At 46.0% G+C, this 72089-nt stretch overlaps 2 long non-coding RNA genes across 2 annotated transcripts; both read left to right on the forward strand.

Moving 5' to 3' along the window:
- Positions 1-13861: 13861 nt before the first annotated feature.
- Positions 13862-19223, forward strand: LOC136612226 (uncharacterized). Its single transcript, XR_010790375.1, has 3 exons — positions 13862-13913; positions 16778-16831; positions 19175-19223. It is a non-coding gene; the product is annotated as an uncharacterized lncRNA (long non-coding RNA).
- A 23457-nt stretch (positions 19224-42680) lies between these two features.
- Positions 42681-48042, forward strand: LOC136612233 (uncharacterized). The gene is made up of 3 exons (XR_010790376.1): positions 42681-42732; positions 45597-45650; positions 47994-48042. It is a non-coding gene; the product is annotated as an uncharacterized lncRNA (long non-coding RNA).
- Positions 48043-72089: the final 24047 nt, after the last annotated feature.

Here is a 72089-nt window from a genome sequence, read left to right on the forward strand (position 1 = left end):
TATCCATACCATGAGGGGCAGACAGTGCTGCTTATGCATTAGATGACCAGGTAAGGGAAGTTTTTAATCCCAAAAGAGTGACCTAGAAAAGAATATCAACGGAAGCAACAGGAAGACTATCTATAGTTTTGTGAAATGGGAGGAAGGGATCACTTCAAAAACCTCAGTACTCCTACAAAACAGTTAAACTTTTCACTCCTCAGAACTTTTACCAAAGCGAAGCAGAAATGGTATTGTGCTAGTGTTGGATATTTAATGCATATTTTACTCTTACTCTTCTGTTTTGCAGATTCAGCTTTAGTTCTTCAGACTCTGAACTGATTTCTAGAGCTAGGATGTCTTTGGAAGCTCAGAGGACCTGTCAGCTCTGAGAAAAGCTCAGATTGATAGTAGATTCAATTCTAAGAAATATATCTTTTTATTGGGCTCTTCCGTTGGGCCTTGATGAGCAAATGGCTCTTCACAGGTTTTATGAGTTTACAAATTCAAACTCCGCTTTATGTAGTCCAGAAACAAACTGCAAAGTTCTGCGGGCGCTTTTCAGCCCTACAACACAAAATAAACACTTGCCAGTCTGGGCTCTGACTAAACCACTTTTATGCGTAAGTTTCATTAGGCACATTGTCCAGTCAGTTAGCTTTGTGTGGCTTTATTTTTTATACTGCTTATTTTGTAAACTTTTTTTGTATAACAATATTAATTGAATAAACAAGCCAGAAAAAAAGAAACGTAGTGCAGTTGGCCGTCAAGGGTTAAATATGTAGAACAAGATATCCGAAATGAACATCCATCCTGTGCGGTCAAGCCCAACCCAGTCACTGGGATAAAGGCACGTTTGTATCCATACACACCCGTGGTATAATTATCCTGTCGCTGACAACAGAAGTGACCCTATAACTGGTTCATTTGCTTCGGATCATAACCTGAGAAGTCTTAAGATAATTTAAAGACTGGCAGCTGGGTGGAACCCAATCCAGTGACATACTGCAAAAAGCATGGTAAATAGGTTGGTGCTAATAAAAAGAATAGGAACTAGTAGAAGGAAAAAGGAGAAAAAAACAAGGGGGTGAGGTAAAGAGGCACAGAGGAAGGAGGGCATGGAGGAAGAAGATAGGGTGAGACGGGCGGTGATTCCCAAGATGCCTCAATTCTGTAATATTGTGTGGGTTATTTACGGATTAGGTGCATCACCCATCAATTCTCTTTCTGGATACCTGGTTGTCAGGGAGAGGTGGTGTCTGATTTTATTTGTGCGTCTTTTGGGATTATAAGTAGGAAACATTCCCAAATTTCGAAGATGTTTTTGGTTTTTTTTATTTCTTATAATTGTCTCTACCTAGAAGATAGGAGACATGGACTTTTTTTTGTTGTTTTCCCCTCTTATCTCCATCAATCAGACTGATGGCCTGAACGAAGTCTGGGAGGAGATTCCCCAGTAGACAATCTGCCTTTGCCTAGACACTGAGTCACATGAGTTGCAGTGATAAAATTCATGGAAATTGATTTTCTGGGTGATTTGGAATCCAGCCCTCAATTGGTTGATGATTTTGATTAATATTGACCATTGTTACATCAGTTCAAAGCCAAAGAAATACACAATCTACATAAGAAATGGAGTATCAAGTTATTTACAAACGAATCATCTTTTCCTGTAGCGCTAGGTATAGCTGTATAGGTTTTATTCAACCATTCTTGTACCTCTTTCTTGGGCTGTGAAAGTTACTGCATCTGTTAAGCAGATTAGTTGAGTGGCTCCGTATCCTACTCTAGATCATACACATCCAACGTAACACCGCAGAGTGGATTTATTTATCAGTCAAGTTCTAATCTTTAGGAGAACTCTCTGAGCTATTGTTTAGAAAGATTCCCAGTTTGGTAATTCAGCTGTGGTACTGTCATGTGAGTGCCATGGGAAAGAGGAATTGGCCCCTACTGGTAATTTAATTTCCATGGGTCCTTCATGATGGCACCCATATATGTCTATCACTATTAATAAAAAAGTGACCATTCTCAGGCAGTAATCTGTAGGTCCCTTTCACTGGATAGTTGGACGGAGCCTTTTAACTCCCTTGTGTTCCAGTTTGTACTATGCTGAAGGCTTATTCTCTCCAGTGCTGTGATGAAAACCAAGTAAACACTAATTCCATGTTTATCTGACTCATGAGATTTCATGACTACAAAACTATGAATATTATTTATCTTGGATGCAGATAGTATTTTTGTAATTTATAGCAACTATTGTATAAAGGACAAGGAAACATTTGATTTTCTATCACATTACCCAGGTCCATTATAGATGTTGAAGAATTGTCAATCATTTCATGTGAACAGAAAACGTCACTGTTGCAATTTACTTCTTCCGGAAGCACAGAAGCTTCGGCTAGACACAGCACTCCAGTCGGTCCAGGTATGGACACTTTGTATGTACGCGCTCCTTTTGGGATTTGTCTTCTATTATTTATTTATAATGGTCGTCCTGTTTTTAGTTTGAAATCTATGTAGAACGTGAACAGATTCCGTTATCCTCTAATGTCAGAAATAAATGATGACGATCTCCTTGAACTGTGTTTGCAAGGTCCAAGATATGGAAAGTAGCTCTTTCTATACACAAACCATCTTCTAAACAAATTTCATTCATGTAACGTAGTCGTTAGTCATTAATTTAGTTTACATCAAAGTATATACTCCTTTTTGGTAAGCTTGAAGCATTAGATAATATTCAATACTGAATATATGAATATTGAATGTTGTTTGCAGGAAAGTTTGTAATATTTAGAAATGATTTTTAGGTTTGTTAGTCCATTTTAGGCCGTGTTCACATTAGCATTATTCTCTTCCGTTGTTCTGGTATGTCCTCAGACCCGAACAACAGAAAAGTGGAAATGGCAGATTCAGACAGCGGTAAATAGACCCCTTTAACTATAATGTGGTCTTTGCGGCTCCTTTTCCTGGACAAAACTGCACAGCATGCTGCGCCATTTCATCTGGGATTCATTACTGACATGTCTTCATGTGTTAATAATAAAACTTGGATGTTTAGCCAGGAAATGTAAAACATACTTGTAATACACCGAAAAAAGGGAAATATGTAAATCACAGAAAACGGCCATATACCAATATACTAATAGAAAAGGGCAGGTAGAAACACCACATCCCTCAACATGCAGACAGCCACACTTCTAAGTGGAGGATCACCAGTATATTTCACCTGCGCAATGAATAGCCACTCACACACCTTCCTTAGGGGATCCTTCACACTTGCGATCACAATATTGCTGCGGTTTTTTTTTTATGCAAATGTCAATAGAATTTTCTAATGTTAAAAATGAATTGCACAAAAATCGCAAGTTTGTGCTTTGTAATTTTTGTGCAATGCGTTTTTAACATTAGAAAGTCCTATTCACAGTCTTGTTAAAAAAACACAGCAAAATCGCAAGTGTGAAGGCACCCTTAGGCCTCATGTCCACGGGGCCCGCACAGTTTCCCTATGCAGAATCCCGCAGTGGATTCCACCCGGCCCACTGACATGAGGCCAAAATATACAGTATACTGACGTGTCTGGACGCTGCGGGGCTCTCCTCCGTCACAGCTGGATCTTCTTTCTTCTGCACGGTAGATACGCTCGGGACGCTGGCGGTGTGCCGCTCCCATGTGCCACGCCTTCTTTTTTTCCTCTAAACTCCTGCTTTCCCGCGGTCCGTGGCGTGGATGCAGTGATAGCTGCGGACGTGCTGCGAATCCAGACGGCTTCCATTGGGAGTCATCCCTGCGGGAAAACCACGTAAAAAGGGAGCATGCTGCGGTTGTTTTCCCGCGCGTGCGATCCGCACACGGGGGGAAGATGACATCCGCAGGTATTTAATTACCTGCGGGTGCCCAATGATTCCCTATGGGGCGCAGATCGCACGCGCGGGAGGCCCGTGCGGATTCTGTAAATTGATTTATACCGTGGACATGAGGCCTTATACTGTGGTGGTGGCTGCTTAGTACTATACTAGCATACAAAGAGTGTCAGGCTACATGGTACGTGTAGTTCACAATGTAAGCTTACAGCTTATTAGTGACATCATATTTCAGTCCAGCGGTTTGCCCTGCACGTCATGGGTAAACTGCACTGGCACCAGGGGACACTTGTAATACACCGTTATTTTTAGGGGAAGCTGTCATGTACTTAAAGCTGTCAAGTCTATCACTACATTATGCTGCCATCACAGTGAGGACAGCATGAAACACATGACGGGTTCCCTTTAAAATAAAGGTGTATGACAAATATGTTTTACATTTCCTGGCTAACGATCCCAAAGTAGATAAAACTCATGAGTTTTATTTTTGGCACACGAAGATGTATCGGTAATAAATTACTGTGACTTGGGCTAACATCACATCAGATTTTTAGTTCATTGTTAAAGGGTGCAAGCCCTGGAACCAATTTGACCCAAATGTGCTATATAGAGGACATAACATCTAATTCACCTTCCTGGCACAGAGGTATTTAATGTTTGTATAATCTATAAAGCGTCATCATTATCAAATGAAGTATTTTATGACTATCTAATATACTTTGTGATTCAACCCATTTGCTGTACTTTTTGCTAGCATTTAAGGGTTAAAGCTAATTCTGCAGACCATTTGTTAAAATATATCCATGTAGATGTTGCCTTATGTGATAGAACATCCCAGAAAGGAAATATACCAGGGGTTACAGAAGGAGTACAAACTGGCCCCTTATCTGGAAATACTACCAAACCCCAGAGAGCGCCAGATCCTGAGGCGGTATAGGCTGAGCGCCCACATCCTGGGCATCAAATCGGGGTGGTACAAACAGAACTCCAAGCTCAAGGAGAGCAAGCTACGCCAACACAGCGATGGGGGGCATGGAGGATGAGGCCCAATTCCTGCCACTATGCCCCAGAAACTCAGGAGACTCTCCTGTCTCTTCCTGGACTCGGCTCCATGAAGGAGGAGAGAAATTCTACTTCCTGCTCGGGAAAAAAAACATAGCGGCCACAGCAGCACAATATATTAGTACCTGCCATAGACTGAGAGGAGCATGATATGCAATGGATGTATATATCCTCTTCCCCACATGTGTCCCTATCCCCCAAATCTCTCACCCCTATCTGTCAATCATTATTCTCTACTTGCTTTGGCAATGCTAATGTGTTTCATCCTGCCAATAAAACCTCATTGCATTGAATTCAGTTGAATTTCCTAGACCAACACCGCTATGAAATCTTTTATGCATGAAGGACGATGTGAAATGAGATCTGTACTTTCTGAATGTAAACCAACATTTTTCTTTCACTGAAGCAAGAAGAGGCCGTGGATGTGGCAAGGAATTGACACGGAGTACGCTCCTTGTGAAAAAATAAAAAATCTATCCCCTAGAAGGATGGAAACAAATGAAATGTATATGTATGATTGTAATATTGATATAAGTATGTGATTACAATATTAGAGCAAAAGGATAATGTATGGGGGAAAACTGAACACTTTGACGCAGGTTCTAGTACCCTGTTGTACCGCCTCTACTTTTGATGCAGCATGATACGGACGGGCATAGAGGCTCTAGCACCCTGTTGTAGTGTCTCTAGCTTGGATACAAGATGTGATACGGGTGGGCATAAAGGCTCTAGCACTCTGTTGTAGTGTCTCTAGCTTGGATACAAGATGTCGTATGGGTGGGCATGGAGGCATACAGGTTCTGTGCGGTATCCTGAGGCCTATCAGTCCACATTTGCTGTAGCTGAGCCTTCAGATTGTGCAAACTCGTAGGCTGTCAAAATTGGTGTCCAGATGGTCCCATACTTGTTCTATTGATGATAAATCTGTCACCTGGGCAGCCACAGAAGTGTGACAGTACTGTGGATGCATTACTGTGATACCCTTGTTTGTATAGCCAAGCACTGTCTAGCTGGAAAATGCCTTTTGGAAGTCCTGCCATAAGAGAAACACATGTGACTGTAGGATATCCTAAATACATCGCTGAACTGTCATTGTCCCTCCTACCACTACTAGGGGTGACCGACTGTCGTTTGTGATGGCCCCCCTAGACCATCACACCAGCAGTGAGGGCAGTGTGTCGCTCCACAGCAAAGGCACATTCACCCCTACGTCTCCAGACATGAACACAGCAGTTGTCAGTGTGCAAACTAAACCTGGAGTCATTGCTGAAGACAATCCAATTTCACTCTCTATAAGTCTAGTTTCGTCGTTCATGATACCACAGCAAACAGAGGCGACAGGGGGTGTCAAAGGCATCCAACTATCATGTATGCGGCTGCAGCACACATAAAAGTCCTTATCATAGGGAGGGAGTAAATAGAGGGCAGTGATGCACGCTCACCAGGATGTGGACTGTTCATCCAAAACATACCACCTTCAAAGGCAGTACATGTAATGGGCACCATGAGACCAAATGTCTGTCAGCCAGTCACCTGGAAATGGTTCCGACAGACACAGGGACCTGTAACGATGGTGCCATGTGTCTCTGAATGGCGGATAAAGAAACAGTTGTAGCTGCTTGTGCTTGTCAGACAATCCTCTCTACTGGTGGTCTGTCAAGAACATCATGAGCACGGTCGCCTTGTGTGTGTGCCTTCACGAATCCACTGGTCCCAACATCTCCTAACAATCTTGTCAGAGCAGCCCAGGTGGCGGATAATTTGTCGATACGATCATTCAGCTTCTCACGTTCCAATGAAGCACCTCCTCTCAAACTCTGTTAACCAGGCATCATCTCTTCAATTGCATTGTATAGGCATGTCTAGTGGTCAACGAGCTCTACAGAAGCCTCTGTGAGCCTTTGTATAGGACAAGGGCGGAACCACTTTTAGGGCCTCGGATGGCAAGACTGTTCATCTAATCACACCGCAACTCTAATCATTTGCATATCGGTCTGATATGATAATCACAGATTTGTAAATTAGAATAATTTAGAAATTATTACTAACCTTCTAATAAGAGAAAATGTGTTTTATGTAACAAATTATTTCTGTCCATTTCAGCTCATGCTAAATAGTTAAATGTATTTGCATTGCAGGAAACCTGATTTTGGGTGCTACATCTAAAAGAAGATCCTTTTTAGGAACCCAGCTAAAAAGCCCTCCTACTACTAATGAAAGGCGTTTTGCATCTTTGTCATCAAACAAAAATGTTTCCAGTAAAACCTCAGACTGCTTCTTGTCTGCAATGGTAACATGAAGTTTCTGCGCATTGTTTTTTAACTTTCTAAAAATAACTGGTGGAGGAATACGGTGGGCAGTAGACTTGTTCTACAGGCGGGCAATACCCAACGGCTGTGCACCAGTCTGTATAAGTGTTTCCCAGTGTGTCATGATTTCCGGTTTTAAGTCAGAATGTTGATCCACTAGGGGTGGCTTCACACACTGCATTTTTTGGAAAAAGCATTTGTAGTTTCTGTTTCGCTTTTTTGAGCCAAAGCCATAAGTGGATTAAAAAAGATTGAGAGCTATAAAGGAAGGACTTCTACTACTTCCTCCTGCTAAATAAAATAAATGAGGCATAGCTTTAATGATGGCTTCAAGCTGTCACAGCAGCTCTTAGTCATAGCATATGTGATTGTACGGATGCTTGATCCTTTTCTTGCTGTCTTTCCAATTCCAGTATGGTCCGTGTACCTGCTAGTGAGCTGGTTAATTTTCTCTATGGTTTAGAAAGTCCACTGCCAAATTCCATAATGGGGTATTCTGATTTATTTAAGTTGGGTTACCCCTCGTCAGAGTCCTACATGAATCAGCTTGAGTGTCTCTCTACGACCCAGCCTGCACATACATTACTTGGACAGTCCAATCATTTTAATGAGGTGGTGCTCTATGGAACCTTTCACACTGGAGGAATTAGCCTTCAAGACAGCCCACAACACAAGGTAAATCCCGCAAAACAAAATCCACAGGGCTACCTGCTTCAATCTGCCTGTAATTTCACACCAAAATCCACAAATAGACCTGCGGATTCTGTTGCGGAATTCCACCTCGGCAGCTTACGCTTCGATTTGCATCCTGATGGAATAATTCCACCTGTGTGAATGGCCCATAAGATAACCGAGACTCACCGTCAGGTTCATCTTATGGTTGGGGGAAAAAACTAAAAAAAAGTGATTGTCAAAAAGCAGACCCTTCCTTTTGCTCAGCAGTGTGAAACCATTATTTTTTTTACATCTGAGTAACATATTCTTCATCTCTTTCTTCTACTCTTGTATAATTTCAGACTTTCTTCAAAAAAAGTCCTAATGTGTGCGTCACGTGTGAATGCTGTGTATTCATTACAACTAGAAGATGACTGTGCTCCTTCCATTGCTAAAATTGGGTTGTTCACTACATCAGTCTAAGGGGGACTACCCACTACAGGTTTTTTTTACAGTGAAATTCGCAGCGTTTTTTTTCTGCAGGGGTTTATGGGACTTGTAATGTTAAAATTGCGATTGCGCAAAATCGCAATTCACCGCAAAATCGCGATTTTAACATTACAAGTCCCATAGACCCCTGCAGAAAAAAAAACGCTGCGAATTTCGCAGTGAAAAAAAACTGTAGTGGGTAGTCACCCTAAGGGCTCATTCACATGAGTGTATATATGCTGTGTATTCACACAAACGTAGTATTCATGTGTATAGAGCCCATTGATTTCAATAACCCTTCACAGATATAGATTAAAATTAAATGCCTTTTATTAGTATATTTTAAAATTGTGGGCTCACATATAACACTTCTTAACGATACAAAAGAAAAGGACAGGTAACATATAAACAAAAAATAGGCCCTAGTAGAAATATGTAGGGTACCGTATCTCTCAGATAGATTTTTGGAGATCGATACCGCACATGAATATAGAAGAGGATAAAGGTCCAAATTTTTGGAGATCGATACCGCTCATGAATATGAAAAAGGATAAAGGTCCAGATGAAAAAGGAGTATTATCCGAATCCAGAAAATATGCGTACCTGGATGTAAATGCGGTACGAGGAATAATACCTCTTTAGGGCACAATGTTGTAATGTATATTCATGTTGCTAAAACAATTTTTCATGACCTCCCATTAATAGCACAGTTGCCGCATATACGGGTGCTAATTATATGGGCTCATTACAGGTCAGTGGTACTGACCAGCACGTAAAACGGCTCGCTCCGTTTTACGTGCTGGTCAGTACCACTGACCTGTAATGAGCCCATATAATTAGCACCCGTATATGCGGCAACTGTGCTATTAATGGGAGGTCATGAAAAATTGTTTTAGCAACATGAATATACATTACAACATTGTGCCCTAAAGAGGTATTATTCCTCGTACCGCATTTACATCCAGGTACGCATATTTTCTGGATTCGGATAATACTCCTTTTTCATCTGGACCTTTATCCTTTTTCATATTCATGAGCGGTATCGATCTCCAAAAATTTGGACCTTTATCCTCTTCTATATTCATGTGCGGTATCGATCTCCAAAAATCTATCTGAGAGATACGGTACCCTACATATTTCTACTAGGGCCTATTTTTTGTTTATATGTTACCTGTCCTTTTCTTTTGTATCGTTAAGAAGTGTTATATGTGAGCCCACAATTTTAAAATATACTAATAAAAGGCATTTAATTTTAATCTATATCTGTGAAGGGTTTCTGCAAACAATATATAGATTTTCATACCACTGTGATTCCATTGATTTCAATAGGTTTATTTATATTTGCATATTTCAGTCGCGTAAAAAAAAGTTGCAGCATGTGCTATCCTTGTGGGTATTTACTTACCAAAATACTGTATTAAGTATATGGAGCGTGTGACTATTCTGCACAAAAACGCACGTACATGCGTATATTCGCTGCATTTTTGCGCAGCATATTTATGCTATCGAAATGGGGAATACATCCGTGTGACTACACCCTTCAATCCAAAAAGAGAAGCCACATAGAGAAGAGCGAGGATTGAGCAAGGGTTGTTTATTCCTGAGAAGAATCTCTTAGAAAATGATAACTATTGAAAATGGCGCCTATTGGCTAGGTACCCCCGGAGCCCACTACAAGAGAAAAAAGAGACCCCTATATAAAAGTATAGGGATGATTGAATCGTTTTTGTTCTTTACAAAGCCGTACTAGGAAATGTTTTTAGGGCTGTTTCTATGAAACACTGCGGTTGTGGTGCTGCCAACATTTTTACATGGGTTTTTATATCCTGCACTTACTTCCATTAAAGTCAGTGGGGTAAACGGCACACAAACAGAGGGAAGAGCATGCTGGGCTTGTAGTAAAAGCAGTATTCACTAAACATGTGACGTTCCTAAGCATTTACTACAAGCCCAGCATGCTCTTCCCTCTGTTTGTGTGCCGTTTCCAGGGGAACCTGTCATCACCTTTGAGCCTCAAAAACTACATTCCGCACTCAAAGGTGAGGGATCAGTGTGCCTGGCAATCTGTGTTTCATACTAACCGAGTGCCCTATTGCAGTGCTGTGTCCCCGTGAATGTTGGCACACGCCCATAACATGACTCTTTTCAGATGGTTCTGTATATGCACTCTCCCATTCATCTCTATGGGAGAACATGTGCGCAGAGTCATCTCCAATAGTCATGCTTTGTGCACTTGTCAACTTCGCTGGAGCACAGTGCTAAAAAGGGCACCCGGTATAAAGAGCAGCTCCCTGGATCCCCATATTGTAATTTATGGGGCTCAAAGGTGGTAGCAGGCTCCCTTTCAGGGCTCAGTCACACGGGCGCATCCGGGCGCCGATGCGCCTGTGTTCCTGCAGTATAAGATGGCCACACTGCAGCTCCATTGCCGGTCATGTGTTCTTTTTTCCGGCGGTGCGGAGAGTCGTCCGCATCTGCAGTGTGGCTGTCTTCTTCGTGCAGTAACACGGGTGCATCGGTGCCCGGATGCGCCCGTGTGACTGAGCCCTTAAAGTGAATTACAGTGTGTTGTATAATTTAGTAAAATGCCAATTCCAATATGTTTCAGTGTGACGTAACAGACTATGTCAGTCCACATCAGGAAAAGTCACTGGCTGTGAAAGATCAGGATGCTAGTATCCCTCCCATCAAGGACCGAGAGTCAGATGCAGTAAAACTATGTCTCATCTGTAAGAACTTTAATATTTCTTCAACGCAGCATCAATCACACCTGACAGATGGTTTTATATTCAGGGTGTAGAACCTTTAAGAGTAAAATGCCAATACAAATATGTTAATATCTCTGTGTTTTTAATAAGAGAATTTCCAGTTGTCTCAGCTCAGTCTACCTCTACATTTTATTGCAAATCTGTGCTAGAAACAAGTGTCACACAAACAAAATGTTACAGTAGTTTTCATTAATGATAGCAAGCTTCTGATTATCTATGGTGGCAACTAGAGTTCATATCAGCCATGGCTGAACAAGAATGCCTGAATAGGGGTTCTTATACACAGGCAGATTGCCTGCCCAAACGAGCGCCAATCAACAATATAAGTTAATCAGGGCTTGTTTAAAGGGCTGTTAACACTGGCTGATGCAGACTGGGGAGGAACAATCGTTAATACAGAGGTCCATAAGGGCCCTTAACTCTGGGAGGAGGTGCTGTTGGCTTACTATATCTATAATGGATCCAAACTTTGTCAAGGCATACATTAGTAAGTTAACAACTTGCCTTTTGTAGGTGATTGTAGCATACTTAATTTATTGTCCAACCCCATTAAGCACAGCTAGCAGTGTACATCTTATGCGCAGGCTGTAAGCCTTTTCACTGAAATTATTCCTGGAGACTGAATATAATAGCAGAAAACATCTAAAATATAATTACTGTAATTATGCTTTAAGTGTAATTACCTCTGTCACCACATTCTTTTGTCTGCAACTTGTATAATATGTATTAGGGAACCTGCGTTACCTACTGCAGACCTTCATTTTATGCAGCTGATAGAGGTGAGATATTGGTGAATTTAACACCTACACATCACCTGTTGTTTCTATCTCTTGAATTGGGCACCTGCTTTGCTCACAAACACTTCTATATCTTAGGCAACTTGTACACGGGGCAACAGTTGACCGAAAAATCACTCAAACAAGTGATGGTCATCCGGGGTAAAGGGTACTGAATGGGAAGTCACTCATTAGTTGCTTATTTTAAGGTCAAAGACCAGGGATTAGTATTTTCAGGGTAGAGTAGACATTATCCCGAGTAAAATACCAATACATGCATATGATATAGGGAACGATTAAGGTTCACAAGGTCCGGTTGGTAAAGGGTTAAATGGTGCCATATACATATGGATAAGAGGAAATTAGCGACGTTAATAAATAAAGCTGGTTCCTAGTCAATTGCTTTCCTCCTCAGTTTTTCTCCAATTGAGCCTATAGATTTATTAGACCAAGGAAGGAGAGTAAGGGTTAACTAGTGACTGATAAGTCCTTACACTCCATATACATGGGGCCCAATTCAGACCCACTGCTATAAATTTCAAAAGACCAAACAGGAAAGCAGTAACTGTCTATTTGACGCTCCAAGTCAGCACATCAAGGGTTAATGTTGCCCGTGTGATTAAAGTGCTGCTGGCAGCTGTTCCTGTGGCTCAGGTTTCCCCTAAATCACTCTGGGATAAGAAATGCTTAAGTGAACATCCCTATTGTCTAACACAGCACCGCTGTGATAAGGTATAGGCTAAATCGGCATCGGTGCAGCTGCCCGACAGAAGGTATCGGGCCGCCGTCTAACACTACACTTGAACTGACTATCTGGAAAAACATGTACTGACTCACTAAACTATGTCATCGACGCGCTTCTGCAATGTTCTAACATATACACTGCTTCATCAGGATGAGTTAACACATATAAGTGGGAGCGGCCGTGATGTCTGGCGGCATCCCAATAGTGAGTGCCGCGCGTCTGATACAGTCAGCGCTTATATATGTAAAGCTCCTCCTTTCCTCTCTCATCCTAGCCAATCCCAAATTCTGGTTGGGATTACTCATTCCCCCTTGCCTTCTCGCCATACAAGCTGAGTAGCAGTCTCAGCTGAGACACTTCAGCACTGGACAGCTCCCTGCTGTCGTGATGCAGGGCATTAGTGTATAGGAGAGAGGATCAGCACTGGACAGCTCCCTCCTCCCTCCTGGAGCCCTGTAAAGCAGTGTTCCCCAACTCCAGTCCTCAGGGACCGCCAACAGGTCATGTTTTCAGGATTTTCTCTGTATTGCACAGGTGATGTAATTCTTATGAATGCCTCAGACATTGCCACAAGTGTTCTCACTATAGGATATCCTGAAAACATGACCTGTTGGTGGTCCCTGAGGACTAAAGTTGGGGACCCCTGCTGTAAAGGATTCTGAAGGCATTTGTGCAATAAGGGGGTTTGATGTATGGTAATTAAGACCCATATTCCAATATTCCAACCTGATTTGTCTCCGGCTTTCTCCCGGGGGGGGGGGGGGGTGGATACCCTGGAGGGATCATTTCAGTTAGTTGTGTTGACTGAGCTATTAGGTTCAGTAGAACCAAATAGCTGCGTTATTCTGCCGCAGATTTACACCGTGGGGAATGTAACATAAATCTATCTGTGGGCATTAGCCCTTAAGGGCCTGAAAGTCGTCCTGTGTAGAAGTACCCTTACACCAGAGATGCCACAAATAACATTGGCTGCCTTAGCTTTCTAGTAAATATTCTTTTAGTGGATATGCAGTAAAAGTCTGATTGGTGGACGCTGCTTGTCTGCTTCATATCTCCCAAAACTATAATGGTGTGTGTGTGTAATCCCACCCTCCCCAATCAGACCATTATAGCTCATACTAACCATCAGACCCCCTGCCTCAACACATAATTGGAGTTGATAAGGCAAAACTGTGATACACTGTATATAATATTGCTGAATATCTTTATTATAGGCTTTGATGATGATGATGCACTGCCTGGACCTCAGTGTTCACTAAACCAAACTGGTAAGCAATCTGTATTTAAAGAGACATTCTGTGTTTCATTTACTATGTAACCCGTTTCCCCAGCTAGTATTACCTGGTTTATTAATCTATCCGAAGATTCCTGGAGTCCTTCTCTTCAGGTGGGTCATGTGATCTCATTCTGACCCCCTGAGAATTAGTTTGTTTTTTATGCTGTGCTATTAGTAGGAAGCTATTTGTTTGAGTACAGGTAATTGGCTTTAAAACTCTTGGGAAACACTGGGGCTGATCATCCTGCTGGAAGCTGGGAGAGGAAGTGGCAGTCCTAATATCATGCATTGTCTCCTTTTGCATGTCCGCTTGTAGTCTTTCATAATTGCTGTGAATGTCATTCTTTATTTTGTCGTGTGGTAAAGTTGCCCATTCTTATTGACAAAACAGTCCTCACATCCTGCTAACGGCACATCTAACACAAGCTGCTTGTTTGAGTTCTTCCCAAAATGACTCAATGATGTTGAGGGCTCCCCTTATGACAGATCCATGTCTCTACTGACGCTTATACCTGTTACTTTCCACAAAGCTCCAGCACTGTGTAATATTGTGATGCTTCTGTAACAGAGGTGATCATACCGGGTCTACGTAAATACCAGCAGAGTGGTCACCCCTCTACTGATTCTGATCCTAGAATGTGTTCATTAACCCTTTGCAATCCAATTTTGGATTCGGGGTTTCCTATGGGGCTTTCTCTTTCTGTCATTTTACAATGGCGCTATCTGCTGGCTAGAGCCAGTACTGCAGTATGTGACATGCCAAAGAAGCCATCGACAACAGAGCGGCTAGTAATATAAAGTAAGAATACCCTGCTGGACCTCTTCCGACATCCAAGCTGTACAGCCTTCAATCAGAATGTCTGAAGACGTCAGACAGTGGATTGGAAAGGGTTAAGACCCTTAATCCCCCCAGCAGTTCAGGACGGGCTCTGTCCCTTCTGCAGGAAAAGGACATTATAATTTTAAACGAACAGACCTTGTTCTACTTTAACTGTCTGTAGCTCTGTTTCTATCAGGGCTATCAGATAGAATATTTGTAGCCCTTACAGAATTGGAGCTATAGCAGTTTTAAATGGGTTTGGAAATACTAAAATTATAGATGTCATTTTTTCATTTAGTGTGGTGAGGAGAGAGGGAGGGGGGGGGGGAATTAATTTTTGTGTATGGTATCACCCTCTACTCCCACCACTAACTCCACCTCTCCCATCAATCAGAGAGCATTGTCATATATGGGCTTTTTTACAACAAAAGGAGTGAAATTACTTTACACAGTTTAATACTACAGATGCTGCAGTCATTGCTGACCGTGGCATCTAAATGTTTTTATAGAAAAAAAATACAACTTTTTACCCCTTACACAAGGCTTTAAATACTGAAAAAATAACAAAATAAACCCTACTCATGATTGGTATTGCCACATCCATAACAGCCCATACTATAAAATATTACTTTATATTTCAATCACAGCAAATTCAGCAAAAAAAAGGAATATCCAAAAAAGCTGTTTTCTGATCGTCTCGCTTCCCCTAAATAGATATAAAAAAAGGAATAAAAAAATTGTATATACCTGAAAATGTTACCCATTAAAACTACACATCTGACATAAACAGGCCTGATACCGCTGTCAGCTGATAATGCTTTGGTCCTGGAATGTGGCGCCTCACAAGGTATTTGTGTAAAAGAAAAAAAAAGGTTTTATATTGTGCGAAAGTGGTAAAGCAAAATAAAACCTGTATAAATTTGGTGTTGTCATAATCTTTAGGTCTGTTTCACAGGGGCTACAAAATCGCACCATTTTGTAGCAATGCGATGTCGCTACAAAACGCATGTATGTGAAGCCCATGGTTTCCAATGGGTTCATCCACATGAGATATTTTGTAGCCTGAAAGAACCCATTGGAGACCATGGGCTTCACAGACATGTGTTTTGTAGCGATGTTGCATGGCAACAAAATCGTGGGATTTTGTAGCCCGCGTGAAACAGGCGTAATGGCTTGTAGATGAAAGGTAATATAACAGTAACATAATATTTATACCATGTCATAAAAATAAATCACAAAAAACAATGGGGAAATAGCTTTTTTTCTATTGCTTCCAGCAAATAAAAATAATAATAAGTTTTTCAATACATTACGTGTACCCAAAGTTGTTTTGTATAAGGCTGCATTCAGACGACCGTATATCGGCTGGGTTTTCACGCCCAGCCGATATACGGCGTCTCACTCTGCTGGGGAGGAGGCTGGAAAAACCAGGAGCAGTGCTCTGAGCTCCCGCCTCCTCTCTGCCTCCTCTCCACTCCCCTGCACTATTTTCAATGAGGAGAGGCGGGACAGGGGTGGAGCTAATTCATTAAATGTAGCCCCGCCCCGTCCCTCCTCCTCTCATTGCAAACAGTGCACAGGGGCGGGGAGGGGGTGGAGAGAAAGCAGAGAGGGGGTGGGAGCTCAGAGCACTGCTCCTTGCTCTTCCAGACTCCTTCCCCTGCAGAGAGAGACGCTGTGTATCGGCTGGGCGTGAAAACCCAGCCGATATATGGTTGTCTGAATGCACCCTCGTCCTGTCAAACGCAAGGTGAAAAACAGCTACATTGATGAAAAAATGAAAAAGTTTTGATCGCTGGAACACAAAAAGGGATTCGATTTACTGGCCCCTAATGATAAAATTACTTATTTCACCAAGGGGTTAAAAATGCACTTAAGCTAACAGAGTTCTTTGTCACCATTGTTTTTTGCAACATAAATTCAAAATTGCAATAAAAAGTGACATTTTAGGCAGGAATTCCAACTGAAGGCATTTTAGACGTATTTTATAGAACTGTTTGTATTACATTAATATTTCCTGTCCTTCATTTGAACAGATCGTCAGTGCGAGAGCATGGAAATCACATGTCTGATTAATAACACCATTTGTGGTAGGTTTCACCCTCAGGTGGTTATAAACTGTGTCTGATGTAGCGTGGGTTAAAGATTTCAGTGCAGTTTTAGGTAAGGGCAAATAGTATTTAATAAAGCTTTTAATAGAGAGTCAGCTGTGCTGTCTAATAATATAGCAGTAAATCTTCTAACCCTGCAGTGACACCCCCCTAAATGTCTACCCTTGGGAAGACCCCAGACTCCATCCCAACTTGATTTATATGTGAAGGATTTTCCCTACCCTTTTAGTCTATGAAAGCTGCTCCTCTAAAAGGAGTTTCTATTGAAAAGTTGACTTTTAAAGGATGACAAGCAAGACTTACATGTGCCACTTAATCATCTGAATGTGGGCCAGTGCTGCATCACTAAAGGGAGCTAGAGGGGGAGACTTCTGTGGCACATTAGGGCAACTGCCAGATAAGGGTAGGGGGCAGAGCCAAATTTACCCCTAGACATTGGAGGTCCAGTGCCTAAGGCGGCCCCATGCCGGGAGCAGCCTCGTTGCCAGCAGTCAGGACTTTTTTTCAACCTCGTCTCCTGCCTCTTGTTAGAGATGCCAGTATATTTGCTGTTTTTATAGGGGCGGGTGGAAGAGGATTCAGGATAAAGGCTGTATGGCAGAGAGGGAGGATGACAAGCCATGCTCCGCTCTCACTTCTCTGCCATGCGAAGAGACTGCAGAGCTAACACAGTAAGAGAACACAGAGGAAGCCTTGCCTGACCGCCTCAGATCCAAACTACAGACTCACTTGTGAAGTGTTAAGCCCCATTTACACACAACGATATCATTTGAACGAGGGAACGACTGAACGAATTAACGATTTTTTGCATAGAAATGCATAGCATTTAGATGGAAGGATAATGGTCTGAAATCCTCTCCATTTCCCTCATTAGCTAAGATAAACACTGTTTAGGTTGTTTGCTCAGGTGGACGTGTGTTTATGCGAGCAACTTGCTTAATGTTTAACTTTTTAATTAGTGTGAATTCATTTTAAGAAATTTTGGGCGATTAATCATTACGTGTAAATGGGCCTTAAGTAGTAAGTAATTACACTGTTTTATGTTTTCTTTAATCTCTGTAGAATGGCCACATGGAGGTAGGAGGGGGAGAGGTTGGCATAAGCGGCTTTACCTGACTCCTTATATCACTATGCTTCAGTTTTAATCTGGCCATACAATTAAGATAACATCAATTTGGACAGTCAGTCATCCATGGGATCATTTGTATGAATGATCCCACAAGTAGCTCTATAGATCAAAGTAGATGATAAGGGACCGTCAGCTTACTTCTGCATAACGTGTATGGTCGCCTTCAGTGGGGTTGTCCTAGCAAAATAAGTGTGGGTAGAGGATAATGTGTGAACTTATTCTTTTATGGTTTATTCAACAAACGTAGGGCATGTTCATATCTGTGCCTGGCGATTTGTTTGGACCGTCCACTGCAGATCTGGCATAAAATCCTGTAGGAAATAGTGCAGTATGCTCTTCTACTTTGTCTGGGAAACCGTCAGAGAGCTGGATGGAAGTCACATGGACCCATTATACTTATTGGGGGCCATTTGGTGCTGGCATGTGCCAATCCAGTGCTTCGGTCTATCCCATTGTTCAGCTCCTATGATGGAACCGAACAGTAGAAGAGTTGAGTGCAGAGGCAATGGCAAACCACCCCAGAAAAACAGTCTGCCAAGAAAACGTGACGATGTGACGTCACCATAGGAGTTGGTCACTACTCAATGCTTGCACCAAGGGACTTCACCTTGTATCTTACTAAAGAGGTCCTATATGGTATTTGTCTTCTGTGGTCATAATTCACTCAACATAACCAAAGTTTAGATTTTTAGTTCAATCGGTTTTTATTGGTTTTCAAAGAAAAGTATTATATAGACATTGCACAACATCGTTGATATCAACATGTGTCCATATAAGCACAACAAACAACATATCTTGGTTTCCTAATACTTATGGCATGAACTAGATTGTATAGCTTAATCTCTTGTGTCTCGTATCAGAAATTGGGAACTGCGCAATGTAAGATTATAACAAATCATGAACAAAACTGGGGGGGTGAGGGGGGGGATGAGTGGAAAGGTGAAGCGGGGGTAGAGGAAGGGGAAGGGGGGGTAAGGGAAAAATATCAGCCTCGCTTACCCGCTCCTAAAGGTTGTTATAAACCTAACCGCAAAGTTTAGATTTTTAGATATGAATTACTTGATATTAGTTTTCTATCATTGATAAACTTTGTCTTAGACTTCTAGAATGCATATACTGTATAACTCAATACATATGTATATGTAATTAAAGAATGTAATACTGAACCCTTGTTTCATGTTTTTATCTATTAGGACATCAACTCTGAAGCACAACAGAACACAGATCGTTCCCATTTATGACTGTGTGGTATAAATCCTGTAGATTTCCTGTCACTGTTAGTTTCTTATTTGTGCAACAATGTTTTCATTGGCTGTTTATAAGGTTTTCCTATTAATTTTAGATGTTTTCCTGTTTGCTTGTAAGAACATTTCATCTATTTAGTTTTGATGCATCAGTGTTTTGCTTGTTGTAATAGTAGACCTGTTGCTTTAAGATTATTTGGCGTTCTTATAGTAATAAGGGCCCTTAAGAGATATTCTTGTAAAAGGATTCCATTCTGTTATAAACTTGTGCCTAATTACTCTGAAATAAATCTTACATTGTTTCTAGCACACCGTGTTATTTCTGGAGCAGATGGTTTGTTTTGTGTATATTGTATCATTTAAAGGGGTTGTCTCGCGAAAGTAAGTGGGGTTATACACTTCTGTATGGCCATATTAATGCACTTTGTAATGTACATCGTGCATTAAATATGAGCCATACAGAAGTTATTCACTTACCTGCTCCGTTGCTAGCATCCACGTCTCCATGGCTCCGTCTAATTTCGCTGGCTTCTTGCTTTTTTAGACGCGCTTGCACAGTCTGTGCTTCTGCCTGGTGAATGGGGCCGCTCGTGCCGGAGAGCTGCTCACCGTGTCGTCATCGTAGCTCCGCCCCGTCACGTGTGCCGATTCCAGCCAATCAGGAGGCTGGAATCGGCAATGGAACGCTAGGAAGGAGAAGAAAATCCACAGTGCACCATGGGAGAAGACCCGCGGTGCACCGTGGGAGAAGACCAGCGGCGCCATCTTTAAAAGAAGAATAGAAGAAGCTGCAGAACGCTGATGCAGGTAAGTGCAATGTGCTTTTTAAAAACTAACCTATGTTTTCTTTTTAACAGGGCAGAATGCGGGGGTAAGTGAAAAAAAATTTTTTTACGCTTTCGCCTTGAGACAACCCCTTTAACTTGAAGTATTCGCTGTTAGCATCAAGGACTCACCGCTTGTATCAAAAAGAAGTCGTGTTGGAGGGGGCGTGGCTAACTGCCGATGGAGTGAGCCGCGTTTGCTCTGAGCTCCCGCCGGACCCGCCGACAGAACGGACCAGTGTGCCGCCGCAGACCCAACACTGACCGGGCATGACGAAGAGGAGACCGGCCGAGACCCCTTAGCACCCGCGGAAGACATCCGGACCCGGAATGGAGCGCTTCCTCCACTCCCCCGAAGAGATCCCCACATCGAGCGGGAGAGGCAAGATGGCGCCCCGCAGACCGGCCAGAGAAGTAAGAGGGGGGAGGGAAGAGGAGGTGCGGAGCGACGCTGCAGAAAGGCCCCCCACCGAGCACTCCAGGGATCCAGGCAGCCCAGAGGGAGACGAGACGCCGGCAGCAGCAGCCCCCAGCACCGATCTAGCTCCACAGAGCAGACTCCTGAAAGACAAAGGGGGAGGGGGGAGGGGGAGAGCGCTCCAGGCAGCGGAGAAACAGAGGCTGCATCTCACAGCCCAGCTGCAGGGGCTCACCCCTCCCAGAAGGAGAATAAAAGCCTCAGGGGACAAAACGAGCCTCACATAAAGGCCACCCCAGAACATAGCCACATGCAGGACAGACTCCTGGAAGATAGAGGGGGGGAGAGCACACCAGGCAGCAGAAAACCAGAGACTGCATCTCACACTAGTATCCCAGCTGCAGGGACTCACCCCTCCCAGAAGGAGAATCAAAGTTGCAGGGGACATAATGAGCCTCACATAAAGGCCACCCCAGAACACAGCTACCCACAAGAGGACCCTCTATTAACCCCTCATTACCCCAAGAAACAAGGGAGTAAGAAAGGGACTCTGGACCCCTGTAGCTAGACCCTACTAAACCCAGAGACGTGATATGTCGGGTTCATTTTTAGAAAGAGCAAATTCTTCAACGCTCACGCACGATGAAAGACTTACATTTCAAGGGCCGCACGGTAGCCATATACCCGGATTTATCCAAACGCACCCTCCAGCTCCGCAGAGCCCTCAAGCCACTGCTGACAGCCCTGAGAGAGAAAGACATCCCGTATAGATGGGGATTCCCCTTACAGCTACAAGCCAAAAAAGGAGGGAAATTGGCCACCTTCAGGCACCTGGGCGACCTCCCTAAATTTCTAGGAACTTTGGAACTTCCACAAATAGTAATCCCTGACTGGCCCAGGATCGGAGGGATGCCGTTTCCGCCACCCAAAACAGACTGGCGAACCGTAGGCGCCCCAAGAAAAAGGAACAAGAACAGAGTACCAAATGATCAAGATGCCGATTAAGACCCGCAGAGCAACACAAACCACAGGCAGCTCTACCCCGGTTCGTGTCTCTACGAAGAACACCCGGGATGGAGTCCCTGGCGGGTCATCTCCCTCTTGCTCGAACTCAAAATCGTGATCCTGAATCTGACTCCCTCTTACCACAAAGATAATTAAGGGTCCTGCGGCGGACATGACTGTAGTCTGCAGATAAGCAAATTCTCTCTCCCCCCCCCTCCTCACCCCCCTCTTCTCTCTTTGCTCTTACTTCTCTCCGCCTTCTTCCCCCTCGTTCTGTCCACCTCTTTTGCCCACACACTAACTCCTTTCTCTCTCTCTCCGATCCACCTTACCTCTTTCTCCCCAGGAGAAAACAAAAGATGCATATGCTCGGCGGTGAAGGCGGGGGCAGACCTCTGTTGTCGGTCTCCCCTCTCCTCCACCTAGATTAGGCAGCTCAAAGCTGCATCTACGGACAGCGTATTCCATTATATTTTATTCCAGTTATTTTAGTAATTTTGATTTGAGTGGCCTAACTAAGGCCAATTAATGTTCTTGGTTTGTATCTTCCCCTCCCAGGCCTTCCCCAGACACTACCCAACCCCCCTCTCTCCCACCCCTACCCAACCACGACCTCGCTTACGCCACATGGGAAACCTGCATAATATCTTGGCCTATGGCTAGCCTAACGGTGTGCTCCTATAATGCCAAGGGGTTGAACATCCCCTCTAAAAGGGGGCAAATCCTGTATTACATGCAGAAAAAAGGGAGAAAGGTACTCCTCCTTCAGGAAACACACTTTAAGACTGGGGAAATCCCGTCTTGCTCCACGAGAGCGTACCCCACATGGTTCCATAGTTCTAATCCAAACCGCAAATCAGGAGGAGTATCCTGTTACTATACAGTGCGGCATGGGGTCCCGCGGTCGGCGCGCGTCGCTCCGGCGTCGGCTCCAGCAGCCTGGAGCCCTGTGTCGAGGTCATCCCAGCAGCTTGGGTTGGCCAGTGGGCGGCGGCGTGGGCGCGCCCGCCCGCACTCCTCTGTGCTTCTTATACAGCAGTGGGTGGAGTTGCCTCCTCCCACTCTCCGCCCCTGGGCGGAACCTTGTGGTTAAAAGACTGGCAGTGAACTGAGCTCATTGCCAGTTATTGGTTCTGCATGCACCTAGCCAGTCTGTCTGCGGGTCTCCTCAGTCAGTCCCTAGTTGTCGGTCAGCTCCCTCTGGTCCCCTGTTACTCAGTCTGTTTTAGTTGGTTCTGTTTGCCTCTAATCTAGTCTGGCCCAGTCAGCACTAGTTGCTATCCAGCACCCTGCCAGTTTGCCTGTGAGTTCCATCTCCAGCCTTGTCAGTTTTGTTGGTCTGATTCATCTGCCTCCTCTGTCGGCACTCTGTTCCCCCCATTAGGTAGGTTCCTGCTTGTCAGTCGCCAGGTCCCTAGCCAGGGCAGGGACCGCCGTCCAGTTGTCCGCCTGGGGTTAGCCAGGGCCGAGGCAAGTAGGCAGGGACAGTGGGGGTGCGGGAGATCAGGGCACCCCAACTGGCGCTCGGGGGGCAGAGTGCCGTAACATAATAACTGGCGCTTAAAATACTGTTTTTCTTTTCATGGCGGCAATCAGCGCCCTCGCAAACCAGCTGCAAGACCTGGTGCCGGTGATCCGGGATTTGTCAGCTCGCATGGTGGCCCAGGAGCAGTGGGCATTGTCGCAGGAGCAGAATGCCGTTACCAGTCCCGAACCCAAGTGCCCTCTTCCCGAAGTGTTCTCTGGGGAGAGGAACAAGTTTTTTGTTTTTCAACAGGCGTGTCGCCTGTTTTTTCGGATGCGTCCCCGCTCTTCCGGCTCGGAGGTCCAGAGGGTCGGGCTCATAATGTCCCTGCTGTGGGGCTCTGCCCAGACTTGGGCCTTTTCCATTCCCGAGGGTTCCCCCTCCCTGCATTCGGTGGACTCCTTTTTTCAGGAACTTGGGGGCATCTTCGATGAACCGGACAGAGTGGGGTTGGCGGTTTCTCGGTTGCTGGCGCTGCATCAGGGGTCGCTTTGTGTGGAGGATTATTGCTCCAATTTCAGACGCTATGCGGGTGATACTGCATGGAACGATAGTGCCCTGAAAGACGTTTTTATGCAAGGTCTCTCAGACGCGGTCAAAGAACTGTTGATCTCCCATCCCGTTCCCGGGTCCTTAAAGGAGGCTATGGAGTTAGCAGTGAAGGCAGATAGGAGGCTCAGGGCTGGGAAGCAAGATAGACCGACCCATAGAGTCAGGGAAGTCATTTGTCCTGTTCCCTCCCCGCCCGTACCAGTCTCTGTTCCCGAACCTATGGAACTGGACCCGCTGGACCCCAAGGAGCGACGCCGGATTCGGTTATTACATAATCTCTGTCTCTACTGCGGGAAAGCTGGACATCGGGTGATAACTTGCCCCTGGAGGCCTCAGCGTCCACAGTCTGAATCGGCAGAAAGACTTCCAGTCCTAGGCGACTGCAGGGAGGGTCGCCTAGGACCTCAGGTACGTCCTAGACTTCTGATACCCTGCCAGGTTAGATTCCGGAACTTCTCCCGCCTAGGGCAGGCGTTTATTGATTCCGGAGCAGCTGCTAACCTGATAAGTATGCGTCTCGTTGAGCCCCTGAGGGCTGAATTTGTGGCGCTGAAGACGCCAATTCGTTTTGCTAGCATTGATGCTACTCCTCTTGCTTCGGGCTTGGTTCGATGGAGGACCCCAGTGTTACAACTCATGGTGGGGGGTCGCCATTCGGAAGGTCTATCATTCCTGGTGATGGAGAAAATGTCGGTAGACATGGTACTAGGGATGCCGTGGCTGGCGTTGCACAACCCCCAATTCGATTGGGCCACTGGGGAGCTAACCCAGTGGGGGCCGTCCTGCCATAGCCATCGCGCTCCCCCTCCCCCCTGCTCAGTCGAACAGAAGGGGTACCGGTCCTCTGGAAATCGCAAAAGGAGGGGTCGCACGGGGTGCCATAAGTCTTTATCGAAACCTGTTGTCTCTTCGGTGATGCCCACCTCCGGTCCCCCGCCGCCCACCCTGGTCTGTGATGAAGTTGAACACAAGGCCCAGGAGGTCCTGGATTCTTGCCGGGGTCCAGGAACCGTACAATATTTGGGGACCCGGAAGAGTTTTTTGGTGTATGATAGCTCAGATGACAGTGATTTTAAAGTTAGAGATGCCTCAGATTTTGAAGGCAGCGTCATTGGTAGCGAGGATGGGTCAAAAGACAGTGGCGAATGGTTGGACAGTGACTCGGAAGACGACCTGAAACATGACGATATGTCAACGGTTGGCCCTGAAGCAAATGGGGCAGCCACAGACTACTGAAGTCATGGACCTGAGGATCAGTCCATGGTGTCCGCTCAGGAGGGTCACATTCTCGGGTTGGTACAGCGTTTTCACAGCCTTTGCCTGGATAAACCTGGTCGAGTTTCCGGGGGCCCGGAGGTCCCCCGTCAGAGGGGGGGTAATGTTACCATACAGTGCGGCATGGGGTCCCGCGGTCGGCGCGCGTCGCTCCGGCGTCGGCTCCAGCAGCCTGGAGCCCTGTGTCGAGGTCATCCCAGCAGCTTGGGTTGGCCAGTGGGCGGCGGCGTGGGCGCGCCCGCCCGCACTCCTCTGTGCTTCTTATACAGCAGTGGGTGGAGTTGCCTCCTCCCACTCTCCGCCCCTGGGCGGAACCTTGTGGTTAAAAGACTGGCAGTGAACTGAGCTCATTGCCAGTTATTGGTTCTGCATGCACCTAGCCAGTCTGTCTGCGGGTCTCCTCAGTCAGTCCCTAGTTGTCGGTCAGCTCCCTCTGGTCCCCTGTTACTCAGTCTGTTTTAGTTGGTTCTGTTTGCCTCTAATCTAGTCTGGCCCAGTCAGCACTAGTTGCTATCCAGCACCCTGCCAGTTTGCCTGTGAGTTCCATCTCCAGCCTTGTCAGTTTTGTTGGTCTGATTCATCTGCCTCCTCTGTCGGCACTCTGTTCCCCCCATTAGGTAGGTTCCTGCTTGTCAGTCGCCAGGTCCCTAGCCAGGGCAGGGACCGCCGTCCAGTTGTCCGCCTGGGGTTAGCCAGGGCCGAGGCAAGTAGGCAGGGACAGTGGGGGTGCGGGAGATCAGGGCACCCCAACTGGCGCTCGGGGGGCAGAGTGCCGTAACATATCCATTGCTTTACACAACTCCCTGCAAATTCAACCCCTTGGCACGAAGCGCGATCCTGAGGGCAGATACCTCTTCCTCAAAGCTGATGTCGCGGGCAGGATAATTACAATAGCTAACTTATATTTCCGAAACCAGGGACAGAGCGCCTTTGGAATAGGTACCATGAGGGAATTATCGGAATTCGCGGACGGAACCGCTATTATTCTAGGAGGCGACTTCAACCTGGCGATGGACCCCGAATTAGACTCGTCTTCAGGTAAGTCCTCGGTCTCCCGCTTGGCAGCACGGGCCCTGGTTAAGGAGCTGGGGAACATGCACCTGGTAGATCTGTGGCGCTTGCTCCATCCGGGCGCCAGGGACTACACATTCTACTCAGCAGCCCATAATAGCTATGGCAGGCTTGATTATATTTGGATCTCCCACGCTCTCCTAGACTTTAAGCCGGCATGCACATTCGGACCTTTTATTTGGTCAGACCATGCCCCGGTATACGCAGACCTGGACGGCCCCCTTAGGGACCCCCGGGCACGTGGGTGGAGACTCAACGATAATATCCTAAAAGACCCCACATGTGCGCAAGAGATCAAATCAACCATAAATAACTTCCTAATTGACCACAATAATGACCCCACACGGACCCCACTTAAATGGGAAGCGCTAAAATGTGTCCTGAGAGGCACCCTAATCTCACAAGGGGCCAGGCTAAAAAGAGAACGCGCAAAGGAACTGGGAAACCTACTTACCACACTACAGGAAAAACAAATAGCAAACAAAAGGTCCCCAAGCGACACACTACGGGCAGACTTATCAACACTTAGACAAAAAATAATATCAATCTTAGATCAACAGACATTAGTGTTTAGAGACAGAATGCGGAGGGAAGTGTACGAGACCGGGGACAAATGTGGTCGCCGCCTTGCGCGAGTCCTCCACCCTAGAACACCTCAAACACATGTCCCCAAAATCCAGAGGGCCAAAGGGGGGGCGGCGATCTCCACTAAAGACATCCTAGAGGAATTCCGCATGTACTATAAGAAACTATACGACATAGATAGGCCCGCTCAGGAAGGAGAGGGGGAGCAAAGTGAAGAGAGAGCCTTCCTAGATAGATATGGACCAGGACCCCTGGGAGCGGAGGAGTCTGAGGCCATGGAGGCGGACTTCACCTGCGAGGAGATAACCGACATAATCAAAAACCTAAAGATAGGGAAGAGCCCAGGCCCGGATGGCTTCTCAGCCAGGTTTTTTAAGCTCTTTGCGGAAGAACTATCCCCCTTCCTAACCCAAGTCTTTAACGATATTTCCAGGGGAAGCCCCCTACCCCCACAGGCCCTTCAGGCCCATATAGTGGTAATTCTAAAACCAGGCAAGGATCCCTCCTCTTGCGCTAGCTATAGGCCTATCTCCTTACTGAATTTAGACATAAAAATGATGGCGAAACTCTTAGCAAACAGGCTCAGTAGACACATTCCTGACTTAATACACAAAGATCAGGTAGGATTTGTCCCGGGCAGGGAGGCGCGAGATAATACCATCAAAGCCATCTCCCTAATTACGCGCGCAAGATCGACGGACAAACCGCTATGCCTCTTAGCAGTAGATGCTGAGAAGGCGTTTGACAGGGTCAGGTGGAGCTTCTTGGAGGGGACCCTCTGTCGAATGTGATTGGGGCAAAGGATGAGAAAGTGGATTATGGCGCTGTATAATGGACCCTCCGCAAGGATACGAGTAAACGGTGCCTTGTCGGATGAGATAATGATAAAGAATGGGACGCGGCAGGGCTGTCCTCTATCGCCCCTGCTACCGCCCTCACTATGGAATCCTTGGCCAATGCCATCAGGGAAAATGGATCGTTAAAGGTCAGGCGGAGGGCCCCTCCGAACACAAGCTAGCATTATTTGCGGACGACCTCCTCCTGTTCCTGTCAAACCCTAGAGTGGGGTTACCGGTGGTGATGAAGGAGTTTGAAAGATATGGCCAGGTCAGCAATTTTAAAGTGAATCTCCAGAAATCGGAAATTCTTAATGTAACCCTCCCTCAGGAGGAGGCCGAGGCACTCGCTGCTTCCTTCCCCTTCAAATAGAAAGACTCCTATATAAAATACTTGGGGGTTCAACTACCGGCGGACCCGGCACAGATATTCGAACTAAATTTCCTCCCCTATGCAGATAGGCTGAGGGCAGACCTAAACAGGTGGAGCCTACTGTATGTTTCGTGGACGGGGTGGATTAACTCCATAAAGATGGACGCCCTTCCGAAGTTCTTGTATCTGTGTCAGACTATGCCGATACACCTAGGTCGTCAATACTTACTCAGCATCCGCTCCCTAATAATTAATTTTGTATGGGCAGGGCGTAGATCGAGGCTTAGCTACAGAGTGCTCACCCGAGCCAAGGAGGAGGGAGGGCTGGGGCTTCCAGACTTTGCGCTTTACTATAAAGCAAGTATAGCCAATTTCGTCCTCACACTACTTCAAGGGAGGGCGACAAAATTGTGGGTGGAAATGGAACATGAATCAGACGCTAGGGCGATACAGGGGGCCCCATGGATCCCAAGACAATACATGGGAGACCTCACCTCCCTGTCACCCCTTGTCAAGGGGATTCTCAAGATCTGGGGGACATTCGCATCAAAGCTAGGTCTAGCAACAGTACCGGGCCCCCTTACACCACTACTGGCCAACCCTCAATTCCCAGCAACTAGAAGCATTATATCGATACTATCCCTCCCTAGTCATCCAATACCGAGAGTCAGAGATGTACTGACCCAAAATGGAATGAAGTCCCTGACGGAGATTCACGGGAACTCCATCCCACACCCGGGAGCCTGGCTGAGATACCTTCAAGTTAGGGAGTTTGTGGGGTCCCTGGCGTCTGAGGGGTGTGGTAATAAGCAGTTGACGCCGTTTGAGCACCTGTGCATGTCCTCGGCTCCTACCGAGCATGGAATATCAACTATTTACAAGTTGCTGCTGACAAAGGAGACGGACGAACCACCCAGTTACACAGCCCAGCGGGAATCAGAACTGGGCAGAAGCCCAACGAGGGCAGATTGGCAGAGAGCGTTCCTTTTATGCCACAAAAGTTCCAGATTTGGGAGACTCCAGGAGCAAAACTATAAGGTCCTATCCAGGTGGTATTGGACACCGTCGAGACTGCATCAACTCGATAAACAAATACCCCCAACCTGTTGGAGGTGCCAGAAAGGCTCTGGGACAATGTCGCACATTTGGTGGGACTGCCCCCCAGTTAGAGAACTCTGGTATAATATAGAAACATTATACAACGAGATGACCAGGTCGGCGGTGTCCCTGACAGCTGAAATGACCCTGCTCCTGATGCTCCCCGGACCTATAGCCAAAGTCAAGGCGGACTTATTAAGGATGGTGATACTGGCAACAAGGATGTCTGTCCCTGGGCTGTGGAGATCCACGACCCCTCCCACTAGAATAGTTTGGGCTGAGAAACTGAACCTCCTTATGAGGTATGAAGAGGAGGGGGCTGATTGCGAGCAGGAACGACTGTACTCCCACGATTTCTGGAGCCCTTGGATCGTAATGAGAGACTCAGACCAATTTAAAAAATGGCTGGAAACAGGTCAGTTAGGTTGATAACAACCTTTAGGAGCGGGTAAGCAAGGCTGATATTTTTCCCTTACCCCCCCTTCCCCTACACCCGCCTCACCTCTCCACTCATCCCCCCCCCCCTTACCCCCCCAGTTATGTTCATGATTTGTTATAATCTTACATTGCGCAGTTCCCAATTTCTGATACGAGACACAAGAGATTAAGCTATACAATCTAGTTCATGCCATAAGTATTAGGAAACCAAGATATGTTGTTTGTTGTGCTTATACGGACACATGTTGATATCAACAATGTTGTGCAATGTCTATATAATACTTTTCTTTGAAAACCAATAAAAACCGATTGAACTAAAAAAGAATTATTAGAATTTGTTATTAAGGAAAACCGATAGAGAAAAATACTGGACACTTCACAGATATGATGTCAGATATGTAAAGTCGGATCCTGTGAGTTTAATACAATTATCCCAAAGCACTGAATTCATGAAGAGGCGCACACCTCTTCATGTATTCAGCGCACCCCTGGCAGCTCCGTGCGCCTAGACAGAATTGTATGCCAGGTCCGACCTGGCTTACATTTCTGGTAAAATTTACACCAGTTTCTGGCATAAATTATACATAGATCTGCCAGTCCGGAGCGGCAGCGCCCACTTTTCGATAAAGTTGCTGGGCCAGCGCAGAGAGGAGCGTTGCCCATGCATAACATCAACAGGCGTCCTAGAATGGGTCCATCTATCCATCTATTCCATTACAATATGGAATAAGTGCTATCCATAGTGCAGTGTAGTGCTGCGCTGTATATCTATTTAATAATATGTGGCTCCAGTGTAACACTATGTCCCCGCCATTTGAACAGGTGCCAGGCTGTTATCCAACAACTGAGCACCCGCTCCACCTGGCACGGGAGACCAGTGCCAGGCTTCTAATGCAGCCGCTATCAAAAGACTGCATTAGAATAAAGCCCCTTAATGCCACCGTTAAAAGGCGTATGGGCGGATGTGAGTTCATCATGTGGTTATAATGGTGTCATTGCTATTAATCTGGTATTAAGTAATATTGTACATCTATCTTTTATGATATTTTAACCAATCTTAGAATGACTGAAATATTTTTCTTTTTTGTTAAATATCCTTAGGTCGGTTTCACACGGCCGAGAAAATCGTGCAAGTTTTGTGCGTTGAGAGACGCACAAATCTCGCACAAATATGAACCCCATTCATTTGAATGGGATCATACTAGAGATGAGCGAGCGTACTCGCTAAGGCAAATTACTCGAGCGAGTATTGCCGTTTTCGAGTACATGCCCGCTCGCTCGAGTAATTTGCATTAGCGAGTACGCTCGCTCATCTCTACATCATACACATGAGGAGAACTCTGCAATCCTCTGCCGTGACTGTGACAACCACGACGGGGATTCCCTTCATCCCTGCAGTGATGCTAGGCTTTTTTCTCCTAAAATCATGTCGCATCAGTTGGGCTTTCACATAGGTGGCGAAGGCGATATTGGGCTGTGATGAAACATATTCTTAAGACCTTTCTGTGATTTTCTTTTTTTCTTTTTGGTCTATATTTTAAAAAATCCTAAAATACTGCAATTTTTAAATTGACCACAGAGCCTAATATTAGTCTGATACTTCTTGATCTGTAGAGAATTAGCCAATAAATGCTCTTAATGCTGTAAATGTGGCTCTGGAAAGATGTCAGCCCCCATAGTCCTGTACAGACAGCAGAATAAAAAATTCTACAATCCAAAAATAAAAGCTGATGAGAAAAAATGGAAAATGTTTCACTCTCTGGTTTTAATTAATACAAAAAAGTGTTGGTATAGTCCCTTTAAGGAATCTGTTGCTAATGTATTGATCCTATAAGGCACCCTTTAAAAGTCTTATGGAGTCAATGCCTTCATGGGTCAGAGCTGATTTGTCATAGTCTGTGACAAAATTTACAACAAAATCTGCCCAAGAACCGTATTCTATTGAAAGTGACGCGTTCACCATGTGGAAACTGTGATGAGTGACCACACGCGGATTAGCCTGATTTAAATGGGGTTAAATACATGTGTGGAACCTCAGTGTGTTGCACTGCAAATCTGCAGAAGAAATCCGAGGGTCAGCCATCATCTGAACATGGCCTTAAAGGGAACCTGCCACGTACCCACAGCACCATAAACTAATCTGACTTTTGTGCGGAGTGCGGATATTACCGCGTAACAGCACTAAAGTATAGTATAGAAAATACTATACTAGAGTGAGTATAGAAAATACGTCACCTAACTCCCTATCACATCCCCTAACAGTACCATAACGTAGTTTATGGTTCTTTCGTGATTTGACAGGTTCCCTTTAAAGTATTTTAAAGTCAAATTAGTTTCAGCAAATAAAGACTATTTGTTGTATAATTACATTTTTTTCACTATGCTTTCTGTATAAATCTCTTGTGGCTTTCAAGATCACTGCTTGCCATAATAAATTGAAAACCCTTTATTATGTACACCCAGTAGATAAAAATCCATTCTAGTCATGTGATGATCCCACAGCAGCATAGCTGCTTAAATATCGGTGCTGTGTCCTGATCCTGTGTCTATGCTTATTAATGCAGAAGCAGATATGGATTTGGGAATCATCTTTATTTGCATGGCATTGGAGGCCAAAGGGCATACATTTACCAAGAGTGTTAGTCAAAATAGAGCTCTATAATAGTTCAGGGTGGTCCAGCAGTGAGGGAGGTGGTAGATGATGACAAAAAGAAACAGAATAGAACTTTAGTAAAGATTGGAGTATCGGAATTTAATGGCTAGCAGTTGTACAGTAAGCTGTGTACATTATCCAGGATTAAAGACAACTACCTTTCAGTTTGTGTATGAACCAAGTTGGGTAACATTTTTCGTGTTGATGTTCGCCAATAGATCAACTGCAATGTAAATTGTGCAGGTCTAAGAGCGCTTGGCCCACAGTGATCTTAATATGGGAAGTTTTGATATGATATTCAGTAAAAAAGGTAATTACCAAAAACAATTTTAAACACTCTAAATTCAGTCACCTAAACTGGAGCATTTAGGCCACTGGCCAATGGGCGTTGGGGTTTACCACCGCATATTTCCGCTGCGGGAGAACACTAAAGTCACCACGATTTTCCGAGATGAACCTATCATTATGATTAGAGATGAGCGAGCGTACTCGGATAAGCACTACTCGCTCGAGTAATTGGCTTTATCCGAGTATCGCTGTGCTCGGGGCTAAAGATTCGGGTGCCAGCACGGAGCGGGGAGCTGCAGGGGAGAGCGGGGAGGAACGGAGGTAAGATCTTTCTCTCCTTCTCTCCCGCCCGCTCTCCCCTGCTCCCCGCTGCGACTCACTTGTCAGCCGCAGCGGCACCTGAATCTTAAGCCCTGAGCACAGCGATACTCGGATAAAGCCAATTACTCGAGCGAGTAGTGCTTATCCGAGTACGCTCGCTCATCTCTAATTATGATAGGTTCATCGTGAAAGATCATGGCATGTAGTGATTTTTATACGCGAGCGAAAAATCACTGAGTATTTTTGCTGAGCAAATTATGTAAAGCATAGAGTTACTTAGAAGATGGCAATTACTGCATGTCTCTGTATAAGAACTTTCTGACTTTGAAACTCAAGATTAAAGCATATATAACTACAACAAAAAGCAAATTCAGTCAGCACTTCCTACAAATGAATTAAATGCACAGATGAACTTCTGCCATGGCTTGTGACAATACAGTACAAATAGAAATGTATGTCAGCAGCACTTATACACATTTAATATCTGAATTAAAATTGCATAACTTATTACTAACTGCATAAAAATGCTAATTTTCATCAAAATATGTGAGCCCACTTGCCATATCAAGGTGACCTTTTTATAGGTGGTGCCCAACACTGACTCATCCCTCATTGGGCCTAAGACTCCAAATTTAAGGAAAATGGGATGCAGCTACAAGCTCTAATCAAAAGGCTCTGGACAGATGCACAAATAAGGTGCACAATAGATAGTGGAGTTATCAAGGAAGTCTGAAAGCTAGAGATGCAGCTTTTAAAAGAGGAAAACTGGTGAAAATGCAGAATTCAAGTCATATAATGGCCAGAAATAGTTTTATTACTTAAAAATCTTATTCTGAAAAGTCACCTGAAAAGTTAGGCATGCTTTAATATATCTGACATATCTTTTTCTGTCCTTGCTCAAGAAATTGATATATACATCTGTTATGAGTAGAATATCTACATGTGTTCCATCGACAACATCAAGGCCTTTGACTGCATCAACCATAACAAGCTATGGAACGCCCTACAAAACCAGGGTGGATTGGCACATCTAATCAAGCTGATAAAATCACTTTATACCAATCAAGAAACCACAGTGAGAAGACAGTATGTGGACACAGATTGGTTTGGGATTGGCAAAGGTGGCCGACAGGACTGCATCCTCTCACCCTTCTTGTTTAACCTATATGTATAAGTGATCATGTGGAAAATAGACCTAGACACGCAAACCGGGGTGAAAATAGGTGGCAGAAACATCAACAATCTCCATTACAAGGATGACACAACTCTATTTGCAGAAACAGAAGGTAGTCTGAACCAGCTGATATGTAAGATTTTAACTGAAAGTGAAAAAATGGGCCTCTAGCTAAATTTAAAGACGACAAAAATGATAATGACTTCAAAAAATAGCAATTAGGCCATAGAATGCGTGCAAGACTCATCTTCCTTTGTTCGAAATTGACCAGAATAGAGAATCTATGCCAGAGATAAAACATAGTATTTTGAGGCTAAGCGTATTTTAGGTTGAGGCTAAGCGCGATGCTAAATATGGACAAAATCTGGAAAAGTAGGGATATCGTCACAGCAACTAAATGCAGGATAGTGCAAACCATCATTTTCCCCATAGCCATGTATGGGTGTGAAAGCTGGACTGCGAAAAAAGGTGAAAGAAGGAGGATTGATGCATTCAAGCTGTGGTGCTGGCGAAAGCTGCTGTGTATGTCCTGGAGAGCAAGAGTAACAAATAGAGAAGTCCTGAATCGTATAAGACCCGATATATTACTGGAGAGGAAGATGACCCGGTTCATTTTGGCCATGTAATGTGAGCAGAGTCGCTAGAAAAATGCTTGGACAGGATAATGGCAAAAGAAGACCTGGCCACTAAAGGCCACGATGGATGATACTGTCAAAGCTGATACATGGGTATCACACAGCTGTGTGAATGACTAAACGGCAAACAACATCAGTAGAAATAGATTTGCACTAAAATTTGCATCAATTCCGGGTTAAATTATAGTAAATTTGTCAGACCAACATGACCCCACTCCTTCCGGCCTGCCTCTGCTACCTTTCTTGATACTTTTTCATGGTGGCAAGAGAAGTAAAACAGTTACAAATTACAGCATAAATGTGGGGTGCAGCAACATTTCTGACCTTTTATGCCAAATACTGGAATCATTATTTTAATAAATTTCCCCCATTGTGTTTTTTAGTCATAGTTTTTTGAGAACTTCAACCCATGAAATTTGTGTCGTACAAAGAATTGGAATGTCCATGATTGCTGTACCATTATCTGATTTTATTACTGTTTAGACTAAATTAATAGTTTTTTAAATTTTAGTTTATTTTTAGGTTTTATGTTTTGCATTGAAAAGAAACTGAATAAATGAGAAATTAACGTCAGCAAACATATAGCCATCGCAAGTAACTTCTGATATTCACAGGAGGCTCAGAGAAGAGGAAAACCACTTTTATCAGAGGACACTGATTTCTTATGTAAGCAAGATACATTTTCTATGGCTCGGCTTTTCAAGCCTTTTCTACTGAGGCATCACTAGCCAGAATATGATATATGGGTGTCACTATTGGTTGTAACTAGAGATGAGCGAACACGTTCGGCCCCGCCCCTTTTTCGCCCGAACACCGAACTTTGCGAACACCTCGGTGTTCGGGCGAAAAAGTTCGGGGGCCGCCGTGGCAGCGCGGGGGGGTGCGGCGGGGAGTGGGGGGGAGAGAGAGAGGGCTCCCCCCTGTTCCCCGCTACTGCCGCCCGCGCCGCCGCGCATCTCCCCGCCCCCCGGCGGCACCCGGACACTTACGCGCGAACACTGCAGTGTTCGCTAAAGCCGGTGTCCGGGTGCGGATGTGTCCGTAACGGACACGTTCGCTCATCTCTAGTTGTAACCCATACTAACATTTCTAAATTTCAACTTGATTTAACTTAAAGGGGTTGTCCAGTTTTTGACTATTAGGATAGGCCACAAATAGTCTGCTACCTGGAATCCCTTCTGATTAGTTATTCTCTGGGCCGGTGTGCTCATGCAGTGAGCTGATTTCTGCAGGAAGTAGATGGTTCCATTCCCTACAATGAAGCAAGACTTTGTATTATAGGCAAAATTTCTGATTGAAGTGAATGGGAACATTATGTGTAATACCAAGCTGGGCCACTGCAGTGAGAACAAAGCTGTCTACATTCTCCAGAAATCAGCTCAGTGCATGAGCACAGTGGCTTGGCAAATGCCTAATTATTAGAGGACCCAGATAGTGGATCCTTCAGCTATGCTCTACTATTGATGGCTTATCCTAAGCATAGGTCATCTATATTTTACAACTGAACATTCCCTTTAAAAAGTGTCTCCTAAACGAAGTAAAACATAAAAACATGGCCAAAATAGTCAGTGATATTGCTAAACCAAAGATTGGTGCAGGCAGAGAAAGGCCCTCATAGCATATGATCACTTAGATCAACTGAACCTCACCTACAAATAAGGGGCCCCCTCATAGTTTAAGAGCATGTTCTAGGATGTTCTCAATCCATTGTGACTTCATTGTAGTTTGGGGAATAATGAGAAATATGTCATGATTTACCTTTTCTTGTTGTTTATGAAGAAAATGAGAAACTTTGTATGGTTTATAATGGAGCATTTTGTGGACAAACCAAATCAGCCCATATAACATTATCGGTATACATAGCATATATTGGAGGAGGTTTTCGGGACTTAGATATAGGTCATCAATATCGGATGTGTGGTAGCCTGATTCCTACCGATCACCTTCATGGTATACCACACACAGCACTGTTTATTTTGTAGCAGTGATGTTTGGTACTGCAGCTCAATCTCATTGAATTGAATGAAATTGAGCTGCAGAATGACCATGTGACCAATGAATGTGACATCACAGGCCAGAGAAGAGATCGCAGTACTAAGCAAACCCGGCGGCCTCTTCAAACAGGAACTGTTGTCAGCACCCCACCTATCTCATATTGGTGACTTAAGGATAGGTCATTAATATTTAAGTCCCAGAAAACCCCTTTAATGTAATGTACTCTTTAACATATGCAATATTTTACTTTATAGATACACAACCTCTAGACATTTTTTAATAACATGAAGTTTTGCCTGAACAGACCTCTGTAAATGAGTAGAGTATAGAGATGAGCGAAAGTACTCGTCCGAGCTTGATACTCGTTCGAGTATTAGCGTGTTCGAGATGCTCGTTACTAGAGGCGAGTACCACGCGATGTTCGAGTTACTTTCACTTTCATCTCTGAGACGTTAGCGCGCTTTTCTGGCCAATAGAAAGACAGGGAAGGCATTACAACTTCCCCCTGCGACATTCAAGCCCTATACCACCCCCCTGCAGTGAGTGGCTGGCGAGATCAGGTGTCACCCGAGTATATAAATCGGCCCCTCCCGCGGCTCGCCACAGATGCATTCTGACATAGCTCAGGGAAAGTGCTGCTGCTGGTGCTGCTGCTATAGGGAGAGCGTTAGGAGTTATTTTAGGCTTCAAGAACCCCAACGGTCCTTCTTAGGGCCACATCTGACCGTGTGCAGTACTGTTGAGGCTGCTTTTAGCGGTGTTGCACAACTTTTTTTTTTTGTATATCGGCCGTGCAGAGCATTGCGTCCGCAGTCTGCAGTCATTGTACAGAGTATAGGGGAAGTACTGGTGAGGCAGGGAAAGAGATATTCAGGCTATATACGCAGTGGGCTTTTTCCAAAAAATTGATCGCCGTCATCCCACCAGAGGGAAACAGTATACATAATATTATACGCTGCCTACAGTATCTATCTGCTGTGGGTTGTAGTCCTAATTAATACGCAGCTAAGCGTTACAGCAGGCTTGCGTAAAATTGTTTCCTGGATATGCTTTCTCTGTTACATCAGCGCTGTCATCCCGCCAGAGGGAAACAGTATACATTATATTATACGCTGCCTACAGTATCTATCTGCTGGGGGTTGTAGTCCTAATTAATACGCAGCTAAGTGTTACAGCAGGCTTGCGCAAAATTGTTTCCTGGATCTGCTGTCTCTGTTACATCAGCGCTGTCATACCACCAGAGGGAAACAGTATACATAATATTATACGCTGCCTACAGTATCTATCTGCTGGGGGTTGTAGTCCTAATTAATACGCAGCTAAGCGTTACAGCAGGCTTGCGCAAAATTGTTTCCTGGATCTGCTGTCTGTTACATGATCGCCGCCATCCCGCCAGAGGGAAAGAGTATACATAATATTATACGCTGCCTACAGTATCTGTCTGCTGTATCAGCTCAGCATTTTAAAAAAATAGAAGCAAAATACTTAAAGGGGTTGTCCCGCGAAAGCAAGTGGGGGTATACACTTCTGTATGGCCATATTAATGCACTTTGTAATATACATCGTGCATTAATTATGAGCCATACAGAAGTTATTCACTTACCTGTTCCGTTGCTAGCGTCCCCGTCGCCATGGAGCCGTCTAATTTCAGCGTCTAATCGCCCGATTACGCTGCGTTTTACGTGCTGGTCAGTACCACTGACCTGTAATGAGCCCATATAATTAGCACCCGTATATGCGGCAACTGTGCTATTAATGGGAGGTCATGAAAAATTGTTTTAGCAACATGAATATACATTACAACATTGTGCCCTAAAGAGGTATTATTCCTCGTACCGCATTTACATCCAGGTACGCATATTTTCTGGATTCGGATAATACTCCTTTTTCATCTGGACCTTTATCCTTTTTCATATTCATGAGCGGTATCGATCTCCAAAAATTTGGACCTTTATCCTCTTCTATATTCATGTGCGGTATCGATCTCCAAAAATCTATCTGAGAGATACGGTACCCTACATATTTCTACTAGGGCCTATTTTTTGTTTATATGTTACCTGTCCTTTTCTTTTGTATCGTTAAGAAGTGTTATATGTGAGCCCACAATTTTAAAATATACTAATAAAAGGCATTTAATTTTAATCTATATCTGTGAAGGGTTTCTGCAAACAATATATAGATTTTCATACCACTGTGATTCCATTGATTTCAATAGGTTTATTTATATTTGCATATTTCAGTCGCGTAAAAAAAAGTTGCAGCATGTGCTATCCTTGTGGGTATTTACTTACCAAAATATTGTATTAAGTATATGGAGCGTGTGACTATTCTGCACAAAAACGCACGTACATGCGTATATTCGCTGCATTTTTGCGCAGCATATTTATGCTATCGAAATGGGGAATACATCCGTGTGACTACACCCTTCAATCCAAAAAGAGAAGCCACATAGAGAAGAGCGAGGATTGAGCAAGGGTTGTTTATTCCTGAGAAGAATCTCTTAGAAAATGATAACTATTGAAAATGGCGCCTATTGGCTAGGTACCCCCGGAGCCCACTACAAGAGAAAAAAGAGACCCCTATATAAAAGTATAGGGATGATTGAATCGTTTTTGTTCTTTACAAAGCCGTACTAGGAAATGTTTTTAGGGCTGTTTCTATGAAACACTGCGGTTGTGGTGCTGCCAACATTTTTACATGGGTTTTTATATCCTGCACTTACTTCCATTAAAGTCAGTGGGGTAAACGGCACACAAACAGAGGGAAGAGCATGCTGGGCTTGTAGTAAAAGCAGTATTCACTAAACATGTGACGTTCCTAAGCATTTACTACAAGCCCAGCATGCTCTTCCCTCTGTTTGTGTGCCGTTTCCAGGGGAACCTGTCATCACCTTTGAGCCTCAAAAACTACATTCCGCACTCAAAGGTGAGGGATCAGTGTGCCTGGCAATCTGTGTTTCATACTAACCGAGTGCCCTATTGCAGTGCTGTGTCCCCGTGAATGTTGGCACACGCCCATAACATGACTCTTTTCAGATGGTTCTGTATATGCACTCTCCCATTCATCTCTATGGGAGAACATGTGCGCAGAGTCATCTCCAATAGTCATGCTTTGTGCACTTGTCAACTTCGCTGGAGCACAGTGCTAAAAAGGGCACCCGGTATAAAGAGCAGCTCCCTGGATCCCCATATTGTAATTTATGGGGCTCAAAGGTGGTAGCAGGCTCCCTTTCAGGGCTCAGTCACACGGGCGCATCCGGGCGCCGATGCGCCTGTGTTCCTGCAGTATAAGATGGCCACACTGCAGCTCCATTGCCGGTCATGTGTTCTTTTTTCCGGCGGTGCGGAGAGTCGTCCGCATCTGCAGTGTGGCTGTCTTCTTCGTGCAGTAACACGGGTGCATCGGTGCCCGGATGCGCCCGTGTGACTGAGCCCTTAAAGTGAATTACAGTGTGTTGTATAATTTAGTAAAATGCCAATTCCAATATGTTTCAGTGTGACGTAACAGACTATGTCAGTCCACATCAGGAAAAGTCACTGGCTGTGAAAGATCAGGATGCTAGTATCCCTCCCATCAAGGACCGAGAGTCAGATGCAGTAAAACTATGTCTCATCTGTAAGAACTTTAATATTTCTTCAACGCAGCATCAATCACACCTGACAGATGGTTTTATATTCAGGGTGTAGAACCTTTAAGAGTAAAATGCCAATACAAATATGTTAATATCTCTGTGTTTTTAATAAGAGAATTTCCAGTTGTCTCAGCTCAGTCTACCTCTACATTTTATTGCAAATCTGTGCTAGAAACAAGTGTCACACAAACAAAATGTTACAGTAGTTTTCATTAATGATAGCAAGCTTCTGATTATCTATGGTGGCAACTAGAGTTCATATCAGCCATGGCTGAACAAGAATGCCTGAATAGGGGTTCTTATACACAGGCAGATTGCCTGCCCAAACGAGCGCCAATCAACAATATAAGTTAATCAGGGCTTGTTTAAAGGGCTGTTAACACTGGCTGATGCAGACTGGGGAGGAACAATCGTTAATACAGAGGTCCATAAGGGCCCTTAACTCTGGGAGGAGGTGCTGTTGGCTTACTATATCTATAATGGATCCAAACTTTGTCAAGGCATACATTAGTAAGTTAACAACTTGCCTTTTGTAGGTGATTGTAGCATACTTAATTTATTGTCCAACCCCATTAAGCACAGCTAGCAGTGTACATCTTATGCGCAGGCTGTAAGCCTTTTCACTGAAATTATTCCTGGAGACTGAATATAATAGCAGAAAACATCTAAAATATAATTACTGTAATTATGCTTTAAGTGTAATTACCTCTGTCACCACATTCTTTTGTCTGCAACTTGTATAATATGTATTAGGGAACCTGCGTTACCTACTGCAGACCTTCATTTTATGCAGCTGATAGAGGTGAGATATTGGTGAATTTAACACCTACACATCACCTGTTGTTTCTATCTCTTGAATTGGGCACCTGCTTTGCTCACAAACACTTCTATATCTTAGGCAACTTGTACACGGGGCAACAGTTGACCGAAAAATCACTCAAACAAGTGATGGTCATCCGGGGTAAAGGGTACTGAATGGGAAGTCACTCATTAGTTGCTTATTTTAAGGTCAAAGACCAGGGATTAGTATTTTCAGGGTAGAGTAGACATTATCCCGAGTAAAATACCAATACATGCATATGATATAGGGAACGATTAAGGTTCACAAGGTCCGGTTGGTAAAGGGTTAAATGGTGCCATATACATATGGATAAGAGGAAATTAGCGACGTTAATAAATAAAGCTGGTTCCTAGTCAATTGCTTTCCTCCTCAGTTTTTCTCCAATTGAGCCTATAGATTTATTAGACCAAGGAAGGAGAGTAAGGGTTAACTAGTGACTGATAAGTCCTTACACTCCATATACATGGGGCCCAATTCAGACCCACTGCTATAAATTTCAAAAGACCAAACAGGAAAGCAGTAACTGTCTATTTGACGCTCCAAGTCAGCACATCAAGGGTTAATGTTGCCCGTGTGATTAAAGTGCTGCTGGCAGCTGTTCCTGTGGCTCAGGTTTCCCCTAAATCACTCTGGGATAAGAAATGCTTAAGTGAACATCCCTATTGTCTAACACAGCACCGCTGTGATAAGGTATAGGCTAAATCGGCATCGGTGCAGCTGCCCGACAGAAGGTATCGGGCCGCCGTCTAACACTACACTTGAACTGACTATCTGGAAAAACATGTACTGACTCACTAAACTATGTCATCGACGCGCTTCTGCAATGTTCTAACATATACACTGCTTCATCAGGATGAGTTAACACATATAAGTGGGAGCGGCCGTGATGTCTGGCGGCATCCCAATAGTGAGTGCCGCGCGTCTGATACAGTCAGCGCTTATATATGTAAAGCTCCTCCTTTCCTCTCTCATCCTAGCCAATCCCAAATTCTGGTTGGGATTACTCATTCCCCCTTGCCTTCTCGCCATACAAGCTGAGTAGCAGTCTCAGCTGAGACACTTCAGCACTGGACAGCTCCCTGCTGTCGTGATGCAGGGCATTAGTGTATAGGAGAGAGGATCAGCACTGGACAGCTCCCTCCTCCCTCCTGGAGCCCTGTAAAGCAGTGTTCCCCAACTCCAGTCCTCAGCGACCGCCAACAGGTCATGTTTTCAGGATTTTCTCTGTATTGCACAGGTGATGTAATTCTTATGAATGCCTCAGACATTGCCACAAGTGTTCTCACTATAGGATATCCTGAAAACATGACCTGTTGGTGGTCCCTGAGGACTAAAGTTGGGGACCCCTGCTGTAAAGGATTCTGAAGGCATTTGTGCAATAAGGGGGTTTGATGTATGGTAATTAAGACCCATATTCCAATATTCCAACCTGATTTGTCTCCGGCTTTCTCCCGGGGGGGGGGGGGTGGATACCCTGGAGGGATCATTTCAGTTAGTTGTGTTGACTGAGCTATTAGGTTCAGTAGAACCAAATAGCTGCGTTATTCTGCCGCAGATTTACACCGTGGGGAATGTAACATAAATCTATCTGTGGGCATTAGCCCTTAAGGGCCTGAAAGTCGTCCTGTGTAGAAGTACCCTTACACCAGAGATGCCACAAATAACATTGGCTGCCTTAGCTTTCTAGTAAATATTCTTTTAGTGGATATGCAGTAAAAGTCTGATTGGTGGACGCTGCTTGTCTGCTTCATATCTCCCAAAACTATAATGGTGTGTGTGTGTAATCCCACCCTCCCCAATCAGACCATTATAGCTCATACTAACCATCAGACCCCCTGCCTCAACACATAATTGGAGTTGATAAGGCAAAACTGTGATACACTGTATATAATATTGCTGAATATCTTTATTATAGGCTTTGATGATGATGATGCACTGCCTGGACCTCAGTGTTCACTAAACCAAACTGGTAAGCAATCTGTATTTAAAGAGACATTCTGTGTTTCATTTACTATGTAACCCGTTTCCCCAGCTAGTATTACCTGGTTTATTAATCTATCCGAAGATTCCTGGAGTCCTTCTCTTCAGGTGGGTCATGTGATCTCATTCTGACCCCCTGAGAATTAGTTTGTTTTTTATGCTGTGCTATTAGTAGGAAGCTATTTGTTTGAGTACAGGTAATTGGCTTTAAAACTCTTGGGAAACACTGGGGCTGATCATCCTGCTGGAAGCTGGGAGAGGAAGTGGCAGTCCTAATATCATGCATTGTCTCCTTTTGCATGTCCGCTTGTAGTCTTTCATAATTGCTGTGAATGTCATTCTTTATTTTGTCGTGTGGTAAAGTTGCCCATTCTTATTGACAAAACAGTCCTCACATCCTGCTAACGGCACATCTAACACAAGCTGCTTGTTTGAGTTCTTCCCAAAATGACTCAATGATGTTGAGGGCTCCCCTTATGACAGATCCATGTCTCTACTGACGCTTATACCTGTTACTTTCCACAAAGCTCCAGCACTGTGTAATATTGTGATGCTTCTGTAACAGAGGTGATCATACCGGGTCTACGTAAATACCAGCAGAGTGGTCACCCCTCTACTGATTCTGATCCTAGAATGTGTTCATTAACCCTTTGCAATCCAATTTTGGATTCGGGGTTTCCTATGGGGCTTTCTCTTTCTGTCATTTTACAATGGCGCTATCTGCTGGCTAGAGCCAGTACTGCAGTATGTGACATGCCAAAGAAGCCATCGACAACAGAGCGGCTAGTAATATAAAGTAAGAATACCCTGCTGGACCTCTTCCGACATCCAAGCTGTACAGCCTTCAATCAGAATGTCTGAAGACGTCAGACAGTGGATTGGAAAGGGTTAAGACCCTTAATCCCCCCAGCAGTTCAGGACGGGCTCTGTCCCTTCTGCAGGAAAAGGACATTATAATTTTAAACGAACAGACCTTGTTCTACTTTAACTGTCTGTAGCTCTGTTTCTATCAGGGCTATCAGATAGAATATTTGTAGCCCTTACAGAATTGGAGCTATAGCAGTTTTAAATGGGTTTGGAAATACTAAAATTATAGATGTCATTTTTTCATTTAGTGTGGTGAGGAGAGAGGGAGGGGGGGGGGGAATTAATTTTTGTGTATGGTATCACCCTCTACTCCCACCACTAACTCCACCTCTCCCATCAATCAGAGAGCATTGTCATATATGGGCTTTTTTACAACAAAAGGAGTGAAATTACTTTACACAGTTTAATACTACAGATGCTGCAGTCATTGCTGACCGTGGCATCTAAATGTTTTTATAGAAAAAAAATACAACTTTTTACCCCTTACACAAGGCTTTAAATACTGAAAAAATAACAAAATAAACCCTACTCATGATTGGTATTGCCACATCCATAACAGCCCATACTATAAAATATTACTTTATATTTCAATCACAGCAAATTCAGCAAAAAAAAGGAATATCCAAAAAAGCTGTTTTCTGATCGTCTCGCTTCCCCTAAATAGATATAAAAAAAGGAATAAAAAAATTGTATATACCTGAAAATGTTACCCATTAAAACTACACATCTGACATAAACAGGCCTGATACCGCTGTCAGCTGATAATGCTTTGGTCCTGGAATGTGGCGCCTCACAAGGTATTTGTGTAAAAGAAAAAAAAAGGTTTTATATTGTGCGAAAGTGGTAAAGCAAAATAAAACCTGTATAAATTTGGTGTTGTCATAATCTTTAGGTCTGTTTCACAGGGGCTACAAAATCGCACCATTTTGTAGCAATGCGATGTCGCTACAAAACGCATGTATGTGAAGCCCATGGTTTCCAATGGGTTCATCCACATGAGATATTTTGTAGCCTGAAAGAACCCATTGGAGACCATGGGCTTCACAGACATGTGTTTTGTAGCGATGTTGCATGGCAACAAAATCGTGGGATTTTGTAGCCCGCGTGAAACAGGCGTAATGGCTTGTAGATGAAAGGTAATATAACAGTAACATAATATTTATACCATGTCATAAAAATAAATCACAAAAAACAATGGGGAAATAGCTTTTTTTCTATTGCTTCCAGCAAATAAAAATAATAATAAGTTTTTCAATACATTACGTGTACCCAAAGTTGTTTTGTATAAGGCTGCATTCAGACGACCGTATATCGGCTGGGTTTTCACGCCCAGCCGATATACGGCGTCTCACTCTGCTGGGGAGGAGGCTGGAAAAACCAGGAGCAGTGCTCTGAGCTCCCGCCTCCTCTCTGCCTCCTCTCCACTCCCCTGCACTATTTTCAATGAGGAGAGGCGGGACAGGGGTGGAGCTAATTCATTAAATGTAGCCCCGCCCCGTCCCTCCTCCTCTCATTGCAAACAGTGCACAGGGGCGGGGAGGGGGTGGAGAGAAAGCAGAGAGGGGGTGGGAGCTCAGAGCACTGCTCCTTGCTCTTCCAGACTCCTTCCCCTGCAGAGAGAGACGCTGTGTATCGGCTGGGCGTGAAAACCCAGCCGATATATGGTTGTCTGAATGCACCCTCGTCCTGTCAAACGCAAGGTGAAAAACAGCTACATTGATGAAAAAATGAAAAAGTTTTGATCGCTGGAACACAAAAAGGGATTCGATTTACTGGCCCCTAATGATAAAATTACTTATTTCACCAAGGGGTTAAAAATGCACTTAAGCTAACAGAGTTCTTTGTCACCATTGTTTTTTGCAACATAAATTCAAAATTGCAATAAAAAGTGACATTTTAGGCAGGAATTCCAACTGAAGGCATTTTAGACGTATTTTATAGAACTGTTTGTATTACATTAATATTTCCTGTCCTTCATTTGAACAGATCGTCAGTGCGAGAGCATGGAAATCACATGTCTGATTAATAACACCATTTGTGGTAGGTTTCACCCTCAGGTGGTTATAAACTGTGTCTGATGTAGCGTGGGTTAAAGATTTCAGTGCAGTTTTAGGTAAGGGCAAATAGTATTTAATAAAGCTTTTAATAGAGAGTCAGCTGTGCTGTCTAATAATATAGCAGTAAATCTTCTAACCCTGCAGTGACACCCCCCTAAATGTCTACCCTTGGGAAGACCCCAGACTCCATCCCAACTTGATTTATATGTGAAGGATTTTCCCTACCCTTTTAGTCTATGAAAGCTGCTCCTCTAAAAGGAGTTTCTATTGAAAAGTTGACTTTTAAAGGATGACAAGCAAGACTTACATGTGCCACTTAATCATCTGAATGTGGGCCAGTGCTGCATCACTAAAGGGAGCTAGAGGGGGAGACTTCTGTGGCACATTAGGGCAACTGCCAGATAAGGGTAGGGGGCAGAGCCAAATTTACCCCTAGACATTGGAGGTCCAGTGCCTAAGGCGGCCCCATGCCGGGAGCAGCCTCGTTGCCAGCAGTCAGGACTTTTTTTCAACCTCGTCTCCTGCCTCTTGTTAGAGATGCCAGTATATTTGCTGTTTTTATAGGGGCGGGTGGAAGAGGATTCAGGATAAAGGCTGTATGGCAGAGAGGGAGGATGACAAGCCATGCTCCGCTCTCACTTCTCTGCCATGCGAAGAGACTGCAGAGCTAACACAGTAAGAGAACACAGAGGAAGCCTTGCCTGACCGCCTCAGATCCAAACTACAGACTCACTTGTGAAGTGTTAAGCCCCATTTACACACAACGATATCATTTGAACGAGGGAACGACTGAACGAATTAACGATTTTTTGCATAGAAATGCATAGCATTTAGATGGAAGGATAATGGTCTGAAATCCTCTCCATTTCCCTCATTAGCTAAGATAAACACTGTTTAGGTTGTTTGCTCAGGTGGACGTGTGTTTATGCGAGCAACTTGCTTAATGTTTAACTTTTTAATTAGTGTGAATTCATTTTAAGAAATTTTGGGCGATTAATCATTACGTGTAAATGGGCCTTAAGTAGTAAGTAATTACACTGTTTTATGTTTTCTTTAATCTCTGTAGAATGGCCACATGGAGGTAGGAGGGGGAGAGGTTGGCATAAGCGGCTTTACCTGACTCCTTATATCACTATGCTTCAGTTTTAATCTGGCCATACAATTAAGATAACATCAATTTGGACAGTCAGTCATCCATGGGATCATTTGTATGAATGATCCCACAAGTAGCTCTATAGATCAAAGTAGATGATAAGGGACCGTCAGCTTACTTCTGCATAACGTGTATGGTCGCCTTCAGTGGGGTTGTCCTAGCAAAATAAGTGTGGGTAGAGGATAATGTGTGAACTTATTCTTTTATGGTTTATTCAACAAACGTAGGGCATGTTCATATCTGTGCCTGGCGATTTGTTTGGACCGTCCACTGCAGATCTGGCATAAAATCCTGTAGGAAATAGTGCAGTATGCTCTTCTACTTTGTCTGGGAAACCGTCAGAGAGCTGGATGGAAGTCACATGGACCCATTATACTTATTGGGGGCCATTTGGTGCTGGCATGTGCCAATCCAGTGCTTCGGTCTATCCCATTGTTCAGCTCCTATGATGGAACCGAACAGTAGAAGAGTTGAGTGCAGAGGCAATGGCAAACCACCCCAGAAAAACAGTCTGCCAAGAAAACGTGACGATGTGACGTCACCATAGGAGTTGGTCACTACTCAATGCTTGCACCAAGGGACTTCACCTTGTATCTTACTAAAGAGGTCCTATATGGTATTTGTCTTCTGTGGTCATAATTCACTCAACATAACCAAAGTTTAGATTTTTAGTTCAATCGGTTTTTATTGGTTTTCAAAGAAAAGTATTATATAGACATTGCACAACATCGTTGATATCAACATGTGTCCATATAAGCACAACAAACAACATATCTTGGTTTCCTAATACTTATGGCATGAACTAGATTGTATAGCTTAATCTCTTGTGTCTCGTATCAGAAATTGGGAACTGCGCAATGTAAGATTATAACAAATCATGAACAAAACTGGGGGGGTGAGGGGGGGGATGAGTGGAAAGGTGAAGCGGGGGTAGAGGAAGGGGAAGGGGGGGTAAGGGAAAAATATCAGCCTCGCTTACCCGCTCCTAAAGGTTGTTATAAACCTAACCGCAAAGTTTAGATTTTTAGATATGAATTACTTGATATTAGTTTTCTATCATTGATAAACTTTGTCTTAGACTTCTAGAATGCATATACTGTATAACTCAATACATATGTATATGTAATTAAAGAATGTAATACTGAACCCTTGTTTCATGTTTTTATCTATTAGGACATCAACTCTGAAGCACAACAGAACACAGATCGTTCCCATTTATGACTGTGTGGTATAAATCCTGTAGATTTCCTGTCACTGTTAGTTTCTTATTTGTGCAACAATGTTTTCATTGGCTGTTTATAAGGTTTTCCTATTAATTTTAGATGTTTTCCTGTTTGCTTGTAAGAACATTTCATCTATTTAGTTTTGATGCATCAGTGTTTTGCTTGTTGTAATAGTAGACCTGTTGCTTTAAGATTATTTGGCGTTCTTATAGTAATAAGGGCCCTTAAGAGATATTCTTGTAAAAGGATTCCATTCTGTTATAAACTTGTGCCTAATTACTCTGAAATAAATCTTACATTGTTTCTAGCACACCGTGTTATTTCTGGAGCAGATGGTTTGTTTTGTGTATATTGTATCATTTAAAGGGGTTGTCTCGCGAAAGTAAGTGGGGTTATACACTTCTGTATGGCCATATTAATGCACTTTGTAATGTACATCGTGCATTAAATATGAGCCATACAGAAGTTATTCACTTACCTGCTCCGTTGCTAGCATCCACGTCTCCATGGCTCCGTCTAATTTCGCTGGCTTCTTGCTTTTTTAGACGCGCTTGCACAGTCTGTGCTTCTGCCTGGTGAATGGGGCCGCTCGTGCCGGAGAGCTGCTCACCGTGTCGTCATCGTAGCTCCGCCCCGTCACGTGTGCCGATTCCAGCCAATCAGGAGGCTGGAATCGGCAATGGAACGCTAGGAAGGAGAAGAAAATCCACAGTGCACCATGGGAGAAGACCCGCGGTGCACCGTGGGAGAAGACCAGCGGCGCCATCTTTAAAAGAAGAATAGAAGAAGCTGCAGAACGCTGATGCAGGTAAGTGCAATGTGCTTTTTAAAAACTAACCTATGTTTTCTTTTTAACAGGGCAGAATGCGGGGGTAAGTGAAAAAAAATTTTTTTACGCTTTCGCCTTGAGACAACCCCTTTAACTTGAAGTATTCGCTGTTAGCATCAAGGACTCACCGCTTGTATCAAAAAGAAGTCGTGTTGGAGGGGGCGTGGCTAACTGCCGATGGAGTGAGCCGCGTTTGCTCTGAGCTCCCGCCGGACCCGCCGACAGAACGGACCAGTGTGCCGCCGCAGACCCAACACTGACCGGGCATGACGAAGAGGAGACCGGCCGAGACCCCTTAGCACCCGCGGAAGACATCCGGACCCGGAATGGAGCGCTTCCTCCACTCCCCCGAAGAGATCCCCACATCGAGCGGGAGAGGCAAGATGGCGCCCCGCAGACCGGCCAGAGAAGTAAGAGGGGGGAGGGAAGAGGAGGTGCGGAGCGACGCTGCAGAAAGGCCCCCCACCGAGCACTCCAGGGATCCAGGCAGCCCAGAGGGAGACGAGACGCCGGCAGCAGCAGCCCCCAGCACCGATCTAGCTCCACAGAGCAGACTCCTGAAAGACAAAGGGGGAGGGGGGAGGGGGAGAGCGCTCCAGGCAGCGGAGAAACAGAGGCTGCATCTCACAGCCCAGCTGCAGGGGCTCACCCCTCCCAGAAGGAGAATAAAAGCCTCAGGGGACAAAACGAGCCTCACATAAAGGCCACCCCAGAACATAGCCACATGCAGGACAGACTCCTGGAAGATAGAGGGGGGGAGAGCACACCAGGCAGCAGAAAACCAGAGACTGCATCTCACACTAGTATCCCAGCTGCAGGGACTCACCCCTCCCAGAAGGAGAATCAAAGTTGCAGGGGACATAATGAGCCTCACATAAAGGCCACCCCAGAACACAGCTACCCACAAGAGGACCCTCTATTAACCCCTCATTACCCCAAGAAACAAGGGAGTAAGAAAGGGACTCTGGACCCCTGTAGCTAGACCCTACTAAACCCAGAGACGTGATATGTCGGGTTCATTTTTAGAAAGAGCAAATTCTTCAACGCTCACGCACGATGAAAGACTTACATTTCAAGGGCCGCACGGTAGCCATATACCCGGATTTATCCAAACGCACCCTCCAGCTCCGCAGAGCCCTCAAGCCACTGCTGACAGCCCTGAGAGAGAAAGACATCCCGTATAGATGGGGATTCCCCTTACAGCTACAAGCCAAAAAAGGAGGGAAATTGGCCACCTTCAGGCACCTGGGCGACCTCCCTAAATTTCTAGGAACTTTGGAACTTCCACAAATAGTAATCCCTGACTGGCCCAGGATCGGAGGGATGCCGTTTCCGCCACCCAAAACAGACTGGCGAACCGTAGGCGCCCCAAGAAAAAGGAACAAGAACAGAGTACCAAATGATCAAGATGCCGATTAAGACCCGCAGAGCAACACAAACCACAGGCAGCTCTACCCCGGTTCGTGTCTCTACGAAGAACACCCGGGATGGAGTCCCTGGCGGGTCATCTCCCTCTTGCTCGAACTCAAAATCGTGATCCTGAATCTGACTCCCTCTTACCACAAAGATAATTAAGGGTCCTGCGGCGGACATGACTGTAGTCTGCAGATAAGCAAATTCTCTCTCCCCCCCCCTCCTCACCCCCCTCTTCTCTCTTTGCTCTTACTTCTCTCCGCCTTCTTCCCCCTCGTTCTGTCCACCTCTTTTGCCCACACACTAACTCCTTTCTCTCTCTCTCCGATCCACCTTACCTCTTTCTCCCCAGGAGAAAACAAAAGATGCATATGCTCGGCGGTGAAGGCGGGGGCAGACCTCTGTTGTCGGTCTCCCCTCTCCTCCACCTAGATTAGGCAGCTCAAAGCTGCATCTACGGACAGCGTATTCCATTATATTTTATTCCAGTTATTTTAGTAATTTTGATTTGAGTGGCCTAACTAAGGCCAATTAATGTTCTTGGTTTGTATCTTCCCCTCCCAGGCCTTCCCCAGACACTACCCAACCCCCCTCTCTCCCACCCCTACCCAACCACGACCTCGCTTACGCCACATGGGAAACCTGCATAATATCTTGGCCTATGGCTAGCCTAACGGTGTGCTCCTATAATGCCAAGGGGTTGAACATCCCCTCTAAAAGGGGGCAAATCCTGTATTACATGCAGAAAAAAGGGAGAAAGGTACTCCTCCTTCAGGAAACACACTTTAAGACTGGGGAAATCCCGTCTTGCTCCACGAGAGCGTACCCCACATGGTTCCATAGTTCTAATCCAAACCGCAAATCAGGAGGAGTATCCTGTTACTATACAGTGCGGCATGGGGTCCCGCGGTCGGCGCGCGTCGCTCCGGCGTCGGCTCCAGCAGCCTGGAGCCCTGTGTCGAGGTCATCCCAGCAGCTTGGGTTGGCCAGTGGGCGGCGGCGTGGGCGCGCCCGCCCGCACTCCTCTGTGCTTCTTATACAGCAGTGGGTGGAGTTGCCTCCTCCCACTCTCCGCCCCTGGGCGGAACCTTGTGGTTAAAAGACTGGCAGTGAACTGAGCTCATTGCCAGTTATTGGTTCTGCATGCACCTAGCCAGTCTGTCTGCGGGTCTCCTCAGTCAGTCCCTAGTTGTCGGTCAGCTCCCTCTGGTCCCCTGTTACTCAGTCTGTTTTAGTTGGTTCTGTTTGCCTCTAATCTAGTCTGGCCCAGTCAGCACTAGTTGCTATCCAGCACCCTGCCAGTTTGCCTGTGAGTTCCATCTCCAGCCTTGTCAGTTTTGTTGGTCTGATTCATCTGCCTCCTCTGTCGGCACTCTGTTCCCCCCATTAGGTAGGTTCCTGCTTGTCAGTCGCCAGGTCCCTAGCCAGGGCAGGGACCGCCGTCCAGTTGTCCGCCTGGGGTTAGCCAGGGCCGAGGCAAGTAGGCAGGGACAGTGGGGGTGCGGGAGATCAGGGCACCCCAACTGGCGCTCGGGGGGCAGAGTGCCGTAACATAATAACTGGCGCTTAAAATACTGTTTTTCTTTTCATGGCGGCAATCAGCGCCCTCGCAAACCAGCTGCAAGACCTGGTGCCGGTGATCCGGGATTTGTCAGCTCGCATGGTGGCCCAGGAGCAGTGGGCATTGTCGCAGGAGCAGAATGCCGTTACCAGTCCCGAACCCAAGTGCCCTCTTCCCGAAGTGTTCTCTGGGGAGAGGAACAAGTTTTTTGTTTTTCAACAGGCGTGTCGCCTGTTTTTTCGGATGCGTCCCCGCTCTTCCGGCTCGGAGGTCCAGAGGGTCGGGCTCATAATGTCCCTGCTGTGGGGCTCTGCCCAGACTTGGGCCTTTTCCATTCCCGAGGGTTCCCCCTCCCTGCATTCGGTGGACTCCTTTTTTCAGGAACTTGGGGGCATCTTCGATGAACCGGACAGAGTGGGGTTGGCGGTTTCTCGGTTGCTGGCGCTGCATCAGGGGTCGCTTTGTGTGGAGGATTATTGCTCCAATTTCAGACGCTATGCGGGTGATACTGCATGGAACGATAGTGCCCTGAAAGACGTTTTTATGCAAGGTCTCTCAGACGCGGTCAAAGAACTGTTGATCTCCCATCCCGTTCCCGGGTCCTTAAAGGAGGCTATGGAGTTAGCAGTGAAGGCAGATAGGAGGCTCAGGGCTGGGAAGCAAGATAGACCGACCCATAGAGTCAGGGAAGTCATTTGTCCTGTTCCCTCCCCGCCCGTACCAGTCTCTGTTCCCGAACCTATGGAACTGGACCCGCTGGACCCCAAGGAGCGACGCCGGATTCGGTTATTACATAATCTCTGTCTCTACTGCGGGAAAGCTGGACATCGGGTGATAACTTGCCCCTGGAGGCCTCAGCGTCCACAGTCTGAATCGGCAGAAAGACTTCCAGTCCTAGGCGACTGCAGGGAGGGTCGCCTAGGACCTCAGGTACGTCCTAGACTTCTGATACCCTGCCAGGTTAGATTCCGGAACTTCTCCCGCCTAGGGCAGGCGTTTATTGATTCCGGAGCAGCTGCTAACCTGATAAGTATGCGTCTCGTTGAGCCCCTGAGGGCTGAATTTGTGGCGCTGAAGACGCCAATTCGTTTTGCTAGCATTGATGCTACTCCTCTTGCTTCGGGCTTGGTTCGATGGAGGACCCCAGTGTTACAACTCATGGTGGGGGGTCGCCATTCGGAAGGTCTATCATTCCTGGTGATGGAGAAAATGTCGGTAGACATGGTACTAGGGATGCCGTGGCTGGCGTTGCACAACCCCCAATTCGATTGGGCCACTGGGGAGCTAACCCAGTGGGGGCCGTCCTGCCATAGCCATCGCGCTCCCCCTCCCCCCTGCTCAGTCGAACAGAAGGGGTACCGGTCCTCTGGAAATCGCAAAAGGAGGGGTCGCACGGGGTGCCATAAGTCTTTATCGAAACCTGTTGTCTCTTCGGTGATGCCCACCTCCGGTCCCCCGCCGCCCACCCTGGTCTGTGATGAAGTTGAACACAAGGCCCAGGAGGTCCTGGATTCTTGCCGGGGTCCAGGAACCGTACAATATTTGGGGACCCGGAAGAGTTTTTTGGTGTATGATAGCTCAGATGACAGTGATTTTAAAGTTAGAGATGCCTCAGATTTTGAAGGCAGCGTCATTGGTAGCGAGGATGGGTCAAAAGACAGTGGCGAATGGTTGGACAGTGACTCGGAAGACGACCTGAAACATGACGATATGTCAACGGTTGGCCCTGAAGCAAATGGGGCAGCCACAGACTACTGAAGTCATGGACCTGAGGATCAGTCCATGGTGTCCGCTCAGGAGGGTCACATTCTCGGGTTGGTACAGCGTTTTCACAGCCTTTGCCTGGATAAACCTGGTCGAGTTTCCGGGGGCCCGGAGGTCCCCCGTCAGAGGGGGGGTAATGTTACCATACAGTGCGGCATGGGGTCCCGCGGTCGGTGCGCGTCGCTCCGGCGTCGGCTCCAGCAGCCTGGAGCCCTGTGTCGAGGTCATCCCAGCAGCTTGGGTTGGCCAGTGGGCGGCGGCGTGGGCGCGCCCGCCCGCACTCCTCTGTGCTTCTTATACAGCAGTGGGTGGAGTTGCCTCCTCCCACTCTCCGCCCCTGGGCGGAACCTTGTGGTTAAAAGACTGGCAGTGAACTGAGCTCATTGCCAGTTATTGGTTCTGCATGCACCTAGCCAGTCTGTCTGCGGGTCTCCTCAGTCAGTCCCTAGTTGTCGGTCAGCTCCCTCTGGTCCCCTGTTACTCAGTCTGTTTTAGTTGGTTCTGTTTGCCTCTAATCTAGTCTGGCCCAGTCAGTACTAGTTGCTATCCAGCACCCTGCCAGTTTGCCTGTGAGTTCCATCTCCAGCCTTGTCAGTTTTGTTGGTCTGATTCATCTGCCTCCTCTGTCGGCACTCTGTTCCCCCCATTAGGTAGGTTCCTGCTTGTCAGTCGCCAGGTCCCTAGCCAGGGCAGGGACCGCCGTCCAGTTGTCCGCCTGGGGTTAGCCAGGGCCGAGGCAAGTAGGCAGGGACAGTGGGGGTGCGGGAGATCAGGGCACCCCAACTGGCGCTCGGGGGGCAGAGTGCCGTAACATATCCATTGCTTTACACAACTCCCTGCAAATTCAACCCCTTGGCACGAAGCGCGATCCTGAGGGCAGATACCTCTTCCTCAAAGCTGATGTCGCGGGCAGGATAATTACAATAGCTAACTTATATTTCCGAAACCAGGGACAGAGCGCCTTTGGAATAGGTACCATGAGGGAATTATCGGAATTCGCGGACGGAACCGCTATTATTCTAGGAGGCGACTTCAACCTGGCGATGGACCCCGAATTAGACTCGTCTTCAGGTAAGTCCTCGGTCTCCCGCTTGGCAGCACGGGCCCTGGTTAAGGAGCTGGGGAACATGCACCTGGTAGATCTGTGGCGCTTGCTCCATCCGGGCGCCAGGGACTACACATTCTACTCAGCAGCCCATAATAGCTATGGCAGGCTTGATTATATTTGGATCTCCCACGCTCTCCTAGACTTTAAGCCGGCATGCACATTCGGACCTTTTATTTGGTCAGACCATGCCCCGGTATACGCAGACCTGGACGGCCCCCTTAGGGACCCCCGGGCACGTGGGTGGAGACTCAACGATAATATCCTAAAAGACCCCACATGTGCGCAAGAGATCAAATCAACCATAAATAACTTCCTAATTGACCACAATAATGACCCCACACGGACCCCACTTAAATGGGAAGCGCTAAAATGTGTCCTGAGAGGCACCCTAATCTCACAAGGGGCCAGGCTAAAAAGAGAACGCGCAAAGGAACTGGGAAACCTACTTACCACACTACAGGAAAAACAAATAGCAAACAAAAGGTCCCCAAGCGACACACTACGGGCAGACTTATCAACACTTAGACAAAAAATAATATCAATCTTAGATCAACAGACATTAGTGTTTAGAGACAGAATGCGGAGGGAAGTGTACGAGACCGGGGACAAATGTGGTCGCCGCCTTGCGCGAGTCCTCCACCCTAGAACACCTCAAACACATGTCCCCAAAATCCAGAGGGCCAAAGGGGGGGCGGCGATCTCCACTAAAGACATCCTAGAGGAATTCCGCATGTACTATAAGAAACTATACGACATAGATAGGCCCGCTCAGGAAGGAGAGGGGGAGCAAAGTGAAGAGAGAGCCTTCCTAGATAGATATGGACCAGGACCCCTGGGAGCGGAGGAGTCTGAGGCCATGGAGGCGGACTTCACCTGCGAGGAGATAACCGACATAATCAAAAACCTAAAGATAGGGAAGAGCCCAGGCCCGGATGGCTTCTCAGCCAGGTTTTTTAAGCTCTTTGCGGAAGAACTATCCCCCTTCCTAACCCAAGTCTTTAACGATATTTCCAGGGGAAGCCCCCTACCCCCACAGGCCCTTCAGGCCCATATAGTGGTAATTCTAAAACCAGGCAAGGATCCCTCCTCTTGCGCTAGCTATAGGCCTATCTCCTTACTGAATTTAGACATAAAAATGATGGCGAAACTCTTAGCAAACAGGCTCAGTAGACACATTCCTGACTTAATACACAAAGATCAGGTAGGATTTGTCCCGGGCAGGGAGGCGCGAGATAATACCATCAAAGCCATCTCCCTAATTACGCGCGCAAGATCGACGGACAAACCGCTATGCCTCTTAGCAGTAGATGCTGAGAAGGCGTTTGACAGGGTCAGGTGGAGCTTCTTGGAGGGGACCCTCTGTCGAATGTGATTGGGGCAAAGGATGAGAAAGTGGATTATGGCGCTGTATAATGGACCCTCCGCAAGGATACGAGTAAACGGTGCCTTGTCGGATGAGATAATGATAAAGAATGGGACGCGGCAGGGCTGTCCTCTATCGCCCCTGCTACCGCCCTCACTATGGAATCCTTGGCCAATGCCATCAGGGAAAATGGATCGTTAAAGGTCAGGCGGAGGGCCCCTCCGAACACAAGCTAGCATTATTTGCGGACGACCTCCTCCTGTTCCTGTCAAACCCTAGAGTGGGGTTACCGGTGGTGATGAAGGAGTTTGAAAGATATGGCCAGGTCAGCAATTTTAAAGTGAATCTCCAGAAATCGGAAATTCTTAATGTAACCCTCCCTCAGGAGGAGGCCGAGGCACTCGCTGCTTCCTTCCCCTTCAAATAGAAAGACTCCTATATAAAATACTTGGGGGTTCAACTACCGGCGGACCCGGCACAGATATTCGAACTAAATTTCCTCCCCTATGCAGATAGGCTGAGGGCAGACCTAAACAGGTGGAGCCTACTGTATGTTTCGTGGACGGGGTGGATTAACTCCATAAAGATGGACGCCCTTCCGAAGTTCTTGTATCTGTGTCAGACTATGCCGATACACCTAGGTCGTCAATACTTACTCAGCATCCGCTCCCTAATAATTAATTTTGTATGGGCAGGGCGTAGATCGAGGCTTAGCTACAGAGTGCTCACCCGAGCCAAGGAGGAGGGAGGGCTGGGGCTTCCAGACTTTGCGCTTTACTATAAAGCAAGTATAGCCAATTTCGTCCTCACACTACTTCAAGGGAGGGCGACAAAATTGTGGGTGGAAATGGAACATGAATCAGACGCTAGGGCGATACAGGGGGCCCCATGGATCCCAAGACAATACATGGGAGACCTCACCTCCCTGTCACCCCTTGTCAAGGGGATTCTCAAGATCTGGGGGACATTCGCATCAAAGCTAGGTCTAGCAACAGTACCGGGCCCCCTTACACCACTACTGGCCAACCCTCAATTCCCAGCAACTAGAAGCATTATATCGATACTATCCCTCCCTAGTCATCCAATACCGAGAGTCAGAGATGTACTGACCCAAAATGGAATGAAGTCCCTGACGGAGATTCACGGGAACTCCATCCCACACCCGGGAGCCTGGCTGAGATACCTTCAAGTTAGGGAGTTTGTGGGGTCCCTGGCGTCTGAGGGGTGTGGTAATAAGCAGTTGACGCCGTTTGAGCACCTGTGCATGTCCTCGGCTCCTACCGAGCATGGAATATCAACTATTTACAAGTTGCTGCTGACAAAGGAGACGGACGAACCACCCAGTTACACAGCCCAGCGGGAATCAGAACTGGGCAGAAGCCCAACGAGGGCAGATTGGCAGAGAGCGTTCCTTTTATGCCACAAAAGTTCCAGATTTGGGAGACTCCAGGAGCAAAACTATAAGGTCCTATCCAGGTGGTATTGGACACCGTCGAGACTGCATCAACTCGATAAACAAATACCCCCAACCTGTTGGAGGTGCCAGAAAGGCTCTGGGACAATGTCGCACATTTGGTGGGACTGCCCCCCAGTTAGAGAACTCTGGTATAATATAGAAACATTATACAACGAGATGACCAGGTCGGCGGTGTCCCTGACAGCTGAAATGACCCTGCTCCTGATGCTCCCCGGACCTATAGCCAAAGTCAAGGCGGACTTATTAAGGATGGTGATACTGGCAACAAGGATGTCTGTCCCTGGGCTGTGGAGATCCACGACCCCTCCCACTAGAATAGTTTGGGCTGAGAAACTGAACCTCCTTATGAGGTATGAAGAGGAGGGGGCTGATTGCGAGCAGGAACGACTGTACTCCCACGATTTCTGGAGCCCTTGGATCGTAATGAGAGACTCAGACCAATTTAAAAAATGGCTGGAAACAGGTCAGTTAGGTTGATAACAACCTTTAGGAGCGGGTAAGCAAGGCTGATATTTTTCCCTTACCCCCCCTTCCCCTACACCCGCCTCACCTCTCCACTCATCCCCCCCCCCCTTACCCCCCCAGTTATGTTCATGATTTGTTATAATCTTACATTGCGCAGTTCCCAATTTCTGATACGAGACACAAGAGATTAAGCTATACAATCTAGTTCATGCCATAAGTATTAGGAAACCAAGATATGTTGTTTGTTGTGCTTATACGGACACATGTTGATATCAACAATGTTGTGCAATGTCTATATAATACTTTTCTTTGAAAACCAATAAAAACCGATTGAACTAAAAAAGAATTATTAGAATTTGTTATTAAGGAAAACCGATAGAGAAAAATACTGGACACTTCACAGATATGATGTCAGATATGTAAAGTCGGATCCTGTGAGTTTAATACAATTATCCCAAAGCACTGAATTCATGAAGAGGCGCACACCTCTTCATGTATTCAGCGCACCCCTGGCAGCTCCGTGCGCCTAGACAGAATTGTATGCCAGGTCCGACCTGGCTTACATTTCTGGTAAAATTTACACCAGTTTCTGGCATAAATTATACATAGATCTGCCAGTCCGGAGCGGCAGCGCCCACTTTTCGATAAAGTTGCTGGGCCAGCGCAGAGAGGAGCGTTGCCCATGCATAACATCAACAGGCGTCCTAGAATGGGTCCATCTATCCATCTATTCCATTACAATATGGAATAAGTGCTATCCATAGTGCAGTGTAGTGCTGCGCTGTATATCTATTTAATAATATGTGGCTCCAGTGTAACACTATGTCCCCGCCATTTGAACAGGTGCCAGGCTGTTATCCAACAACTGAGCACCCGCTCCACCTGGCACGGGAGACCAGTGCCAGGCTTCTAATGCAGCCGCTATCAAAAGACTGCATTAGAATAAAGCCCCTTAATGCCACCGTTAAAAGGCGTATGGGCGGATGTGAGTTCATCATGTGGTTATAATGGTGTCATTGCTATTAATCTGGTATTAAGTAATATTGTACATCTATCTTTTATGATATTTTAACCAATCTTAGAATGACTGAAATATTTTTCTTTTTTGTTAAATATCCTTAGGTCGGTTTCACACGGCCGAGAAAATCGTGCAAGTTTTGTGCGTTGAGAGACGCACAAATCTCGCACAAATATGAACCCCATTCATTTGAATGGGATCATACTAGAGATGAGCGAGCGTACTCGCTAAGGCAAATTACTCGAGCGAGTATTGCCGTTTTCGAGTACATGCCCGCTCGCTCGAGTAATTTGCATTAGCGAGTACGCTCGCTCATCTCTACATCATACACATGAGGAGAACTCTGCAATCCTCTGCCGTGACTGTGACAACCACGACGGGGATTCCCTTCATCCCTGCAGTGATGCTAGGCTTTTTTCTCCTAAAATCATGTCGCATCAGTTGGGCTTTCACATAGGTGGCGAAGGCGATATTGGGCTGTGATGAAACATATTCTTAAGACCTTTCTGTGATTTTCTTTTTTTCTTTTTGGTCTATATTTTAAAAAATCCTAAAATACTGCAATTTTTAAATTGACCACAGAGCCTAATATTAGTCTGATACTTCTTGATCTGTAGAGAATTAGCCAATAAATGCTCTTAATGCTGTAAATGTGGCTCTGGAAAGATGTCAGCCCCCATAGTCCTGTACAGACAGCAGAATAAAAAATTCTACAATCCAAAAATAAAAGCTGATGAGAAAAAATGGAAAATGTTTCACTCTCTGGTTTTAATTAATACAAAAAAGTGTTGGTATAGTCCCTTTAAGGAATCTGTTGCTAATGTATTGATCCTATAAGGCACCCTTTAAAAGTCTTATGGAGTCAATGCCTTCATGGGTCAGAGCTGATTTGTCATAGTCTGTGACAAAATTTACAACAAAATCTGCCCAAGAACCGTATTCTATTGAAAGTGACGCGTTCACCATGTGGAAACTGTGATGAGTGACCACACGCGGATTAGCCTGATTTAAATGGGGTTAAATACATGTGTGGAACCTCAGTGTGTTGCACTGCAAATCTGCAGAAGAAATCCGAGGGTCAGCCATCATCTGAACATGGCCTTAAAGGGAACCTGCCACGTACCCACAGCACCATAAACTAATCTGACTTTTGTGCGGAGTGCGGATATTACCGCGTAACAGCACTAAAGTATAGTATAGAAAATACTATACTAGAGTGAGTATAGAAAATACGTCACCTAACTCCCTATCACATCCCCTAACAGTACCATAACGTAGTTTATGGTTCTTTCGTGATTTGACAGGTTCCCTTTAAAGTATTTTAAAGTCAAATTAGTTTCAGCAAATAAAGACTATTTGTTGTATAATTACATTTTTTTCACTATGCTTTCTGTATAAATCTCTTGTGGCTTTCAAGATCACTGCTTGCCATAATAAATTGAAAACCCTTTATTATGTACACCCAGTAGATAAAAATCCATTCTAGTCATGTGATGATCCCACAGCAGCATAGCTGCTTAAATATCGGTGCTGTGTCCTGATCCTGTGTCTATGCTTATTAATGCAGAAGCAGATATGGATTTGGGAATCATCTTTATTTGCATGGCATTGGAGGCCAAAGGGCATACATTTACCAAGAGTGTTAGTCAAAATAGAGCTCTATAATAGTTCAGGGTGGTCCAGCAGTGAGGGAGGTGGTAGATGATGACAAAAAGAAACAGAATAGAACTTTAGTAAAGATTGGAGTATCGGAATTTAATGGCTAGCAGTTGTACAGTAAGCTGTGTACATTATCCAGGATTAAAGACAACTACCTTTCAGTTTGTGTATGAACCAAGTTGGGTAACATTTTTCGTGTTGATGTTCGCCAATAGATCAACTGCAATGTAAATTGTGCAGGTCTAAGAGCGCTTGGCCCACAGTGATCTTAATATGGGAAGTTTTGATATGATATTCAGTAAAAAAGGTAATTACCAAAAACAATTTTAAACACTCTAAATTCAGTCACCTAAACTGGAGCATTTAGGCCACTGGCCAATGGGCGTTGGGGTTTACCACCGCATATTTCCGCTGCGGGAGAACACTAAAGTCACCACGATTTTCCGAGATGAACCTATCATTATGATTAGAGATGAGCGAGCGTACTCGGATAAGCACTACTCGCTCGAGTAATTGGCTTTATCCGAGTATCGCTGTGCTCGGGGCTAAAGATTCGGGTGCCAGCACGGAGCGGGGAGCTGCAGGGGAGAGCGGGGAGGAACGGAGGTAAGATCTTTCTCTCCTTCTCTCCCGCCCGCTCTCCCCTGCTCCCCGCTGCGACTCACTTGTCAGCCGCAGCGGCACCTGAATCTTAAGCCCTGAGCACAGCGATACTCGGATAAAGCCAATTACTCGAGCGAGTAGTGCTTATCCGAGTACGCTCGCTCATCTCTAATTATGATAGGTTCATCGTGAAAGATCATGGCATGTAGTGATTTTTATACGCGAGCGAAAAATCACTGAGTATTTTTGCTGAGCAAATTATGTAAAGCATAGAGTTACTTAGAAGATGGCAATTACTGCATGTCTCTGTATAAGAACTTTCTGACTTTGAAACTCAAGATTAAAGCATATATAACTACAACAAAAAGCAAATTCAGTCAGCACTTCCTACAAATGAATTAAATGCACAGATGAACTTCTGCCATGGCTTGTGACAATACAGTACAAATAGAAATGTATGTCAGCAGCACTTATACACATTTAATATCTGAATTAAAATTGCATAACTTATTACTAACTGCATAAAAATGCTAATTTTCATCAAAATATGTGAGCCCACTTGCCATATCAAGGTGACCTTTTTATAGGTGGTGCCCAACACTGACTCATCCCTCATTGGGCCTAAGACTCCAAATTTAAGGAAAATGGGATGCAGCTACAAGCTCTAATCAAAAGGCTCTGGACAGATGCACAAATAAGGTGCACAATAGATAGTGGAGTTATCAAGGAAGTCTGAAAGCTAGAGATGCAGCTTTTAAAAGAGGAAAACTGGTGAAAATGCAGAATTCAAGTCATATAATGGCCAGAAATAGTTTTATTACTTAAAAATCTTATTCTGAAAAGTCACCTGAAAAGTTAGGCATGCTTTAATATATCTGACATATCTTTTTCTGTCCTTGCTCAAGAAATTGATATATACATCTGTTATGAGTAGAATATCTACATGTGTTCCATCGACAACATCAAGGCCTTTGACTGCATCAACCATAACAAGCTATGGAACGCCCTACAAAACCAGGGTGGATTGGCACATCTAATCAAGCTGATAAAATCACTTTATACCAATCAAGAAACCACAGTGAGAAGACAGTATGTGGACACAGATTGGTTTGGGATTGGCAAAGGTGGCCGACAGGACTGCATCCTCTCACCCTTCTTGTTTAACCTATATGTATAAGTGATCATGTGGAAAATAGACCTAGACACGCAAACCGGGGTGAAAATAGGTGGCAGAAACATCAACAATCTCCATTACAAGGATGACACAACTCTATTTGCAGAAACAGAAGGTAGTCTGAACCAGCTGATATGTAAGATTTTAACTGAAAGTGAAAAAATGGGCCTCTAGCTAAATTTAAAGACGACAAAAATGATAATGACTTCAAAAAATAGCAATTAGGCCATAGAATGCGTGCAAGACTCATCTTCCTTTGTTCGAAATTGACCAGAATAGAGAATCTATGCCAGAGATAAAACATAGTATTTTGAGGCTAAGCGTATTTTAGGTTGAGGCTAAGCGCGATGCTAAATATGGACAAAATCTGGAAAAGTAGGGATATCGTCACAGCAACTAAATGCAGGATAGTGCAAACCATCATTTTCCCCATAGCCATGTATGGGTGTGAAAGCTGGACTGCGAAAAAAGGTGAAAGAAGGAGGATTGATGCATTCAAGCTGTGGTGCTGGCGAAAGCTGCTGTGTATGTCCTGGAGAGCAAGAGTAACAAATAGAGAAGTCCTGAATCGTATAAGACCCGATATATTACTGGAGAGGAAGATGACCCGGTTCAGGCTCATGGATTTTGGCCATGTAATGTGAGCAGAGTCGCTAGAAAAATGCTTGGACAGGATAATGGCAAAAGAAGACCTGGCCACTAAAGGCCACGATGGATGATACTGTCAAAGCTGATACATGGGTATCACACAGCTGTGTGAATGACTAAACGGCAAACAACATCAGTAGAAATAGATTTGCACTAAAATTTGCATCAATTCCGGGTTAAATTATAGTAAATTTGTCAGACCAACATGACCCCACTCCTTCCGGCCTGCCTCTGCTACCTTTCTTGATACTTTTTCATGGTGGCAAGAGAAGTAAAACAGTTACAAATTACAGCATAAATGTGGGGTGCAGCAACATTTCTGACCTTTTATGCCAAATACTGGAATCATTATTTTAATAAATTTCCCCCATTGTGTTTTTTAGTCATAGTTTTTTGAGAACTTCAACCCATGAAATTTGTGTCGTACAAAGAATTGGAATGTCCATGATTGCTGTACCATTATCTGATTTTATTACTGTTTAGACTAAATTAATAGTTTTTTAAATTTTAGTTTATTTTTAGGTTTTATGTTTTGCATTGAAAAGAAACTGAATAAATGAGAAATTAACGTCAGCAAACATATAGCCATCGCAAGTAACTTCTGATATTCACAGGAGGCTCAGAGAAGAGGAAAACCACTTTTATCAGAGGACACTGATTTCTTATGTAAGCAAGATACATTTTCTATGGCTCGGCTTTTCAAGCCTTTTCTACTGAGGCATCACTAGCCAGAATATGATATATGGGTGTCACTATTGGTTGTAACTAGAGATGAGCGAACACGTTCGGCCCCGCCCCTTTTTCGCCCGAACACCGAACTTTGCGAACACCTCGGTGTTCGGGCGAAAAAGTTCGGGGGCCGCCGTGGCAGCGCGGGGGGGTGCGGCGGGGAGTGGGGGGGAGAGGGAGAGAGAGAGGGCTCCCCCCTGTTCCCCGCTACTGCCGCCCGCGCCGCCGCGCATCTCCCCGCCCCCCGGCGGCACCCGGACACTTACGCGCGAACACTGCAGTGTTCGCTAAAGCCGGTGTCCGGGTGCGGATGTGTCCGTAACGGACACGTTCGCTCATCTCTAGTTGTAACCCATACTAACATTTCTAAATTTCAACTTGATTTAACTTAAAGGGGTTGTCCAGTTTTTGACTATTAGGATAGGCCACAAATAGTCTGCTACCTGGAATCCCTTCTGATTAGTTATTCTCTGGGCCGGTGTGCTCATGCAGTGAGCTGATTTCTGCAGGAAGTAGATGGTTCCATTCCCTACAATGAAGCAAGACTTTGTATTATAGGCAAAATTTCTGATTGAAGTGAATGGGAACATTATGTGTAATACCAAGCTGGGCCACTGCAGTGAGAACAAAGCTGTCTACATTCTCCAGAAATCAGCTCAGTGCATGAGCACAGTGGCTTGGCAAATGCCTAATTATTAGAGGACCCAGATAGTGGATCCTTCAGCTATGCTCTACTATTGATGGCTTATCCTAAGCATAGGTCATCTATATTTTACAACTGAACATTCCCTTTAAAAAGTGTCTCCTAAACGAAGTAAAACATAAAAACATGGCCAAAATAGTCAGTGATATTGCTAAACCAAAGATTGGTGCAGGCAGAGAAAGGCCCTCATAGCATATGATCACTTAGATCAACTGAACCTCACCTACAAATAAGGGGCCCCCTCATAGTTTAAGAGCATGTTCTAGGATGTTCTCAATCCATTGTGACTTCATTGTAGTTTGGGGAATAATGAGAAATATGTCATGATTTACCTTTTCTTGTTGTTTATGAAGAAAATGAGAAACTTTGTATGGTTTATAATGGAGCATTTTGTGGACAAACCAAATCAGCCCATATAACATTATCGGTATACATAGCATATATTGGAGGAGGTTTTCGGGACTTAGATATAGGTCATCAATATCGGATGTGTGGTAGCCTGATTCCTACCGATCACCTTCATGGTATACCACACACAGCACTGTTTATTTTGTAGCAGTGATGTTTGGTACTGCAGCTCAATCTCATTGAATTGAATGAAATTGAGCTGCAGAATGACCATGTGACCAATGAATGTGACATCACAGGCCAGAGAAGAGATCGCAGTACTAAGCAAACCCGGCGGCCTCTTCAAACAGGAACTGTTGTCAGCACCCCACCTATCTCATATTGGTGACTTAAGGATAGGTCATTAATATTTAAGTCCCAGAAAAGCCCTTTAATGTAATGTACTCTTTAACATATGCAATATTTTACTTTATAGATACACAACCTCTAGACATTTTTTAATAACATGAAGTTTTGCCTGAACAGACCTCTGTAAATGAGTAGAGTATAGAGATGAGCGAAAGTACTCGTCCGAGCTTGATACTCGTTCGAGTATTAGCGTGTTCGAGATGCTCGTTACTAGAGGCGAGTACCACGCGATGTTCGAGTTACTTTCACTTTCATCTCTGAGACGTTAGCGCGCTTTTCTGGCCAATAGAAAGACAGGGAAGGCATTACAACTTCCCCCTGCGACATTCAAGCCCTATACCACCCCCCTGCAGTGAGTGGCTGGCGAGATCAGGTGTCACCCGAGTATATAAATCGGCCCCTCCCGCGGCTCGCCACAGATGCATTCTGACATAGCTCAGGGAAAGTGCTGCTGCTGGTGCTGCTGCTATAGGGAGAGCGTTAGGAGTTATTTTAGGCTTCAAGAACCCCAACGGTCCTTCTTAGGGCCACATCTGACCGTGTGCAGTACTGTTGAGGCTGCTTTTAGCGGTGTTGCACAACTTTTTTTTTTTGTATATCGGCCGTGCAGAGCATTGCGTCCGCAGTCTGCAGTCATTGTACAGAGTATAGGGGAAGTACTGGTGAGGCAGGGAAAGAGATATTCAGGCTATATACGCAGTGGGCTTTTTCCAAAAAATTGATCGCCGTCATCCCACCAGAGGGAAACAGTATACATAATATTATACGCTGCCTACAGTATCTATCTGCTGTGGGTTGTAGTCCTAATTAATACGCAGCTAAGCGTTACAGCAGGCTTGCGTAAAATTGTTTCCTGGATATGCTTTCTCTGTTACATCAGCGCTGTCATCCCGCCAGAGGGAAACAGTATACATTATATTATACGCTGCCTACAGTATCTATCTGCTGGGGGTTGTAGTCCTAATTAATACGCAGCTAAGTGTTACAGCAGGCTTGCGCAAAATTGTTTCCTGGATCTGCTGTCTCTGTTACATCAGCGCTGTCATACCACCAGAGGGAAACAGTATACATAATATTATACGCTGCCTACAGTATCTATCTGCTGGGGGTTGTAGTCCTAATTAATACGCAGCTAAGCGTTACAGCAGGCTTGCGCAAAATTGTTTCCTGGATCTGCTGTCTGTTACATGATCGCCGCCATCCCGCCAGAGGGAAAGAGTATACATAATATTATACGCTGCCTACAGTATCTGTCTGCTGTATCAGCTCAGCATTTTAAAAAAATAGAAGCAAAATACTTAAAGGGGTTGTCCCGCGAAAGCAAGTGGGGGTATACACTTCTGTATGGCCATATTAATGCACTTTGTAATATACATCGTGCATTAATTATGAGCCATACAGAAGTTATTCACTTACCTGTTCCGTTGCTAGCGTCCCCGTCGCCATGGAGCCGTCTAATTTCAGCGTCTAATCGCCCGATTAGACGCGCTTGCGCAGTCCGGTCTTCTCCCTGGTGAATGGGGCCGCTCGTGCTGGAGAGCTGCTCCTCGTAGCTCCGCCCCGTCACGTGTGCCGATTCCAGCCAATCAGGAGGCTGGAATCGGCAATGGAACGCACAGAGCCCACGGTGCACCATGGGAGAAGACCTGCGGTCCACCGTGGGTGAAGATCCCGGCGGCCATCTTAGCAAGGTAAGGAAGAAGTCGCCGCAGCGCCGGGATTCGGGTAAGTACTATCCGTTTTGTTTTTTTTTAACCCATACATCGGGTTTGTCTCGCGCCGAACGGGGGGCCTATTGAATAAAAAAAAAACTGTTTCGGCGCGTGACAACCCCTTTAAGGCCTACTACTGGCCTTTGGCCACTTGACTGCTTCTGCGCTGTGAATTCCACTAGCTCAGTCATACGCACGTACGTCTCACTACAGGCGTGCGCAACATTGTTTCCTGGCTCTGCTGTGCGTTCCGTAAGGGAAGTCAGCCTCCAACCACAGGCCAATAAGCGGCACATTTAATTACAGCGTTCTGTTTCTGCACTACTCGTAATACAGCATGCTGAGGGGTAGGGGTAGGCCTAGAGGACGTGGACGCGGGCGAGGACGCGGAGGCCCAAGTGAGGGTGTGGGCACAGGCCGAGCTCCTGATCCAGGTGTATCGCAGCCGACTGCTGCAGGATTAGGAGAGAGGCACGTTTCTGGCGTCCCCACATTCATCTCAATTAATGGGTCCACGCGGTAGACCTTTATTAGAAAATGAGCAGTGTGAGCAGGTCCTGTCGTGGATGGCAGAAAGTGCATCCAGCAATCTATCGACCACCCAGAGTTCTGCGCCGTCCACTGCTGCAACTCTGAATCCTCTGGCTGCTGCTCCTCCTTCCTTCCAGCCTCCTCACTCCATTACAATGACACATTCTGAGGAGCAGGCAGACTCCCAGGAACTGTTCCCGGGCCCCTGCCCAGAATGGCCAGCAATGGTTCCTCTCCCACCGGAGGAGTTTGTCGTGACCGATGCCCAACCTTTGGAAAGTTCCCGGGGTCCGGGGGATGAGGCTGGGGACTTCCGGCAACTGTCTCAAGAGCTTTCAGTGGGTGAGGAGGACGATGACGATGAGACACAGTTGTCTATCACTCAGGTAGTAGTAATTGGAGTAAGTCCGAGGGAGGAGCGCACAGAAGATTCGGAGGAAGAGCAGCAGGACGATGAGGTGACTGACCCCACCTGGTTTGCTATGCCTACTGAGAAAGGTCTTCAGAGGGGGAGGCAAGTGCAGCAGCAGGGCAGGTTGGAAGAGGCAGTGCGGTGGCCAGGGGTAGAGGCAGGGCCAGACCGAATAATCCACCAACTGTTTCCCAAAGCGCCCCCTCGCGCCATGCCACCCTGCAGAGGCCGAGGTGCTCAAAGGTCTGGCAGTTTTTCACTGAGAGTGCAGACGACCGACGAACAGTGGTGTGCAACCTTTGTCGCGCCAAGATCAGCCGGGGAGCCACCACCACTAGCCTCACCACCACCAGCATGCGCAGACATATGATGGCCAAGCACCCCACAAGGTGGGACGAAGGCCGTTCGCCGCCTCCGGTTTGCACCGCTGCCTCTCCCCCTGTGCCCCAACCTGCCACTGAGATCCAACCCCCCCCTCAGGACACAGGCACTACCGTCTCCTGGCCTGCACCCACACCCTCACCTCCGCTGTGCTCGGCCCCATCCACCAATGTCTCTCAGCGCACCGTCCAGCCGTCGCTAGCGCAAGTGTTGGAGCGCAAGCGCAAGTACGCTGCCACGCACCCGCACGCTCAAGCGTTAAACGTGCACATAGCCAAATTTATCAGCCTGGAGATGCTGCCGTATAGGGTTGTGGAAACGGAGGCTTTCAAAGGTATGATGGCGGCGGCGGCCCCGCGCTACTCAGTTCCCAGTCGCCACTACTTTTCCCGATGTGCCGTCCCAGCCCTGCACGACCACGTCTCCCGCAACATTGTACGCGCCCTCACCAACGCGGTTACTGGCAAGGTCCACTTAACAACGGACTCGTGGACAAGCACAGGCGGGCAGGGCCACTATATCTCCCTGACGGCACATTGGGTGAATTTAGTGGAGGCTGGGACAGAGTCAGAGCCTGGGACCGCTCACGTCCTACCCACCCCCAGAATTGCGGGCCCCAGCTCGGTGGTGGTATCTGCGGCGGTGTATGCTTCCTCCACTAAACCACCCTCCTCCTCCTCCTCCTACGCAACCTCTGCCTCGCAATCAAGATGTGTCAGCAGCAGCACGTCGCCAGCAGTCGGTGTCGCGCGTTACGGCAGCACAGCGGTGGGCAAGCGTCAGCAGGCCATGCTGAAACTACTCGGCTTAGGAGAGAAGAGGCACACGGCCCACGAACTGCTGCAGGGTCTGACAGAGCAGACCGACCGCTGGCTTGCGCCGCTGAGCCTCCAACCAGGCATGGTCGTGTGTGACAACAGCCGTAACCTGGTGGGGGCTCTGCAGCTCGGCAGCCTCACGCACGTGCCATGCCTGGCCCACGTCTTTAATTTGGTGGTTCAGCGCTTTCTGAAAAGCTACCCACGCTTGTCAGACCTGCTCGGAAAGGTGCGCCGGCTCTTCGCACATTTCCGCAAGTCCCACACGGACGCTGCCACCCTGTGTACCCTGCAACATCGGTTTCATCTGCCAGTGCACCGACTGCTGTGCGACGTGCCCACACGGTGGAACTCTACGCTCCACATGTTGGCCAGGCTCTATGAGCAGCGTAGAGCTATAGTGGAATACCAACTCCAACAGGGGCGGCGCAGTGGGAGTCAGCCTCCTCAATTATTTACAGAAGAGTGGGCCTGGTTGGCAGACATCTGCCAGGTCCTTGGAAACTTTGAGGAGTCTACCCAGATGGTGAGCGGCGATGCTGCAATCATTAGCGTCACCATTCCTCTGCTATGCCTCTTGAGAAGTTCCCTGCAAAGCATAAAGGCAGACGCTTTGCGCTCGGAAACAGAGGCGGGGGAAGACAGTATGTCGCTGGATAGTCAGAGCACCCTCCTGTCTATATCTCAGCGCATTGAGGAGGAGGAGTATGAGGAGGAGGGGGAAGAGACAGCTTGGCCCACTGCTGAGGGTACCCATGCTGCTTGCCTGTCATCCTTTCAGCGTGTATGGCCTGAGGAGGAGGAGGAGGAGGAGGATCCTGAAAGTGATCTTCCTAGTGAGGACAGCCATGTGTTGCGTACAGGTACCCTGGCACACATGGCTGACTTCATGTTAGGATGCCTTTCTCGTGACCCTCGCGTTACACGTATTCTGGCCACTACGGATTACTGGGTGTACACACTGCTCGACCCACGGTATAAGGAGAACCTTTTCACTCTCATACCCGAAGAGGAAAGGGGTTCGAGAGTGATGCTATACCACAGGACCCTGGCGGACAAACTGATGGTAAAATTCCCATCCGACAGCGCTAGTGGCCGAAGGCGCAGTTCCGAGGGCCAGGTAGCAGGGGAGGCACGGAGATCAGGCAGCATGTACAGCACAGGCAGGGGAACACTCTCTAAGGCCTTTGACAGCTTTCTGGCTCCCCAGCAAGACTGTATCACCACTCCCCAGTCAAGGCTGAGTCGGCGGGAGCACTGTAAAAGGATGGTGAGGGAGTACGTAGCCGATCGCACGACCGTCCTCCGTGACGTCTCTGCCCCCTACAACTACTGGGTGTCGAGCTGGACACGTGGCCTGAACTCGCGCTGTATGCCCTGGAGGTGCTTGCTTGTCCTGCGGCTAGCGTCTTGTCAGAGAGGGTGTTTAGTGCGGCTGGGGGAATCATCACGGATAAGCGTACCCGCCTGTCAACCGACAGTGCCGACAGGCTTACACTCATTAAGATGAACAAAGCCTGGATTTCCCCAGACTTCTCTTCTCCACCAGCGGACAGCAGCGATACCTAAACAATACGTAGGCTGCACCCGCGGATGGAAGCATTGTTCTCTATCACCATCAAAAACTGGACCTTTTAGCTTCATCAATCTGTGTATAATATTGATCCTCCTCCTCCTGCTCCTCCTCCTGAAACCTGATGTAATCACGCCGAACAGGCAATTTTTCTTAGGCCCACAAGGCTCAGTCATATAATTTTTGTAAACAATTTTTATACGTTTCAATGATCATTAAAGCGATGAAACTTTCACCTGAACCAATATTTATTTTAACTGGGCTGCCTCCAGGCCTAGTTACAAATTAAGCCACATTAACCAAAGCGATTAATGGGTTTCACCTGCCCTCTTGGTTGGGCATGGGCAATTTTTTTGACGTACATTAGTACTGTTGGTACACCAATTTTCTGGGGCCCTCGCCTACAGTGTAATCCAATTAATTTTTTGCCCACCTGCATTAAAGGTGACGTTACATCAGCTGTGCTGGGCACTGCAATGGGATATATTTATGTACCGCCGGTGGGTTCCAGGGAGCCACCCATGCTGTGGGTCCACAGGGAGTTGTAACTGCATGTGTCTACTTCTAAAGAACCCCAGTCTGACTGGGGCATGCAGTGTGGGCTGAAGCCCACCTGCATTTAACATGACATTACCTCAGCTGTGATGGGCAATGCAATGGGATATATTTATGTACTGCCAGTGGCTTCCTGGAACCCATCCATGCTGTGGGTCCACAGGGAGTTGTAACTGCATGTGTCCACTTCTAAAGAACCCCAGTCTGACTGGGGCATGCAGTGTGGGCCGAAGCCCACCTGCATTAAACATGACATTACCTCAGCTGTGATGGGCAATGCAATGGGATATATTTATGTACCACCGGTGGCTTCCTGGCACCCACCCATGCTGTGGGTCCACAGGGAGTTGTAACTGCATGTGTCCACTTCTAAAGAACCCCAGTGTGACTGGGGCATGCAGTGTGGGCCGAAGCCCACCTGCATTTAATCGGACGTTACCTCAGCTGTGATGGGCACTGCAATGGGATACATTTATGTACAGCCGGTGGGTTCCAGGGAGCCACCCATGCTGTGGGTGCACACGGAATTCCCATTGCGGAGTTGTACCTGCCTGTGACTATTTATAAAAAACCGCGGTCTGACTGGGGCATGCAGACACCTTGACAGAATGAATAGTGTGTGGCACATAGGTACCCCATTGCTATGCCCACGTGTGCAGCTCCTGATGATGGTGGCACAGGATTATATTTCTCATTGCTTCTGTACAGCATTGTGGGCTATCGCCCCGCCCCTTTTAAAGAGGGTTGCTGCCTAGCCGTGCCAACCCTCTGCAGTGTGTGCCTGCGGTTCCTCC

This window comes from Eleutherodactylus coqui, chromosome 1, assembly GCF_035609145.1.
Source record: "Eleutherodactylus coqui strain aEleCoq1 chromosome 1, aEleCoq1.hap1, whole genome shotgun sequence".
NCBI classification, from domain to species: Eukaryota; Metazoa; Chordata; class Amphibia; order Anura; family Eleutherodactylidae; genus Eleutherodactylus; species Eleutherodactylus coqui.